The sequence below is a fragment of the Diplotaxodon limnothrissa genome, linkage group LG15 (genome assembly GCF_057381915.1).
Source record: "Diplotaxodon limnothrissa isolate DT_005_m linkage group LG15, D_limnothrissa_male_GT1.1, whole genome shotgun sequence".
In the NCBI taxonomy this organism is placed as follows: Eukaryota; Metazoa; Chordata; class Actinopteri; order Cichliformes; family Cichlidae; genus Diplotaxodon; species Diplotaxodon limnothrissa.
In genome coordinates this window covers 9,447,813-9,510,614 of record NC_140610.1, presented here as the reverse complement: position 1 = coordinate 9,510,614, position 62,802 = coordinate 9,447,813, and the positions used below count along the sequence as shown (strand labels likewise).

General features: G+C 39.1%; 2 protein-coding genes across 3 annotated transcripts; both read right to left on the bottom strand.

The window, feature by feature from the left end:
- Nucleotides 1–9,457: 9,457 nt before the first annotated feature.
- Nucleotides 9,458–29,173, bottom strand: fndc4a (fibronectin type III domain containing 4a). 2 transcript variants are annotated; one of them, XM_085372586.1, is made up of 6 exons: nt 29,098–29,173; nt 22,420–22,535; nt 20,123–20,327; nt 13,403–13,492; nt 10,684–10,825; nt 9,458–9,485 (listed from the first exon to the last, which is right to left on the bottom strand). In XM_085372586.1, the coding sequence occupies exons 1-6, from the start codon at nt 29,171–29,173 to the stop codon at nt 9,458–9,460; spliced, it is 657 nt and encodes a 218-aa protein (XP_085228712.1). The 2 variants fall into 2 exon arrangements, with proteins under 2 accessions (XP_085228712.1, XP_085228711.1); XM_085372585.1 differs by having other exon boundaries at nt 9,458–9,499; nt 10,692–10,825.
- Nucleotides 29,174–43,984: 14,811 nt separating this feature from the next.
- On the bottom strand, nt 43,985–51,290 carry blk (BLK proto-oncogene, Src family tyrosine kinase). Its single transcript, XM_085372877.1, has 13 exons — nt 51,199–51,290; nt 50,929–51,025; nt 50,773–50,803; nt 50,329–50,422; nt 50,133–50,231; nt 49,898–50,001; nt 49,634–49,783; nt 48,984–49,136; nt 48,712–48,891; nt 46,922–46,998; nt 46,012–46,162; nt 44,381–44,512; nt 43,985–44,255 (listed from the first exon to the last, which is right to left on the bottom strand). The coding sequence occupies exons 2-13, from the start codon at nt 51,022–51,024 to the stop codon at nt 44,053–44,055; spliced, it is 1,470 nt and encodes a 489-aa protein (XP_085229003.1). The 5' UTR covers nt 51,025; nt 51,199–51,290; the 3' UTR covers nt 43,985–44,052.
- Between the last annotated feature and the right edge of the window lie 11,512 nt (nt 51,291–62,802).

The following is a 62,802-nucleotide window of genomic DNA, read 5'->3' as shown; positions in this document are numbered from 1 at the left end:
AGCTAAATTATTATTTGTAAATTAATAAAACATAAAAAGTAATCTAATGTAAGAAGAAGAAAGTCCTGGATTAATAACATTATGACGCAGATAATTCCATCAGGCTCCTCTGAGTATTGTTTCATGTAGCTAGTATACTGGAAACAGCAAGCCATCAATGTGGCAGATTCCCAGCAAATCTTGACTGGATGCGGTTCTTTGGCACAGCTGAGACTTTTGTCTTTGGGAGTGAAGAGAGAGAAACTAGCACTTGGAGGTACAGCATGCCAAACTGAGTCTTATGTGCACTGAATACAAATCACCCTGTGAGGTTCTGAGCCCAGAAAGCATTTTAGGCTGTTAGGTTTTTAAAAAATGAGAAAGAGTTTCGACTGGGGAAGCCAAGTACTCTCAGAAAACCTACTGTACTTCTTAACCCCAAATAAACACTGACGTTTACAGTATGAATTTACTTTACCAAGGTGCTTATTTTCTATCTATGCAAATAGTGGGTTTCCAGCAGTGTTGTGATATTATGTTAATAGCAGTTTGTGTATGATTCACAAGCAGGTGTCCTAATCTGTGTAAAATTGTGTACAGAATTTTGAGGCTGTTATGGTTTGTTACATATTTATGCATAATAAAGGACTTTGTACAAACTCTGCATTTTGCTGAAATGTCATTTTAATTACAGGATTAAGAAACCAGTCCACAGAAGCCTGTGTTTTATTAAACTAGAAGCCTTCTGTCGTGCTGTTTAATTTCTACGATCCTGTTTGGACACTACCAGAATATCAAAATGATTCTGAACTTGAAGTTTTAAAAAATCTTCAGAAAAGAAGCTTTAAAATAGCTGTTCGGTTTGCAGACAAACAGCTCAAAATCAAACATTTCAGTTTGCTTTGTCTTTATTGATTTAGCTCTTTCTGCTAAACTGTCCACAGTATTTTATTCAATCTGTACTTTTCTCAAACATTTCCCAGTTTACTGGTCAATCACAACCAAGGACGTGCACTTTGGCTGTCTGATCAATATGTCTCTAAATTCTGTCGACCGCTGTTGCCTGATTAAAGGTTTAAAAAAATGCACACCATTTGTAGTGTCTGGTGATTCTTCTTGGCTAGCAATAAAAATGCCTGTGTAGTGTCATTTACACGGCCATTTAAAATACAAACTCAGGTGAAAATTGTTTTAAATACTGCATGCATGGATAGAATGATTTGTGACCCCTGATAATATTCAAAGAAGGACTTTAAGGAAAGTACATGTATATTTATCTAACTTCTAATCTTCCTCTGGCTGGAAACTCTTCAGTCTAGCGTATACAGTGGGGCAAAAAAGTATTTAGTCAGCCACCGATTGTGCAAGTTCCCCCACTTAAAATGATGACAGAGGTCAGTAATTTGCACCAGAGGTACACTTCAACTGTGAGAGACAGAATGTGAAAAAAAAATCCATGAATTCACATGGTAGGATTTGTAAAGAATTTATTCGTAAATCAGGGTGGAAAATAAGTATTTGGTCACCTCAAACAAGGAAAATCTCTGGCTCTCACAGACCTGTAACGTCTTCTGTAAGAAGCTTTTCTGTCCCCCACTCGTTACCTGTATGAATGGCACCTGTTTGAACTCATCATCTGTATAAAAGACACCTGTCCACAGCCTCAAACAGTCAGACTCCAAACTCCGCCATGGCCAAGACCAAAGAGCTTTCGAAGGACACCAGGAAAAGTATTGTAGACCTGCACCAGACTGGGAAGAGTGAATCTACAATAGGCAAGCAGCTTGGTGTGAAAAAATCAACTGTGGGAGCAATCATTAGAAAATGGAAGACATACAAGACCACTGATAATCTCCCTCGATCTGGGGCTCCACGCAAGATCTCATCCCGTGGGGTCAAAATGATCATGAGAACGGTGAGCAAAGATCCCAGAACCACACGGGGGGACCTGGTGAATGACCTGCAGAGAGCTGGGACCAAAGTAACAAAGGTCACCATCAGTAACACACTACAACGGCAGGGAATCAAATCCCGCAGTGCCAGACGTGTTCCGCTGCTGAAGCCAGTGCATGTCCAGGCCCGTCTGAAGTTTGCCAGAGAGCACATGGATGATACAGCAGAGGATTGGGAGAATGTCATGTGGTCAGATGAAACCAAAGTAGAACTTTTTGGTATAAACTCAACTCGTCGTGTTTGGAGGAAGAAGAATACCGAGTTGCATCCCAAGAACACCATACCTACTGTGAAGCATGGGGGTGGAAACATCATGCTATGGGGCTGTTTTTCTGCCAAGGGGACAGGACGACTGATCCGTGTTAAGGACAGAATGAATGGGGCCATGTATCGTGAGATTTTGAGCCAAAACCTCCTTCCATCAGTGAGAACTTTGAAGATGAAACGAGGCTGGGTCTTCCAACATGACAATGATCCAAAACACACCGCCTGGGCAACAAAGGAGTGGCTCCGTAAGAAGCATTTGAAGGTCCTGGGGTGGCCTAGCCAGTCTCCAGACCTCAACCCCATAGAAAATCTGTGGCGGGAGTTGAAAGTCCGTGTTGCTCAGCGACAGCCCCAAAACATCACTGCTCTCGAGAAGATCTGCATGGAGGAATGGGCCAAAATACCAGCTACTGTGTGTGCAAACCTGGTAAAGACCTATAGTAAACGTTTGACCTCTGTTATTGCCAACAAAGGTTATGTTACAAAGTATTGAGTTGTATTTTTGTTATTGACCAAATACTTATTTTCCACCCTGATTTACGAATAAATTCTTTACAAATCCTACCATGTGGATTCATGGATTTTTTTTTTCACATTCTGTCTCTCACAGTTGAAGTGTACCTCTGGTGCAAATTACTGACCTCTGTCATCATTTTAGGTGGGGGAACTTGCACAATCGGTGGCTGACTAAATACTTTTTTGCCCCACTGTAACTGTAAAACCTCACCTTCTATTGATGTTGCTGGTTTTGATACTGTGTTCACAGACCTCTGCAGCTCTTTCACCTTAAGTTGTGTTGGATTTATAGATTATATGTTCCAAAATTGACATGAAAGTCATTTAAAATATTGCACCATACCCAACATAACACAAATACGGTGCCACCTATGTTTGATTGTCAGTGATGATAACGCAATATACAACATTATAAACAAAATCAGGTGAACTGCAGCACAAATGCTGTGAAATGTTAATAAAAGTATAGATTAGTATAGTAGATTTTATAAATGTAAGTGTAAACAATAATATACACTCCTCATTTATTTGCACCAGAAAGGTGAATAACAAAGAGTTATGTCCTTAAAAAATCGGTGGGGAAAATACAGCAAAGATTTGACACAGGACCCGAGAGATGCATCTGACCCTTCAGTTGATCCTTCTGCTCTTTTGTCTCAGCATAAATGCTTTCATTGGAACAGTGGCTGTCAAGGAGAAATTCATAAAGGAAGGGAAACAAGAAGAAAATGCAGAAGTATGCCATATTGCACAAGAACTGCACTGAAAATCAGTGGACCTCAATGTTATTGAAGCAATGTGGGATTGTCTGGATAAGATAAGATAAACTTTATTAGTCCAACACGTGGGAAATTTGTTGGAAAATGGATGAATTGATGGAGAATGGAATGTCCTTGAGAAGTCTGGAGAACTATTCCTGAAGACTACTTAAAGAAATTACAAGAAAGTTTGTCTAAAAGAGCTCAGGCTGTGTTGATGAATAAGGGTAGTCATGCCAAATATTGACTTTCAAGTTTATTAGAATTGTTCAAACACTTTATGGATTATTTCCCTTTGTGTTTGCGTATTTCAATAAATATTTTCCTATCAAAATATATAGAAATGAGGAGGTGGCTCAAGGCTTTTGCACATTACTGCAGATTTTTAACAATTTATTTCTTTTAATTGAATGAAGAATGATCACACTTCTGAGAAAGCCTTTAAAGAATGAATATTTCTGTACAAGCTCATCTGAACAGTTCACTGAAGTGTCAAGGGCTTTTATCACACGTTTAAAAATCCCAATCTGATCAGCTCTGTGGGCTTGTGTTTCTGTCAGCTATCTGAGTGTTTGTTTAGACCAATTAATTATGGTTGGCAAATATTTTCATTTCCAAGGATGCATCGCAGTAGGGTGCCTCCAATCTCATTATCAGACTGTGTGCAGAAGTGGGAATGAGAATCAGCTCTGACACAAAGTGGTTTAAAAAAAATATGTGTTTAAGATAATAATCAATCACGTTTCGGGATTAAAATATTAGAGATTCATGGCAGAAGCTCTGACTCAGCCCTGACTCATCTAGGCATGGACTCTGCTAAACCCCTGAAGCTGTGCTGTGGTACCAAGATGTTAGCAACAGATTCTTTAAGTTCTAAAAGTTGCAAGGTGGGCCTCCCATGGATTGTACTTGTCTGTCCAGCACATCCCACAGATGTTCAATTGTATTGTAATCGGGGGAATTTGGAGGTCAAATCAACACCTCAAACTCACCGTTTTGCTCCTAAAACCATTCCTGAACCATTTTGCTTTGTGTCAGGGCTCATTATCCTGCTGAAAGAGGCCACCGCTATCAGGAAATAGCATTTCCACGAAAGGGTTTACATGGTCTGCAGCAATCCTCCAGTAGATGGTATGTGTCAAAGTAATGTGTGGTGCCAGGTGTTTCGCAGGTAAGTGACCTACATGCATCTGGCCATGCATGTAATGCAAGAGAAGACATGATTCATCCGACCACACCACTTCCTTCCATTGGTCCGTGGTCCAGTTCTGTTGCTCATGTGCTCATTATTGGCGTTTTCAGTTATGGACATGGGTCGGGAATTGTCAATTGTGAATTTCAGCTTCAGTAGCTCGCCTGCTGGATCTGGAAGCAGCAGGCGAGCCTACCTTCGTTCCTCAAGTACAGTACATCAGTGAGCCTTGGCCACCCATGACCCCATCGTAGGTTCACCACTGTTACTTCCTTGGACCACTTTTAATAGATCCTGACTACTGCAGATCAGGAAGATGGGAAAATCCCATCCAGTCATCTGATCATCAAACATTAATCCTTATACCTGCCCATTTTTCCTGCTTCTAACAAATCAGCTTTGGGGACAAAATGTTCAATTGATCCCTAATATATCCCACCCACTAACAAGTGCAATGATGAAGAGCGAATCAGTGTTATTCACTTCCCCTGTCAGTGGTCAGAATGTTATGTTTGATCAGTGTATAGAGAACTGACTAATCAGATTCATGAGATCAAAGAAGGCCTGTCTTCTACTTTAGATCAGAAGAGTTAAACATTTCAGAGAAAACTTCACTATGATGAAAATGCTGTATGACAGACCTGTTGTGTGACAGAAATCACTGACTCTGTGAACAAAGAGTGTGGAGTACCCGGCCCACCCTCAGAAAGAAGATCAGCTTGTCACAAGTAACAAAGAAAAGTGACAGAAAATCTCCACTTTGATGTTTTCAGAGAACTCACTAGAGACTAAAAAGGCACACTGTGTTATTTCATTGTATTGTCACACTGACAACAACAGCATTGTTAGTGTGCTGCTTCTGCTTCCATTACATATGTGTAAACTGGGGTTGATGCAGCACAGGCCTTGTTTTGTTGATTATACTGGAGTGCATAAATCTTTCCACTTAAACTGCTCTCAGCTCACTGCGTGACGAAGCAGAGCTCACCTGCATGTCATGTCAGCAAAGTCTGCAGCAGTCAATTAAACCCTAGTGCATGAAAAGAAATCGCAAGAGTAAGAATATTCAGTACCATCACCAGTTATTTTTTTATAGCAGCAATAAATAGCTTTGTCATTGTTTTGCTTCACGAGTGCTAATCCAAATCACCTCTGGACATAGACATTAAATTAAGGTCACGTATGATGGGGAAAGAAAAAGGCTTATTTTCATTTAGCTCCGCGGGACAAAATATTACACTTGACGTAGTTAAACAGTCATTCTAAATTTGAAATTACTGTTTAACTTTCGAGGGATATGTTGATTACCAATGTCATATTTGTCCTTTGTGTCCCGGGATATGGCAATGAACAGCTCATTTAGTATTCATAAGTGTGTAATTGATTGCTAATAGCCTATTTAACACAATTTTGTGATGGCTAATTAGTGACTGATAAGGTGCTCTGCCCTGCTCTAATGGCTTAATATTGTGTATGTAATAGTTGTACCATTTGATACTGAGACTCCGGAGAGACCAGCTTGTGGAGGTCAGATAGGCTGACACTTCACTGCAGTTGAGATTGTTATCATAGGGAGGGCCATAACCTGCATTTCATTTTTAGCACATTTACTGATGTAGTTATATATATATGGATGTGCCGGCTCTTCAGTGCCTGTGAACCATCAGTCTTTTCATATTCACGTATATGCATGTGGGGCCAATATGAATATATTTATAAAACTGGAATTTTAGAACACACAATATAAACTGTAATAACTTGCAGTGAGCTTGCAATAAATGTCTTTCTATATATCTTCATTGCCTATCTATTTTGGCTCCAATACTGACAGACAGGAGAAAGCTAATATTGGAAAGATGGGGCCAAGCAATACAATAATGAAGGTAGACTCCAATGCAAACCCTTTTTTTTTTTATAGATTTTATTTATTTATAGCTTCACCATATCCCTGGATCTCTGAATCACATCTAAAATCTAACCACTTGGCCCTAACAGCCCATAAATCACCTGGACAACTAATACAAATTGTCTGCTGTGCTGCACGGACAGTGAGTTAAGAGGGAATACAATATTACCTATTAATCCCCAGGACACTGTAATCTCTTTCTATTTTAAGATGCGCTGTATTCTTAGATACTTTAGTGTAATTACATTTTTGATTAGGAACATTCTAGTTTAAAGGCTAGATCAAATGGCTCATTGTTCTCTAAAGCACCGCAGCAGACAGTCTCATAACTAAAGGCTCATTATAAATGAATGCAGCAGCTGCTGGTGCACTAACCAACTGTTCTGAGCTATTTTAACGTGTAAATATTGACCATTTTAAGCAAGTAGATTGTTTATTATTAGCAGCAAATATAGGTATTTATGTGCATTCAGATGTTTGTACCATAGATTGAACAGGGCAATCATTCATTCATTGGTTTAGAAGCCTGAATTTTGAAGCCTCAGCTTTAGTCCTATGAAGTGACCATATTTTGATATCAGCTAATTCTGGCTAGCTTGGTAAGAAAGTTGCATAGACTACATGGACGCATGGCACAGGTGCTTGCTGAAAAAGTTATAAGTGAAAAATACCATCTTGTTTATCAAATATTTGCTAATAAACTTACTCTGAAATCCACCAACACCACCAGAGTCCAAGAAAAATTTAAGTCTAGCAGAAGCTAGCCTCGCAGAAACAGTTGCATGTGTTAGCATCGACGTGTCAGTAAAAGTGGTCACAGTGCTAACAATGCATAGCTTAGTACATTTTAAATGAGTCAAAAAAATTCAATTTTTGTATCTTTAAACATGTTTACATGTGTTGAGTAACAGACAATTTTGCTTTGAAGCTAAATTCCAGTGGCCATTAAAATAACTTCAGTTTTTCAGTCAGTGTTGGCTCTGTTTTTTTTTTTTCACTTTGATCAGTGAATAAAAACATCCCTGAATGGTAATGCTTTGTTTGCTATATGAATGTAATATACGGTTTGTATGACATTAGTCTAGAGATTTTTATAGAGTGTTTGTCTTATTACTTCAAAGAAGAGCTTAAGCACAGCCATTTCTCATGCTGATTTGGGGAGCTTTAACAAGACATGACTTTATCTCCACCAAGTCCCTGTGAGTACCCATAACAGTACATGATATCACTGTCCCAGCTGTATCGTGATCTTTCCTCTGGTCCTTAAACCTATTGGGGGAAAAAAAACAACAAAAAACAAAACAGTGTGTAACCACAAACTCAAACAGAAAGTTAAGTGACAAAGGTTTGGCAAAGGTTTAGAACCTGTAAAATAGTAAGTTTTTACTGATGAGATTTTTATTTATTGATTCTTTTTTTAATGTTTTTTGTATTTGTTTTACTTCTCCAGCATATTCCAAAAGTTAGTAAGTAAAATTAAGTAAGTAAAATTTATTTATGTAGCGTTTTGGTAAGAAACCAGCCACAAAGAGCTTTTATGTTGTATCAGAAAAACTGCTGTGACAAGATAGAAATTAATCTGTCAATTTTTAAGCATTGTGCACATTTTATACCTGGAAGTGAAGAAACCTAGTTTAGATTTTGGCCACCACATCATTAACAGGCTAATTTGTAGCTCTTGGAGAGTATTACTTGGATTAAAACACGTTTTTGTGAGGGGGCTTGCCAAGCAATTTGTGCATGAAATGCACTTTCCTGGTGTAAGTCTCACTCCCGCTTAATGTACACCATGCACCTTTGTAACATTTGACGTTCTTTTTATATGTCAGAGTGCAATTTGTGCAACGTTAAAGTGATTTATGCCTTTCGGTGAGAGAAAGTTTATTACATTAGCTGCAATTTAGTAATGGGAGTTTCAAAAGAAGCTTTATTTTACACTTTAGAAAATACAATTTGCAGAAGATGTACAAGATGTGAAATAAAACACTGGATGATAAATGACAGTGCCTTTTTCTAAAAGCAGATAAAATAGAAGAATAAAAACATTAAGAGCTTAATTGTACTGCAATCATGTTTATTTCCCTATTTTGGGGCATCTAGCTTAGAATGCACATTGAAGGCTATTCTACACGCAAATAACTTGCATGCAACTTTATTAGGAAATGGATGAAGTATGTACAGAGATATCTGTTTTACATGATGTATGAAGAAAAACATCCAGACCAGGGCAGTTCAACTGTAATATTAGGTTAAAAAACAACAACTAAGAAATGTAGCAAATTAATTTTAGATTAATGTATTTGCTTTCTCGCCTTATTAGTCTACTGACTGTATTCAGAAAATAATATACATTAGTGACCAGGCAGTTTTTAATACTATTTGCACTTGTCTATAACGTGTGAACGTGGTGTCTAATTGCACATGCCAATATCAAAAATACACTGCGTATTTAAAGTCACTAAGACAGTCTTCCCAGAGATTATACGTCGTATTGTGTGTATTGTATTGCAATAATATACCAAGCACCTGGCAAAGACATCAATGTTAACTGCACCATGGGTTAACATTAATCTATGTACAATAAACCCGCAGGAGTAGAATTCTGTTGTACTTACTCTCTGGTGTTTCTGTGTGTAGGCATTTGTGGATTTCTATAGGATTACTGGATGGCATTCGGAGTGTGTCTGTCGGTTTGTGTTGCATTTTCCTACAAATACTGGGTGCATGCAGGTATTTTGTCAACACTTTTTTTTTTCTTTGCTGATGACCAACAGAAGCCTTGTATATTTCTCTCCTTTTCTCTACTTTCATCCCCCTCGTCAGGGAGAAAGGTCGAAACGCTTTGATGGTAGAAGAGATGGGATTTTAAGTTTGGCTTTCTTCTTCTCAAACTTCAATGATGTTGATTGATGGCACAGAAGGGTGAAACTGCAAAAACAAAATACAAATAAGTATTAGTCACTGCTCACATGGATGCCTTGATCTCAGAATTTAACAGAGCCATTAAACGTGGAGTGTGAAAGCCTTACTGTGCTTTAGGTGTAGTGGTTAATACATTTGCCATCAGCTATGGCAACACCTTAGGAAATAAAGTAGCAGCCATGAGGCTAAACAAACTTTTTATTCAGCTCTATCTTTTGTTGAACTTGATACTTTTGATACTTTTGTATTTTGTTTGGACAGTGTTGGCTCATATGTTGCAAGCCACTGCTAGCTTACTCAAGTTGCACCGTCTTATACAAAACAACTAATTTTAATAATATATAGTTATAGCTCCAATGATTGATCAATATCAAGAAATGTCAAAATTTATTTTGCATGTAAAATACTTTAAACATGTACTTCCAAGTTACATCAGTTGATGAATTGTTAATTTTCTGCTTTTTCAAAGAAATGACAAAATGTGGCCCCACTCTGTCTTTAAGGAGCAAACTGTATGCTGTCACTGTCTCAGTAATAAATGATTTAAGACATTTATTGGGTTCAAGTTAAACCAAGTGTGCTAGTCACCAAATCTAAGAAGAGAAAACTGATCCAAGGTGTCTGACAACTACCTAATAAGGATGAGAGAACTCAGTGTCTAGCAATGTTACATTTTTGCTTGAGGTCAAAATTCTCAGTGTAAGTGACCTTGATAATTGATTGGTCGTGGGCTCTGCATTAATCTATCCACTCCAGTCTGATGCTTCTTTAAGGCTTTATCTACGTATTGTTCAAGACAAGGGACTTAATCTGCACTTTTAATGACCAGTATAGTCTCAGGTTTGTACATTTTTATATGTGTAAATATTGGACAGTTGCCTACTGAAAAATGGATGATTTTGTTCCTCCAGTGGAAATTTATTAGATTGGTGTGACTCAGATCAGATTTGTGATAGCGTACAGTGTATTACTTCAGCCATCAACTCAGGGAAAGTTTCAGCTCAACTAGTATGTCAAGAGAGTGAGAGAAAATAAACTTTTGTCATAGCAGTGGAATATGAAATAGCAATACATATGGTGTGTATAGAGAGACTTTACTTGGATGTATATATACAGCTGTTTGAGGCTGGTGTGAAGCTTAACAAGAACCGAATTCAAATATTTCCGTCTCTGTGTGGCCTCAGTCCTGAGACTTCACCTTGCTCCTTAGCAGTCCTCCACTGTGGTGCTCTGGCGTGCTTCTTTCTGACGACGGCTTGGCCTTCTCCTTATTGTTGCTGGAGTCGTTGTCCTTAATGATGTCATACTGCCGGCAGAATAGGGCAATAACAGCTGCCAGGAGGTGAGACAGGGGCACATTTGCAACAAAACACAAAAGAGGATAGGAATTCAGTCGTGAGGCAGCTGTCAATCACTGTCATGTCACCAATTCCTCTAACAGCACATGCTGAAATGCCATGTGGATAATGGAATTTTGTTCCCACGGGAGGGTGACGGCTGCGCCTTTATCTCAAAGCTTGGAGGAGAGTCATTCACTATACTCTTTGCTTTCTTTCACTGCTAAATCTGCCAGATGCAGATTTGCCTCCAATTTGGATAAGTACTGTATATTCTCAATTATCTTCCTTGCTTCACTGAGGTCATGAATTTTTATGGGGGCGCTTTTATTAAATATTCAGAAAGTGATATACAGTCCTGGTAATGAGAGTTACAGAGCTGTTCTGAGACGCATTCGTTAAATTATTATTCATGCATCATGTAAGTCGTCTCCTGCATTGCAGCCACGTCATTCCCTCTGCAGAAAGGTACGAGTGGGTACTTCTGCATCTATCCTCATTGTTTTGTCGTAGAATTACAAAGGCGTTTGCGGAAGTGGAGAATGAGAGTATCCACAAAAACTTCAGCTACACAGCTTTGTATGTCTGATTGCTGTTTTCTTTACACTTTAAGTATGGTTTAGTCAGGACTAAGTTAGTACATTGAAATCTTAAACAGAATAGCAGAAAAGATTAGCACTATATTAAAAATCACTTAGTTATACCACACTGCTCCAAAAATTAAAGAAGCACTTGATCATCACAATATAAGACAGACAGTTAAATGTTAGAACATTAATTTCTCGTTAGTAAGTTTAAACTGTTATGAATCCATCTCAGCTGCTTCGGTGCAAATGAAAGTGACAACAGGTGCACTGGAGAGGAAACCCCAAGACAGCCCCTAAAAAGGTTTTGCAGGTGGTGGTCACAGACCATTGCTCTCTCCTTCTCCTTCTTGACTGATTTTTCTCTAGTTTTTCTTTTTGTTAGTGTGCTTGTCACTTCTGGTAGCATGAGACAATCCCAGAAGCCCATTCAGGGTTGCACAGGTAGTCCAGAATCTCTAGGATCACACACCTACACATGCTGTCACAAGAAGCTTTGCTGTGCCTCCCAGCAGTCTCAAAAGTGTGTGAATGAGTTATCAAAACATGGATAGTTACATAAAGATTGATGCCCTTCTACAGTTACAGCGCTGTGGAAGGGCATCAACCCAACAGTGGGACTTGTATCTGCTCCTCTGTGCAAGGAGGAGCTGGAGGAGCACTGCCAGAGCGCTTCAAAATGATCTCATGTGCAGGAATTTGACCAAACTGTCACGAATAGACTCCCACTAAAGGGCCCAGTGTCCTTTAGTGACCTGTGCTCACTGACCAGCACCATCCAGCTCAACTGGCATAACTGCCACTAGAACCCAGCTCACTCCACGAGCAAAAAGCAAAGCTAGAGAAAGATTGATCAGGTTATATATCTGTGAAGGTTCTCAGTCATCCAGGTCATCGTAGTCTAAGGAGCTTAGAAAGAAAAGCGTCTGGACTTCTTTAAGTTGCTTGAAGACGTTTCAGCTTTCATCCGAGAAGCTTCTTCGGTCAGGTTGGATTCACGATGGTTTCCGCTCCAAACTGCACTGATTGATATTCCTAAAGTGTAGCTGACTTTGTGTTACACTGACAGAATCAATTATTCCCTATTATTTGATTTGATTTCTTTGAGCAGTGTCTTAAGTTTTAACTCTAAATGAATAAATTCAAAGAGGATCAGGTAAATCCGACATTAAGCTTGACGGATAACAAATGTGGAGTCCATTATGAATATGCCAAACGGGTTGCTTCTTGTCTTTCACTCCCGCTCTTCACAGCTTCCGCGTTACCTTGGTTTCTCTCATTAGTATTATTTAACATCTCACTCTGGTCCTCGTGGGTGGGAAGCCCTGCTCCTAGCTGCCTGACAGATACGCCACTTCTCATTATGCCTCAACACTTCATTAATCATCGCACTACTTCAAAGGAGAACCCCAGAAGACGAGAATGCTCAGAAAAGTGTGATGTTGGTTTGACACTGCTGCGCAGTCGTCAGATTTAGTTTACAGACAGACCCACTTGCATTTTTTTGTACTTTAGCTTAAACTTGATTGCTGTGCCGCAGGTTTTACCTACTGTGAAAAAACTGTCCCATTATAGTTCTGACTTTTTTTTTTGCAGAGCTTTCATTTAACTTAAAACAACTGCTGTAACATTTGCATTTTAGACAGTACTCAATCTCCTGTCAGACTAATGATACCTGAATATAAGAAGTAGTCTCATACTAAATCAGCTGATCCTGAATCTGATTCAGGATTCTTTGTTTTATGTTTTTTCTTACTTCATCAGTGTCCCGCCAGTTTTTACTGATGCTCTGTTTTGTATGGTGGGTGCAAGGAGGAGTGATGTTGCTGTCATCGTACAAAGCACACATTAGAATTATTATTGTGACTAAAGTGATCCTGAGTGAGCTTCACACTGAATATTTATTCCCCCCTCTTCCTGCTTATTGGTCCTTCTTTCTTTTCTTCATTCTTTCTTTTTTTTTAATTGAATGAAATCTACAAACTTACCTGCCCACATGACCAAGACCACGACAATTATGATCATCTCTCCAGTTTGTAGATGTCGAGACTTGTCCAGTCCCTGCACAGTGGGGTCATCTTGGAGAGAGGACAGACAGAGCACATCAGAACACTAAATATGAAATCTAAGAGGCACTGCGCATTTAAATACAATCCACTGGGACATTTTATGGAGTAGAAATAATAGTCTGGCACAGTCTGAGAGAGTCTGTCTGCTTTATAATATGAATCAAACTCACTTTGTGTCTGCACGGATTGACAAAAATGTATACTTTCTCTACCCTTCATGACAGTTATGCCATTTAACAGAACTACAGTAGTTTTGGTGGGCATTCCCACACATCAATCTTGTAACATTAATCCTCCTTTAAGTGGATTGACTAGAAACTTTCCAAACTGCCTCTCAGCTCGTATGGATGGAACTCTTCCAGAGCCCCACTCTTCCCAATTGCCTCTTTTATGGAATCAAGTTGTCAAGAAACTGGCTTCAAATGCCAGACACTCAGCTCTCTTCGCATAAAAACAGTCAGATAGTTGGGTCAATTGGAGTGTCACATTTTCCCCCATCTTGATAGTGTGAGGATGTCAGCGGCAAGAGGGCAGAAGTAGGAGTACATCGTCAAAATCAACCACAAATTAAAGAGAAAAGCAGGATGCTAATTTGCCAAAAAGACTTGGAACTACATGTAAAATTACAGATGACTGGATATTTGAAGGGATTAAAGCAAAAATCATGATAAATTAACTTTTTCCCCTTTTTTTTCTTCTTTTTTTTTCTTAGCATCAACTTCCATCATTTTGTTCCCATGGATACCAATATCTTGTTAAGTTGTGGTGGAAAAACTGTCATAGCACCCAGGATTGCTGCCAGCTCTGGTTGTAAACCTATGCCACAAAAAACAAAAACACTCATTCAGCTTTATCCAAACTTTAGTATGAGTGAAATATCGAGTGTATGTCCAGTACTGAGGCCTGTGTTACGCCTCCTCAAGACTACCCAATCAGCAACCTCGTGAGTGTGATGGTCTTTTGCTGTGTGCTATGTGAGAGAGATAGGAGTTGCAGCTGATATCCCAATCTGATGAAAAAGTTCTGAACCTTACTTTGGACTCAACATTTATATGTAGGAAGGCTTGGTGTCTACACTGCAAGATACTTCTGAAAACGTAGCCGGGTCTGTGCGTAGAGAGACTTCTGGTGGAAGCGTTGGGTTGATGACGGTACATCAAAGACCGGCTTCAGAGATGAATGCAATCTGTGAGACTTCTTACTTCTCCACTGAACTTCTCGTTCCTTTTAGAAGTTTTTTAGTTGATCTAATGATCAAACTTCACTTGCAAGAGCACACTGGTACAGGCTGTATAGTGTGCATATACTACACTGATAAACCTAACCATTATAACCTTGTATGTCTCCTTCTTCTGCCACCAAAACAACTCAGGTTACTAATGTATCTGACACCAAGAAATTGGCACCAGATCTTTTAAGTGTTGTAAAATAAGACTTGTTTATTTGTTCGATGTGAGTGGTCATTACCCTTTGGATCATTGGCTTATATATGCAGAAACATGATGCTGTAATAACACAAAGATCTGAATAACATTTCCATGTGTTGTTTCATAAATTTTTTATGTTGGTGGCAGACTCATATATGCTGTGTGAATTTGTGCTAAAGAGGAATGAGTAGATTTCGCTGCCTCCTGTACACCAAATAATTTGTGCAGAGATAATTAGTCGACCCTGCTTCTGCTCGCCCCCTAATCCCGAGATGTTGGCTGTGGCTGTGAACTGCGACAACACACCAGGGATTCTGTGCTGATGCCACAATGGTGCATCATTGAAGTCTTTCATAATGTTTACTTTAGAATGAGCAATTTTATTTTAGGCTGCATTGCTCCTTTAAAAGTTTTTCCACTGAAAAAGTTTGCTTCAAGATCGGACTTATTAACTGATTATCACAATGAAAGTAAATACAATTTTTGTTGCAGCCATGTTTCCCAAAAAGTTCAAAAGTTGAATTGTCCCGCTTGTAGTTTGGACGTGTTGCCCAAACACATGAACATTGTAATATAGCAAATGTGACAAAGGATGCCCCATGCCGTTGAGCAGCTGAGTTATAGAAAACAGCCTCTTCAGTTCGCAATAACAGATGTAACATAGTGATAAACAAGCTTGTGCCCCAGCTTTTGTCATGCATGTTGCCCCCATGAAAGTCATAATAAGCATATACTTATAATGCTTATACTTACATAGTAACATAGTAATAATAATAATAATAAGAGTATTTCTTTGCAGCTATTTTGGTTGCATAATATTCTAGAGTAATAGCCTTTAACCTTATATAAATCACTGAATGCAGATAGAGATAAGCCCAAGTATGAATCATAATGAAGCTATTAGACAGTGTGTGGCATGCCTTTGTCTCACTGCTGTTAATAGGAGACCCTATAGGTGTAGCTTCTGACTCAGTAGAGACAGCTAAGCTCTGCTTTGAAGCATCATGCAGTAATTGTGTCTAAGGGGACCACCTGCCTAGTTAGGTTAGACTGCTCAAAGTCTTCATCCTTTGAAAATACTCTTCCTTTTTGTTACACCGTGTGAAGTGGATTGGAAGTTACTTGGTGTCAGCGGTTTCTTCTCAGTTGCTGTGCTACGGAATGATTTTTGTGTTTGAATCAAAACGTGTTAGTTTACCCAACTTTGTCTGAAAGTTTGAATCTTTTGCGAACCAAATTCATGTGACTGGAATTTAAACTAAGCTTATCTAACTAAAATTAATTCCATTCAAGTGCAAGTAATTTTTTTAAATTTGCAATTGCATATGCATGTATAGTACTGTGTAAAAATTTGAATCATTCCTCATTTCTTCATTTCTTCATATATATATATATATATATATATATATATATATATATATATATATATATAAATAAATATATATATATATATATATATATATATATATATATATATATATATATATATAAATAAATAAATAAAAAATCTTCTTGGTATAGTTGAAATTTGACTGAAAGGGGAATCAAGTGAAAGAGAGAAAAAAACCCTCCTATTGATTCATATGTATCATAGCTCTGACTCTGGGTTGTCTGGTGTATACCACAAATCAATTTAGTTTCAATAGAAGGCACTTGGCTGTGACAAAGGACCTCTGAAATGGCTCTGTGGTGCTGGAGCCAGCTAGGATAAAATGACTTTTATGGAACAACAGTCAGCAGGAAGATCTCCAACAAAAAATATCACATGAACTCAGTGCGCATTAAGATTTCAAAAAATTATAAATTAAAAACATAACAGACACTGCGTTTTCTGTTTGTTTGTTTGTTTGTTGTTAATATGCAGAAATTTAGGGGAGTCTTTTTTGTTATTGATATTGTGATAAATAATAAGCTAGCTGAGTCTGCTGTCATTTCATCTGCTTGATCCCTTGTAGTGTTCAGATATTTTTATATGCGTATTTTAACATTAAGACATTCACTCCTGAATGTGGAAAACTTTTTTTTATAACCCAGTTGTGGGCTGTGACCACCAGACAGCCTAGTTCTGTTTTTAACATGTGGGTGAATGCTTAGTGAAAAATGGGTCACATTGGATTCCTGTAGCTCAACCTGCAGATCTTATTATAAGAGTTAAGCTGGGACAGGTTTTCATGGGTGAAATGTAAGAATGGATGCTGTCATTGATTGGAGAATCACAATACTCTACACCCTCAATTGGTGTATGATGGTTTGTGTGAGTCACACCACGTGTGAATGTAATTCAGTCTGAATTAGGTTTGACAAGAAAATTGAAATCATAAATACTGATACAGGGTCAAACAAGAAAAGAGAAGTTGAGTAATGCGGTTCACAAAAGTTGCACCTAGAAACTTGATGTGATTGGACTTTAAAGCTTGGGCGTGAGGAGTCAGCAGTGTCGGCATTAGATTTATGGAAAGCTGACATTGATGTCTTTTACGCACCAAAACAAAATCCTACAAATGAGGAGCATCACTGAATGGGCTGTTTCTCTGACCCAGTTGGATGACTCGAGAGGCTACAAATCCTGATTAATGTTGCATAATAAATCTTTTCCAAGCGTCTGCACCGGCCGTGTCTTTGCTCTTGCTCAGCAATTTATTGAGATATATTGATGGTTATTTAGCTTTCCGAGGTCAATTTTTTTACTTAAAGAAAACTTAAGTTAAAAACACAAGTGCCAAAAAAATAATTTCCTGGACACTTAATGTAAAGCAACAGGAAAGGAATGCAATGTCAGTTCCTGCATGAGAGCAGACTCGTGTGCTGAGCAGGAATTAGTTTCTTCCTCTTTGCTTTGGCCAGGCTTGCCAGCTTAACTAATGATACGCAACCTGAGTCAGCCGAACAGAAACATTTATGATTCCCTTGCATCAGCACTTCCGTATATTCACGACTTTGACAAGACTATAAAAATTACAAAACAGTTTTTGAAGCGTCAGGCGTGTTTCTAGAGCAATGTTGCCGTTATTCTATGAGTTAATGCATTTGGCTCATCCCACAATCGTGGCTGAAGTACTGCGGAGAAGATTACCAGAGGACTTTGCTCTGAAGTATATAACAAGCAAATAGCCTTTTCCACATCTGAGCTGTATGAAATTGAGAGATACTAAACTTATTCTCTTTAGGTCACGGTCTTCATTTTTTCTCCTGCCCGCGAGCTGATCCGACACATGGAATATGAGCTGTTCTAGAGTTTGAACAGGAACACCCAGAGTGATATAGAGCTGCATAAATTCAGAGCAGTTTGGCAGCAGACCTGCTTGAAGCTTCTGTCAATAATGTGTTGGTTTCTAGGAGAAATAAAACCCCTCACCTTGAAACCCACTCCCCCCACCTGCAAGAGAGCTGCTCTGAGAGGAAGCTTCTGGTTACTTGCTCTTGTCTAACCTTTACTGCATTTCATTCTCAGTGTTAGGGTGCTTAAAAGCATTCAGGAGTAAGAAGAGGCTTTAGCGCAACAGCGGGAAGAGTGCCTGTAATGGGTTGCTTCTGCCTGTGCCTCGGGGTCGGGGAAGAGGCCCGTGGCAAACCGTGTAAAATTAAAAGCAAATGTGTTACATAATGCACAAAACTGGTGCTGTGGCTTCTTGTGAACTTATCAATTCTACTGCACTTAGACAAATTTGACAGCATCTTGCCCACCCTAACCGAATCGTTTATAACGATTGTTTAAGCCAATCGCAGGAATCTGGCACTTAATTAGACTTCCACATGTCTTATCTGATAGATTGGTAGATTGTTCACTCTTCCTGAATGTATTTTGTCAGGTTGAATGTGTGATTTCTTATGGCTGAGTTAAGATTGGGACTCAGAGCTCACTTCTGAATCGTGTCAATATGGGTGCTTTAAGATGTTAGAGGTCTGTTAGAGCAGCTGTGACACAGTAGATCTCTCTGACACTCTGATGATTTTTTTGTTTTATTGTACTCTGTACACATTTATGCCACCATGTGTCACCAATTGCAAAAAAACCCCATAAATAAATAAATAAATCGATTAAAAAATGGTAAAGCACAGTAGGTGTTGCATCGACAATTCTGACACAATCACCCAGTGTAAGGTTTATGCCATAGCTACCCAAAATTTTGGTAATTACAAAAATCACATTTTATGTTTAGGAATGGTTAATCCAGCAGTATGTACGGAGTCTTTATTCTGAATTATGTTTTTAATGCCAAAAAATAATTGTTGTTTCTCATCTGTAAACGTTCAATTTTTCAGTTTTACAAAAAAAATGTAAGAAAACATTTAAAATATATATATTATTTTTTAAATTAAGATGCTAAATTACAGTTATTCATTGGAATTTCTGAACAGTAAAATGAGTTTTAGTGAATGTTGAATGTTGCGCTTGATTAAGTTGCGACTTCTCAGAGTCCGGTTGAGTGTGCCGCCTCACATTTGGGTGTAAAAACATGAATTCAGTTTGTTATTTTCCCAATAAATGAGAAATATAATTTTTAGCTTTAAACAAGTTTTTGACAGATTTTGTAATCTCCAAAGGGACTTATTGTACTGTTTCAAAGTTTGGTTGTCTTCCCTTCTACACATTCTAAACTTCTATTCAGTCTTGTGTCAGTTTTTCTCTGCATCCATCTCCAGATAGGATGGCTGCAGTCCTGTGGCCCTCAAACTTATTAATTAGATTTAATCTCTGGTTACAGGATTCAAGCTGCTTGGAGATGTATTGTAGTCTTCACCTTCATCATGCCTTGGAATCCTTTCTTTCTTATCTCCTCAGACAACTTGCTGCTTTTGTTTTTCGTTTTCGCTGTTCTGTGTGGAGCACACAATAATACCAAACACCTAGCCGCGTACTTCTCTGTTTAATTCGTTTAATGACTGATTAGAAGATTGAAGGCTCCTCGGACACTAAATGAAGAGCGTATTCAGTTTGAAACACAATAGCAATCCACATATTTATCTCATTTTGAGAATCATTTTGTTCTCTTTGCAGAACTGTCAAGAATTCTGCTCTTGCCACATTTTGTTTTTCTTTCCACAGCATGTCGAAGACATGCAGGTCTCAATGATTTGTAAGCGTAGCAGTAATCTTGATCATGTCTGCCTACAGCTTCAATGACTCATAGCATGTTGTGAGACTCCCCCCCCCCCCCCCCCCCCCTTTTTTTTTTAGAGGAATTTTGCTCAAGGTCTCAGAGTACCATACCTTGGTTGGAGCTGTTGGAAGGAAAGCGGTCTGACTTCTTAAGGGTATGAAAATGGACCTTCTTGCTGGCTTGACTCTCGCCATAGAGGCCAATAGACTGGACCTGAATGATATAGTTTGTATCCTCCTCCAGGTCCCAAAGAACGCAAGAACGGCTGGTTGTGTTGACCTCCCGGATGAATCGCTGCATGTGTCCATCCTGCCTCTGAATATTTGAATAGAAGAAAAACAAAGCGATAGTGAATTGAATCCAGTTCTCTATTATTTGGCGTGAATTCACAACAAATGTTTACATAGTGTTTGTATTGTAACGCAAGCACTATAGAATGAAGTCTTGAGCTAAGCATTTAGGCTGGCACCTTCTTGGTTCTTTTAAACCAGACATTACAAATGAGGGGTGTCTCTGCTGCCCACTCACCTTTAACAATTTATCAAAAGTTAGGTCCACCCTAAAGCATAACCTGCTCTATGATCTGTTTTCCTTGCACTATCACTTACAAACCAAACATCATGTTGTGCAAAATAAGACCAGCAACCCATTTGCTGATGGTTAGAAAGAATGCAGATTTTAGGTCGTTTTTATGTCACTCCTTAATATACACTCTGTGGTAAAGACCCACCATACATATATTCTAGAGCGAAACACAGTAATTCTCTTTGAACAAGACCTTGAGATTCGGACCAAAAAAAAGTACAATCTTTTTTAAAATATTCACTGTTTAAAAAATGCATTGGATCACCAGTCATAAAAATAAGATACCACAAATGTTTTAGAAATCTGCCAAAAACTAAAAATCTTTTATTTACTAGGCACATAACCAAATGTGACTACTCTGACAAGTCAGAAATTAATCGAGTTTAACATTTAACCACTAAAACTCATTTTTCTGTTCAGGATTGCAGGTATATAAATGTAATTAGCATCTTAATCAAAACATAATGAATAATAATGCGCTTTACTATTTTTCCAGCTTTTTGATAAAACAAAAAATAAGAAAATTCATGGATAAACACAATAATCATATTAAAGCGTTAAAAATAGAATTTGGATTAAGGAACTTGCAAGTACTGGTAGAATAACCATTACAGAAACATTAAAAAATGATTTGGATATTTAGCAATATTGTTAATGCGTGAAATCGCAGGGTTAAACAGAAAGCAAAGAGCAGAGTAGATTCAGTGATAGCATAAATACAACCTCAAAATGGCTCTAAAGGTAAGACAGTCTTTGTTTCACCTCATGAGGTTTTTTCTTTATGCTAGTGCTATAGTCAACAATGTATTTCTCTCCAGTGTCATTAAAAAAACAATCAGGGAACCAATGTGAGGTAGAGGTGACCAACCAGAAAATATTCCAGGTTCTGGTGAAAGTCATGCTGAGTATTTTATCATATTAGCAGTTGGCACTTTATTTTCACCATATGGGGTCTCGACTAGGAATTGATGTCTGATTAAGTTAGACCACAAGTGCCGGGAGACAAGTTTTCACAATCTCAAACTTTATCTTTGACTTCTCCGAACGCTATTGGAGCAATCAGGACCTAAAGCAAAAAAGAATTACTCCTCCAGTAACATGCAGGGATCTCAGCGCTCACAAACAATCTGCACTTAGAGTGACGTCAGGCCAAATGTCTTCTTATTTATTTCTATGGCCGCGCTTGACAGAGAGATTTTATTGTTGGGGGGAGAGAAAAAAGTCATGTAGCTGTCTGTAAACAATGAATAATCTTCTGATTAAACTGCCATAGACACTGAAGGCGAATGCTGATGGTGTTCAAATGCAGCTGCTATACAGGAGGAAGAAGGAGAGTGGGTGTTGTGTTCAGCCCATCAGTCACACTGAATGAAAAACAAAGTAAATGGGTGCATAATGTTTTCAGCTGCGTAAAGCGTAAACATGATTACAGCAGCGTATTGCATTCTGTCATTCGTTGTTAGCATTTACTGGCTTTCCTATTTTAAGCCTGAAATTTTTTCATTATGAAAAAAAAAATGCACTTTTGGCAGCGTCACATACTTCTGTGCATTCATGTTTTCTCTCTGCAAATTGGGCATACCAGGTTTTATTCTAGCTTCACGCTAAGAGCCATGCTCCATTCAGCCAGTACCAATTTTATGCAGGTTATTATTATGCACCACTTCACCAGTCTATCTGCTGGCATGTTGGCACCAAAAACAGGAAATGATGAAAGCTTATTTACAAATCAAAAGGGCTAAAACAACAAAAAAGAAAGAAAGAAGGAAACTTTGAATTTAATTTTCTTTCCTTTTTTTGCATTTGAAGTTTTAAGAATTACCTGCTGTGAGATGGAGAAACCAATTATTATGTCCCCCTCTGGAACTTCCCATGATATAGTTGCAGAGTCGGCTCGCAGGTGCATGACAGACACATTGACAGGAGCTGGTGGCCGGTCTGGAGGAGAGTAAACAGCAAGAGAGAGATCTGTTAATCCAGCAGCTTTTCCAGATATTTGAGTAGACCCACGCCATCTGTGTTCATGAGGGGTCTCTAAAATCGTGCTGGTACTCTGAAGTCTAAGATTCAGAGAACCCACATACTCACTTCTTTCAGTCTTACTTGCAAAATGTAATGTACTGTACTCAGGTCAGGAATAGATCTATTTCTACAGGCATCCACAAACCGTTAGTACACTCTGGACTTATTTTAATTATTTGTAATGTGTGTTTTTGAAGGGACCAGTATTTCCCTGCCTCTTTTAACCCAAAAGTTACAATAAATGACAAATAAATTCATTTAAATAACCTGTGTACTTGCATTTTAAATGAACCTGCAAATATATTTGCACTAGTCCTGACAAGCTTCTGGGTCAGCCTGACTGACTAGCCTTATAGTTGTCTATATCATGTTCACCTCTCTAGACAGGGTTATGCTTCTTCAGCCTGTCACTTTGCAGCCATCTATCATGATTTGGTTGCCAGTACACATGCTGATTGCAAAGTGGGAACAAAAGCGGGGGCAAGCGAAGAGCAGGAGAATTACAGAGTGACGGGGGGAGGCCTGAACAGCGATAAGCAATCACTCAGGTCAGATGAATAGGTAAGATGGGACAGGCTCGACAGTTTGGAACCTGGACACTATCTGTGAGCCTTTTGTTGCTACCATTATTTCTAATGGCCTCTTGGTAGCTGGTGATATGTGGAAAATGTCACATGAGTGGAAATTTTCTGCAATGACATCAAAGAAGACCTTGTAAAACATATACAACTGGCCCCTTTAAGTAATGCTTGCTCTAACGATTCACCTCAAAGTGAGCATTAATTGACAGCTATGAAGTAAATTTGTATTTCAGTCACTTTTGTAAAGTCATGCAGCATGGATTTAATAATACATAACACAGCTGTCTTGAGATCACAGCATGTGCTGTGCATGGACCATAAAAGATATTGCTTGAAAAAGAAAGATGAAAGCCGAAATGATGAAATTGAGAGGTTTTTCAGATGATGTGCGGTTTCCTGGCTCAGTCGCGCTTATCTACATACGTCTGTCTCTCTTCTTTTTTTTCTTTTTTTTAAAATCTCTGGTACTCCTGCCTCCTATTTTATCTTTGAGAGAATCAGCAACAGTCGCTCTGTTCTGTGCAAAAGGTGACACTGAGGTGGATCCATGGAGCCCGGGTCAGACAAGGTTATCAGTCTCCCTGCCCTAGCTCCCATGGCACTACGTGGCACATGGGGGTCAGGGTCAATCACGAGCATGATGCTCGGTTTCTCTGGCTCATGACACGCTCGGATTGGTTTGTGGAAGGGAGTGAATGAGCTGAACAAGGGACCGGGCTAATTCTTACCCTGTGATGGAAAGTGCGAGAGGAAATTAATGTTCTGTGGAGATAGTCGGGGGGAGGACGGGGGAGGTGGGAGGAGGGGGGTAACACAGGCATTAAGAGGTTTGGAGGTTATATCTTCCTCATTTTGTCCATGTAATGAGAACAACTTTATGTAAGAAGGGGCTATGCAGTGTTAAGACTGACAGAAAGTCTTGTATAGTTTTTGATTTTCTTTGAACTTTGGAAATCCTTTAGGACATTGTAGATATATATATGTACAATCATGTACGACCTTCTGTTGTGACAGTGTTTAATTGTCTTCTGACTGCGAATATGTCATATTTATGCTCAAATCTTTCATCACTCAAATTAAATCCCAACATCCTGGGACTGACTGACAGTAATGGCGTCTTTTTAACAGAGCTCCACAGAAGCTTCAGTTGTTGTTGCAGCAGAGTTACCCGTGCTCGTTGTTTAGCGAGGTCACACTTGACTCCGCTGTTAACAGAGCGACAGACCATTAAGGCTTGATTGCCATCAGCACGTGCCCTAAAGTGAGCCTTCGCCAGAAGCAGGGGGCAGCATTCATCCCAGATGGGACGTGTTCATTTCTCTTTAGCTCATTGTCCTTTAGGTAACGAAGGTCACACGAAGTTGCGCATGGGTAAAGAAACAGCTCGTATCCATGATGCTCTGTCTGCGGATCATTTGGTGATGATGGAGCACGTGACAGTAAAGGGCAATCGGGCCTTGAATCATTGCTAATGTAATGCACTACGTGAAGCCCGCTTCCTATAAGGTGCCGTATCCATTACTTGCAAATTTGACTGGGACGCGCATATTTAAACCTGAAGCATGAGGCATTATAAATGAAGGATTTGCTGAAATGCTTACATTTAAAACTGCTATTCAATCATATGAAAGACTAAATAAACAAAATAGGTGTTTACATTTATAAAACTGAATCACAGCTGGCTTATTAGACAGCATTGTGTTTAATGTGCAGCCCAGAAGTTCAAATGATCCCCTCTAGCTTCTTTGATGTTCTCCACTGCAGTAATGATTGTCATGGCAGAGACTTCAGTACTTGTTATCTGCCATGTGGCTGGGGTAAGCCCCACTCAACGGAATGCATTATGTAAGATCTGAAATAAAAAGGCAATAGGTACATCCCTCTCGGGATGTGGGAGCACTGCCAGGATGAATCATAGCTTATAGCCAAAGCAGAGCACATTAGCTAGCGCCCCATCTAACCAGAGTGCACACACAGACATGGAGAAAAGGCTGGTGGATCTTTGAATGGCTGATGAGCCATGTGGAAATGAGCCCAGGTTGAGTTTATCGGAGCCAGATAAAAGGGCAGCATCTCTTATTTTGACCTCTATGTTTGCTTGCGAAGCAGAACTGCCTGTTTTCTTATTGGCTGCTCATGCTTTACACCATAAGACTAATTGGATATGTTTTATGGTCAGAAAATAAAAGTTCAGATTTACTGTATGAAGACAGCTTATGATGCTTTTTATCCCAGCAATGCATAAGCATGACACGATGGTTAAACAGGAATTTGGAAGTGGAAAATGAGAGATTATGCTTTTACTTAGTCAACTTTAAAAAACAAAAAACAAAACAGTTTGATCGCTGTGAAAAATGAAAATAAAAACAAAATTCAGTGATTTTGAAGTATTTTAAACTGCATCTTTATGTGAAATTAATACAAAGACAAAATATTAAATGTTGAAATTAAAACATTTTATAGTTCAAATCTATAAGATTTGAGTCTGTCAACACAAGACAATATTTGGAATACGGGAATTTTTAAGGCTGGGAATAAGACATTATCCTATTATGCCTTGAAAAGGGATTTCATCTCCTCAACAGCGTTTTGTAGGTCTGTCCCCAGTCAGACCCCAGACTGTCTTATCACAGCGCTGTGATTGAATGTGTGCAAAATGAGATTTGTTGTTGTTTTGCTGAAATAAGCAACGCTTTCCCTGGGGAAAAAAAGAGTTGTCTGGTTGTGTTGCTTTGTGCTGTGTTGCTTCAAAATCTTTTTGTGCCACTCAACATTAATGGTTCCTTCATTGATAACTTGAGCTTCAGTTAAGTTATGTATGCCATCAACACAGTCATGGATGCTATCTTACATACTTTCACTAGCTGGGCCTTATTTTAGGTTGGGCAGCGTTTTTTTAGTAGATAAAGGTGAATGGCTTAATCAAGAATAGAGCTGCCGTTTGGGGAAGACCTCGATGGGGACTGGAGGCGCTCCCGGGCCTGGCAGATCCCCATGTACTAATGAGAAGTGAAGAAGTGAAGGGAGTGGAAAACCAGGAGAGAGGGTGGGGCACAAAAATGAGAACAAACAGCTTGGGGGGGAGCATATATAAAAGAAAAGACCCAGAGGGGGCGTGTTTGAAGGCGTGGTCCTCCAAGTGTTCTGATAAGACTGATGCTCTCTCCGCTTTAGCTCGAAGAAGAATGTAAACAAATTCAAACCTAGTTTCACCTAAATGTAAATGAGCTCCTACACTGGACCATTTTTCTGATCTTTTTTTATATCTGATTTTCTTCACACACAAGAGTTTTAACTTCCATTTTTTGATGAATAGATGAATTGGGTAGTGATCGCGTGTGTTTTTGGAAGTGTTTCTGTGCCCATGCAGTGATGTCCACTACAGAGTTATAACTGCTTTTAACACACTGTCTGAGTGCCTGAAGATCACTGCCGCTCATTGTAGATATTCAGCTTTGTTCCCCATGTGTAGAGATTTTCTAAATCTATTAATGTTATTTTGTAAAAGGTTCATGAAATGACCATATATAAAAAAAATCTGCTACAGCTGGATATCACAATATCTGACCTATTTTATGGTGGTTTTCCATTCTTCCCACATTTTTTTTAAATGAATTCAATTGAACTGTATTGATGTTTTCTGCAGTCTTTCTATGTAAACGTCTACACTGCTGCTGCTGCTACTTTAAAAGCTGCCTAACATGAATTTGTGTTTAGTTAAGAGGGCATAAACGGTCCAGGGGGACTGATCTGTTTACTGGTAAAAATACATTTAAAGGCAGAACAATGGCTTTTTTTTAATGTTCCTTTATTATTAGTCACATTTCAATTACCTCTAAGATAGTGACAGTTTGAAGGACTACTTATAGTTTAATCCTTATCTAATACTTATAATGTCAACCTCCCTCGTAAAATTAAACTCTTGCTGACATAAATAAAGGGAAGAACTGAGCCTCCGATTTTGACGTGTTGTCCAGTCAATCTTCAAATGGCTTCATCAGGACATATTTCAGAGTCAGTCATGGGAAGTCTAAATGTTCTCCTCTGCACAACAGGAGGTTGTCACACATCTGCTTGTAAATTGCTTGCTATCGAGCTTTTAAGCAGTGCTGTGCTGCTTTTATTTCCGCTGCAGCACCGTGCATCCCTGTATTACCTGCGAATGCCTTTTCCCTCTTGTTTCACTCTCAATCCTCTTCTTTCATACATGATGTCATGCGGGAGCAGTGATTTGATGTGATCTTAAGTCTCTCGCTTCAATCCACTTCTCTATTTAGTTTTGCCACAGCAGTCTGAAGTGGTTATGTGTGTAAGCGGGCCTGGCTAGCTCCTGCGTCTTTTCCTCCACAATTCAGATCCCCTTGACTGTAGGACCACTTAGTGCCCCTTTCTTTACTGTAGGTACCCTCTGTGTTATTACTCGCAGATCCAGAGGCTGTGAAATGGCAGTGAGACCAGATGGGACACGGCACCGCTCTAAGGTTAATATAATCACTGGCCCAACCTTGAGCCTTTTCAGTTTCAAGCGGACATCACTTTATCCGCCTCAAAGTGTAATGTGCACCAACAGTGGGTGTTTACTATGGAACTCCAAAGTGTTCAAAATTAAATAAATAAATAGGTCAAGATGAAATAAATAACTATGTGAATAAATAAGACACAGATATGTAATGTGAGAATGATATTGTGAAATCATGGAACACATTTTGAAAACAATGCTCATTATTGTGAAATATATTGCATTCTGCTATATAAATTTACTTATTATTGTGAAATATTATTTCATGGTCATTATTTTTCACAATAACAGAGATTATTCCTGTATGAACACTTTGGAGTTCCATACTCTCCTAGCTTAGTCTGGACTGGCGGTAATGAATCCAGCATTTATTTCAATTTACTTTAAACCTCAGAGCAGCCGCCACATTTGTATCTGTGAGTGTAACATTTATGTGTTCAGCAGTGACAAGCTTACGCTCTGGGCAAACTCCACAGAGATCAGAGATGCCTTTTTGCGTCACATGTCAGCCACAAAACATTCGAAAAAAAAAAGAAGCTCTGAATAGGTGTCTGAGGCAGACAGAGCACACCCACCCACAGAAACCGTGAAGTGCCAATCTGATTCTCTCAAGGCGCTATCACATGTAGGACTCAGTTCCCTTGAGAGGTGAGGGGGAAAGTGATAGAGGTAGACAGATAAAGAGACAGAGATACTGTAGATGCATGCACACAGAGGCTCAGGAGACTTCTGTGGCAGAAATAGCAAGGATTCATACATTTTAAGCCTGAAGCGGACCTCGCAATGGAAAGAATGCAAACAAACCACAGTTTATGCACTGGTGATCTGTCTCTTTGCTGCATTGAACTTAAGGCGCCATTGGCTCTGCAACTAGTGTTGTTGTAGTGAAATTAAATGTATGGATTTGGATGTCTAATTAAAACAGGCTAAACTGAATTGTCTTTAGTAGAATTGCACATAATATTACCTTTAAATTGAGTAGAGGGGAAACAAGAATGTGCTCTTTTGATAGACTTGTTAAAATAGTTTTTGGTTTGATTTTTGTTTATCTGTAATCAGGCTATTCAAAACACCAAAGGTATATTTAAAACACTGCAAACACTATATCTGGTTTTATTAGTGATTTAGAGATAGTAAATAAGGTAAGAATAGTGATAATGTAAGGCCCAGATCATACAGCAGGTTAAACAGGTGTTATAAGCTGGATGCAACGGCATAATCGTATTTTAGCACGTATTTGATGTATATGAATGAGTTGTGGGATTGAGGTGCGTAAACCCTTCCAAAGGGCTGTAATAGTTTGAGTAATGGCGCATTTTACAAGGCTACAAGAAGGCACAATAATTAATTTGAGTCTGCTTGAGAGGCTCATACTTACTTGCTCCCACCAAGAACACATCGCTGCCAAAAAGCAACAGGACCACGGAGTTGACAAAAACAAGAAGACGAGCCATGCCTTGGTGGATGTATTTGCTCTTCTTAGATTAATGTTAATATTTTTTTAATGCAAATCTCCTATTATTGAAGGGTTACTAAATTACAGCAGTTCATCTTTTTTGCAACGTGTTGGAATTCCTCTCATGAATGGAGGGATGAGTGACTGAGATCCTGCTCCTCCTGCTGCTTCTAGCGGAATCGGGCTCGATCTGCTCAGTAAACAGATAACCTGTGAAAGTACGTAGCGAGCCGCCTCCTCAGAGACATGTTGTCTTCATTCGGGCTTTTAATCCCACAAGTCCTTCATCCATGTTCCCGTGCGAACCGAGACCGAGTCTGCTGTCCTTCTAAACCTGCCGGTTGGAATCGTACACCATCACCACCGACCTCCGGATCATCGATCATCCGGTGAGCTCAGGTACGAGCAGGTCGCCGAACAATGTGATGCTTCACAGCGGGGTCGCCGGTCCCCCCACGGCCCAAGGGGACGGCGAGGGGCTATTCAAATTCAGCACCATGGACAGCGCCTAAGTTTTCCAGTTTCCGCCGAGCCCTTACGCTCTAAGGTTTTTTCCCCCCCTTTTCTTCTTTTTCTTTTTTCCTTTCTTTTCTTTTCTTTTCTTTTTCTTTTCTTTCTTCTTCTTCTTCTTCTTCTTCTTCTTTCTTTCTTTTTTTTTTTTTAAACTGTTTACAGCTTCGGACCTGTACGTGTTTATTCACGCACGGCACGCGGGGCTGGTCATCCTGCGGACCTTTTTTTTTTTTTTTTTTTTTTTTTAAAAGCCTCCCCCCACCTCTCGCTCTCTCCAAGTAGCCAATGAGACCAGCGATGTTCCTAACACTTAGCTATTCTGCCAAAGCGCGCGCATTGCACTGATTAATCCTCCACGTGTCATCAGAGGAGAGGAGCAGCTGCACGCCTACCTGTGCGCGCACACCCTCCTCCAGATGCTTTAATATTTCAGCAGCAGTGCCAGGGGCTAATGTTTACCGCAATAGGCTGGCCTGTGCTGTGAGGGAAGCAACAGGGGAGTGAGTGAATGGCAGTACAATGGGACAGACAGCCTGTCCTCCCGTTCTTTCACATGCACTAAACCGCTGATCATAAATACCGGATGATTAGCATTTCGTTCCACCATCCAGCTGCAGCAGGTCGATGTGCCTCTCACCCACCGCACACTGCACAGCGCCCTAAGACACGCCAAACAATCAGGAAGATGAATCACGTTGATAAGCTGAGTGCATTGCCTCATGGGACGAGCGTTTCAAGGCAGATTGCTTATCTACGGGGAATCTGCCAGCCGCACGCAGGGCTACTGCGGTCTTTATTCAGACAAGAGGAAAGAAGTCATCAAATATTTGGGTTCTTGTTACTGTAAAGCAGGGGACGGGTGGCAAATCTTTCAATTACTAGGAATAAAGAAGTAAAATAACACTTACTCACGTACCCTCTCGAAACTTAATCGTGCGTTTAATTCTTTTTCACAACTCTGCCAACTAAATTAGCGCTCTTAACCTTTTAGTGTCCAGTTTTCTGTGAGTCTGAGCAGACGGATGCGACGTTTTAGATATTAGATATGGAGTTGCCATGACAGCTGTCTATTTGTGGCCGACATTTCTATGGCATTTATCTTCATGAGAGCTCAGAAAAGTGGGTCTATTGTGGTTAGCACTCACTGTATTGACTGTATTCTTTTGTGAATGTTCCCTCAGCATGAAAGTCAATATAAATACAGATGTTTGATGGTAAAATTGAGGACTCTGTGATGAGGCAGACGTGTGCTGTTGTTTTTCTTTTTCAGCTTCTGCATCAAGCTTAACTTCTTTTCTCTATAGTGTAATAAAAAAGTTTTTTTTATAGATGTAAAGATTAGTTTATTCAGACCAGTTCTATCTACTATTACAGCTTCAGTGTAAGACTGGAAGTCAGGATAGTTTTGCAGTGATTTGTAAACAATGTACTAAACCTCCTTTGGCAATATTTCTTAAATGAAAGAAGCAGGAGTGGGTCACAGATTTATTATGAGAGTCAAAAGACAGAGATTGACCACAGATTATCCCAAGATCAATCTCGAGCCACTGCTCGAGTCCACTAAAATGGATCTCAAATAAAATAATAAAATCCAGAGTGACATTCCAGCACAAGCTTCACTTAGATTCACTTTTAAACATCTAAAAATAGCCGCTTGACATCTTTCTTGGCCTTCAGACAACATTTCTGATGGCTAAAGATCCAAATGGGACAGGCAAAAAAAAAAAAAAAAAAAAAAAACCCATCTGAAAACAGGAGACAATGAATAAAAGGAATTAGATCCCAAACAGTTGAATGTTTAATACTTGGTGATTTGGATTTTATTTAATCTATGGCAGTAGCTTCCTGCCTTTAAAAAATGTTACTGTCTCCTGTAGTGACTTTAACCCATCACAGGTGAAATGAAATCATGCTTTGTGACTTGTTTTATGTAACCAGTGCCAACTTGTGCAAACTAAGCCTGTTTTTGTGCGACTTGGGCCCCATCTACAGATCATGCCACCAAAAATGTTCACACTTCACTGTCATACTGTCCTTCCACTGGTGTAAATTCATTTTTCAGATGAGCAGTGTCAGTCAGAAAGGTGAAAATCAAACTGTGTTTTCATTAATCACTGTGGATTTCTGAAATGTGCAAGTATGAGTTTGACTTGCCATTTTCCAGGCAGTCAATCGTCATGGTTTAACAAGTAAATGAGACTCTTGTTAACCACAAAATATTTTTATATTTTTTAAAAATTACTTTCAAATTAGTTGTTTAAAATTGCAATTCTGACTAGACTTCACTAATGTTGGACTTAATATATTAAGTGCTCTAAACTGTTTTTATCTTCTTGCTTAAACTTGAAAAATTCACTATAAGTGCATTGTACACATTTCCAATGTAAATTAGAATTTACAGTATACTGTGAATGATTACATTATGAGGTGAAGATCAGTTTTGGCAACTCAGTTGGTGGAATGTATGTGCTGTACAATGAAACCGTACTTTGTAGTGATGATTCTTTTGCTTATAGGTTACAATGAAGATGAAAAAAACCCCTACAAAATCAGACCCAGGCAACCATTTTAATACTATTTGAGCTTTAATAACTAACTTCACAGTTCATTTGTCTTGTTGATCGTCATTCACACTGACTGCTTCTTAGTGTATATTTTCAAACTCATTATGAACTGTTGACTGTTTTCTGTCTACTCTCCGAACTTGTGGTAAACTCACTGAGATTCATTCCTTATACTCTGAAGAAAGAAAAAAATGGCTTTTACAAACCTCTGGCAGTATTTTTGTACCTTCACGTAACCAAAACATCTTTTTATGCAGGTGGTGTCTTAAAAGGCTCATTTTAATAAATGCATGAAATGCAGAAAACCTTTTAAAGGTAGAAGGTCACTTCACACCTTGGCTCCCTTTTGAAACCTATTTATCTCTCTCTCCTCCTCTTTACTTTGAATTCTTCTCTGTGCTATTAGGTCTACATTTAGTTGAATAAAACTTTCAGGAAGCATCTCTTTAGCATCCCGGGGTTTAAAGTCCCTAAAGGAAAGCATCACTTGACACGAGGAAGACTTAAAGTGTTAATTGCTTGGTGTTCAGTGGCCAGTAAAAGGACTTTATGAGTAATGAGATATCAGGGACTTAACAAATGACAGCAGACATAGACTCTTTATTGCTCCGCCAGGTTATTTTCAGATACTTGAAGTGTAATATTAGAAATATTGCTATGCATTAAAAGTTTTTTGGCTTGGGTATGAAGCAGTTCTAAAGTTAATGGTTATTTTGTAAAAGGACATTATAAAACACTCTATGTAGCTGTGGTAGTAAATTGCTGAATGCTATTAATAATACTTAATAGGAACACAACCCATAAATATTGCATGCAATTTCCGTCTTGTTGTTTTTTTCTTCACATTATTAGAGTATGTTCTTTGGGACGCCAGTCAAAACCAATTACACTGCTAAAATAAAATAAAATAAAATAAAATAAAATAAAGGAACACTATAATCAGAGTATAGCATGTCTGTTAAACCTATGGGTTGATCAGTTTCAGCTGTTTTAGTGTTTATGAAATGAACACCAGGACTAGAGTGGCAGCAATGAGACAACCTCCAAAACACGAATGGTTTTACAGGTGGAGGCTGCTGACATTTTTTCCCTCTGCATCTTTTCTGTTTTGTCTTTAGTTTTGCGTTTGGCTAGTGTCAGTGTGCCTAGTGGTAGCAGGAGCCGATACCTGAACCCTACAGAGGTTGCACAGGTAGTTCAACTCCTCCAGGATGGCACATCAGTTTCTGTAGGAAAGCTGCACGGGGCAGTGGAAGGTCCTTAACCAATCAAGAGGACTGGTACCTGCTTCTTTGTGCAAGGAGGAACAGGATGAGTCCTGCCAGAGTTCTACAGAATGGCTTCCAGCAGGCCACAGATTTGAATGTCTCAGACAAAACAATCAGAAACAGACTTCATAATGATGGCCTGAGGACCCAAAAACCTCTTGTGGGCCTTGTAGGGACTGTGGAGCCCAATTGGCCCTAGAATACCAGACTTGGCAGGTCCTCCACCGGCACCCTATGCTTTTCACAGATGACATGATGACAGCAGGTTCACCCTGAGCACATGTGACAGACATGAAAGGGTCTGGAAGAAGATGTGGAGATGTCTGCAACATCATTTAACATGACCTTTTTGGTAGTGGGTCAGTGATGGTGTGGGTAGGCATGTCCATGGAAATTCTGACCTCCACAGGCGATGGCACCTCAACTGCCATTAGGTTGGGGAAATCCTTGGGCTGACTCATTGTCAGACCCTACACTAGTGCAGTGGGTCCTGGGTTCCTCCTGGTGAGTGACAATACCTGGCATCATGTGACGAGATTATGCAGGCAGTTCCTGGAGGATGAAGGAACTGATACCACTGATTGGAACCAATGATCACCTGACCTAAGTCTAATAGAAGGACATTATGTTTCAGTCCATCCAACACTTTCTAAGTGTTTCTTTATTTCATTTTATTTTATTTTTTGAGCTGTCTATATACACTCAACAAAAATATAAACGCAACACCTTTGTTACTGCTCCCATTCCCCATGGGATGGACGTAGAGACCTAAAATTCATTCCAGATACACAATATAACCATCCCTCCCAAACAGTGGTCACAAATCAGTCCAAATGTGTGGTAGTGGGCACATCTGCTATATTGAGATAATCCATCCCACCTCACAGGTGTGCCACATCAGGATGCTGATCTGACATCATGAGTAGTGCACAGGTGTACCTCAGACTGCCCACAACAAAAGGCCACCCTGGAATGTGCAGTTTTGTCTCACAGCAAAATGCCACAGATGCCACAAGCAATGAGGGAGCGTGCAATTGGCATGCTGACAGCAGGAATGTCAACCAGATCTGTCGCCCGTGCATTGAATGTTCATTTCTCAACCATAAGCCGTCTCCACAGGCGTTTCAGAGAATATGGCAGCACATCCAACCGGCCTCACAACCGCAGACCTCGTGTAACCACACCAGCCCAGGACCTCCACATCCAGCAGGTTCACCTCCAAGATCGTCTGAGACCAGCCACCCAGACAGCTGCTGGAACAATTGGTTTGCACAACCAAACAATTTCTGCACAAACTGTCAGAAACCGTCTCAGGGACGCTCAACTGCATGCCCGTCGTCCTCATCGGGGTCTTGACCTGACTCCAGCTCGTCGCCGTAACAGACTTGTGTGGGCAAATGCTCACATTCGATGGCGTCTGGCACGTTGGAGAGGTGTGCGCTTCACGGATGAATCATGGTTCACATTGTTCAGGGCAGATGGCAGCTGAGAATGTCCCAGTTCTTGCATGGCCAGCATACTCACCGGACATGTCACCCATTGAGCATGTTCGGGATGTGCTTGACCGGCGTATACGACAGCGTGTACCAGTTCCCACGAATATCCAACAACCTCGCACAGCCATTGAAGTGGAGTGGACCAACATTCCACAGGCCACAATTGACAATCTGATAGACTCCATGCGACGATGTGTTGCACTGCATGAGGCAAATGGTGGTCACACCAGATACTGACCGGTTCTGGGTCCCCAGACCCCCAATAGCGCAAAAAACTGCACATTCCAGGGTGGCCTTTTGTTGTGGGCAGTCTGAGGTACACCTGTGCACTACTCATGATGTCAGATCAGCATCCTGATGTGGCACACCTGTGAGGTGGGATGGATTATCTCAATATAGCAGATGTGCCCACTACCACACATTTGGACTGATTTGTGACCACTGTTTGGGAGGGATGGTTATATTGTGTATCTGGAATGAATTTTAGGTCTCTACGTCCATCCCATGGGGAATGGGAGCAGTAACAAAGGTGTTGCGTTTATATTTTTGTTGAGTGTACATAAATAAAAACCATGCAATCCTTAAAGAGAACAGATATGGTGACAGCAGGGGTTTAAAGATGAACACTGGCATTGCACTGTATTTTGAATAAATTAAGATGCCATGCATCACATTACATACTGTAAGTTGACAGCAATGTGAGTGTTTTACGTTCCAGTAAAATGTGTATGTGCTTATTAGGAGTTAATTATTCTATCGATGCTCCCAGTCATACCTTCCGAGGTCATCGGTCTCTAGAATAATGCTCCTGTACAGGCAGAAAGTCTGCGAGAACATTCAGTGGCTACATTTCAGGCCAACATTATCCAACATGATCCTTTACTACTTTTTATTGCACCAGTGCACATATAGTTACATTTCCCTGTAGTTACTGGTGCCCTTGAACACGTCCACAGCGCAGTTACCAAATACGTCTGTACATTTGTGTGGGTGGGGTTATATTTTTGCGTCATGGTTTTACTGTTTCCTACAGTAAATTAATTGACACAGACTCATATATCAGGAAAAATAATAAATCTAGCAGATGGTTTCCTAAATCCGTCCCAGTCAATCCAAAGAAAGGAAGCAGACAGTCATAAATTTTACCCCCTGTGTGCCCATTTCTTTTGTTTTTGGCTTCATCAAAGAAAATTCCATTAACAGCAGTGGTCTGTGCATAAGCCTTTATTTGAGTCAGCTTGTTGTATAGATCTTTAAAGCACAAGCTGCTCTCTTTTCTTCTCCCAACCCCTTTATAAAAATGTTTTTTGGTGCCCGATACTAGCTTCCAATTTAGACAGAAAAGGTGGATTTTTCTTCTCCAGATCATTGAAAATATGAATAGAGTCCTTCTCAAGGACACTGACATCAGCAATAACAGTCGTATATGCCACATGGTTTTACTGTGCATGAAAGCAATCTCACTCACTCAGACACTCTGAAAAATGTGACACTTTTAAAAACTATACTGGCCAAATGGACTTTCAGCAGAGTTCATCAGAGCTGTTACATAATATATCGATTGTCTAGGTCATGAACAGTGCAGAAGACTGCTCGAGTGACTGAAATGTAATGGAAATAATGTGCATTTATGAGTGGAAGACTTAGATCACTTGCCTAGAAGTCATTTATGTCGATGTTGCAATACATAGAGTTTCCTGTACCTTTGCAGTTTCACAGTTGCCACTGCTATGGTTCTTACTTTAGCATACAACCTTATCATTGTTTTTAAAAACATTTTTTCTATGAAAATAATATAAAATTGGATTCTAAGAAGACAATTCTTTTATGATAATAATACTTTATCAATAAAGTCAATACAAGGGATTCTTGTGTGGGTGCAGTTCAAGAAGCGATGCATCACTGTTTCATTTACACAGGCAAGTCATCCAGTTTCAGCTTATATTAATAAGCTAGTTATATTTATACATTTAGTTATATTTATATTTAGAACACTGTCACGAGATAACAGCTGTGAATTATATTAACTGACACCACTCTTGGTAAGTAGGTGCTTTCTTGGTAAACACCACAAACATTTCCTGTATCTTCTTTTGAAAAGTACAGCTCCAAAAAAAGATACAGGATATAGAAGCTATTTGTGATAATAGTTTCTGACAGTTTGTCTCGTTTCTGATGAAACAGGAATCATTTAGAACTGCCTTTGTCCTTCATGGCAGTTCCACAAGGTGCTAGAAGCATTCCTCAGAGACTTTGGTCCATGTTGATGTGAGAGAATCGCACAGGTGCTGCAGATTTGTTGGCTATGCATTCATGATGTGAATATCCCATCACAGCACAACACAAAGGTGCTCTGGTGGATTGAGATCTGGTGACTGTGGAGGCTATTAGAGTGTAATGACATGTTTACCACTTTGAGATGATTTGAGCTTTATGATATGGTGCCTTATCGTAATGGAGCAGCCATCTGAAGATGTCTGCACTGAAGGCATAAAGAGATAAACAGGATCAATAGGCATCAGTGGGCTGTGGCATTTAAATGATCACCAGTTGGTACTAAAGGGCCCAAAGTGTGTCATATCCACCACACTATTACACCACTAGAGGCAAGATTGACCCATAGTTTCATCTTGTTTATACCAAATTCAGTGGCTAGATTTTGGGTGCTACTTTATAGAATCTGTCCATGATTGATAAGATGACTGCTTACCATTTTAGGCTGGTAAACTGGTGAAAAAATCCACCAAGATGAGAGCCAGTGAGGAACTGCTAGAGGCTGAAGCAGTTGCATGCTGCTCTTCCTGGCGTTTCAGGTGCAGACTGTGCAGGCTGCTACCTGAGACATCTTTCTCGACATCTTTCTTGAGTGTGTCTCACCAGAAATAGTCTGAGAAAACACATTCTACTTACCCCAGGGTGACTGGCAAAGTAGCAGTGAGCCCCCAGTGGATAACAGTGGAAAAGGCTGTGGTAGGAACATAGCGATGGGGTGTCAGTCAGGGTCGTCTGACAGGGCACGCTGGATGGTCTCCTCCAAATCCTAGGTTAGAGCTCCAACAGTACAGGATGCCGGCAGGATTTGTCCAGCTGATCCAGCTGACTGCATTTTCTGAGAACTGGCATGAGAGAGCATCTGGCTTGATATATATTGAACCTGGGCGATAGGAGATTTTAAAGAAGAAAAAACAGAGACCAGCAAGCCTGCTGAGGTGAACGGCTCCTTCAATTTGTAAAAGGCCGCTTCGGAATCTGGGGACCAAACTACCTGACTGTAGTTCCAGATGCAGGAGCAGAAATTGGTGAATCCAAGGAAGCATTGTAGCTTTTTTTGTGAAGTCAGCATGAGCCATTCTGTGACTGCGTGTCTGTCTTCATCTGCCCCCCTGCTAAGATATAGAGCGAAAATGTGATGGATGGTGAGTGAAACTTGCACTTTTCATCTTTGACACAGAGTCAATTCTCCAGAAGCTGCGGTAATACAATGTAGTTGTGAACTTGGTGCTCCTGCAAGGTCTTAGAAAAAAATCACAATGTTGTCAAGATATACGACGACTTAACAAATGATTTACCAGTGCCTGAAATACCGCAAGAGCATCTGTAAGTCCAAAAGGCATGATCAGGTACTCAAAGTGTCAGAGAGGTGTATTAAAAACTGTTTTTCATTCATCACCCTCTTGGATGAGGACCAAATGTTCCATGGAGGGGTTCAAAAGTGGAGCTAATTAGAGTGGATATTTATTTTTTACTGTGATGTCATTGATCCCGCAAAAGTCTACATGGTCTGAGAGTCTTATTGTTTATCACCACAAAGAAAAGAACAGCTCCTACTGGGGAAGAGGATGGGAAGAAGAGGACAGGTGGACGATTCCTGCAGCCAACGATTTCTAGCCGTATTTCTCCATCCTGCTCCAACCATGACAGGTTGTATAAGCAGCTGGAGAGAGCAGGTCACCAGGAAGAAGGTTGATGGTGTAGTTATGGCCTACAGGAGGTATTCAGCAAAGACAAAGTGTCATCTTTGTCCCCTATGACAGCACCATCGACCTTCTTCCTGGTGACCTGCTCTCTTCAGCTGCTTATACAACCTGTCATGGTTGGAGCAGGATGGAGAAATACAGCTAGGAATTGTTGGCTCCAGGAATCATCTGCCCGTCCTCTTCCACCTGTCCTCTAGGAGCTGGTTATTTCTTTCTGATGATAAAAGATAAGACTCTCAGACCATGTAGACCAGGGGTGCCCAATCCCAGTCCTCGAGAGCTACTATCCTGCAGCTTTTAGATGCATCCCTACTCCAACACAGCTGAATCAAATGGTTTGATTACCTCTTCAGCATGCCATCATGTTTGGCAAAGGCCTGATAACAAGCCATTCATTTGATTCGGGTGTGTGGGAACAAGGATGCATCTAAAAGCTGCAGGACGGTAGCTCTCGAGGACCGGGATTGGGCACCCCTGATGTAGACTCATGGCAATGGGAAAATCCCTGTAGGTCAGCAGTTTCTGAAATACCTGTCATATGATTGACTCATTAGGTACCAGTCGAACAGTTGCACCTAACAAAATGACTGGTGAGTGTTTGAGTGCTTTGATTAAGTATTGATTTAATAATTTGGGGGAAGAAATTAGAAAAGTCTTAACACAACACTTGCGATTACATGAAAATTTAGGGCGATATCTCTACAGCACATAAGACACAACTTAATTAGGAGAAAGAGAAGCAAGCGTGTAACACATCACTTCCTTTTAAAGCGGTGGTGGTGAGCGTGATACTGTAGCATAGACTATCATACGTTTCCACACATATACCTGATAGACACCATGTAGGTCGCAAATCAGACTTATCAATGTAACATCAGGGCAGAGAAGCTATTATTTACATATACGTATACATGACTGGCACAAATGTGTTGCCTTATGTTTAAATGACTGTTAGTTACAACAGTTTACCAAAGTAGTTGGAATTGAACAATTTGTTTTGTTTATTGTAATAATGCGACGATATCACAATGTACATGGAAACAGCATCAACCTTTGTAGGCCTGTGCGCTCGTCTGCTGTCATAACACCCCCAGTTTTTACTGGGGAAATATTGTCTGTATTTGAACCTGTTTTGGCTGGGGTGTCTTGCTGTATAATGTTGCAATCCCTTTAAAGCTTTAGTCTGATTTTCACCTACTTGTGAGGGGAAATGTCTGATCCTGGTTCCTTTATGTTCAACAGCTAGTCCCAGGCTTTGTCTTTCTGCCTCTGTGCTGACAGTTGAGTTCTTTTATAAGCTTCTCGTTTGCTGCGGTTGTAGTCGGTCATCTTCTTGCTTTGGGTCTGAAAGCAAAATTAATGTGAAAGCAAACAGTGCTCTCCAGAACTGAGAGGCTTTTAAGTTAACAGTTCTTCGAGCAACTGTGTTTGCTGTACATGCAACGATTTGATGGATTTAACATTTAAAAATTAGCTGGATTTGTGAGAAAACACAAATCCGAGCATCTTCACCATTGAGTGATGTTACGTGAATAAGCTCTTGAAATTGAGCTTCTGAGTGTTGTAAAAGGCATCGCAGAGATATAGTATAACATTAGACATATTTTTCTTCTGCGTACCCGAGAAAATGGCCTGTTTATCTCACTTCTTGACCTCGTGCACAGCAAGTTTTTACAGATTCATTTCATACCGCACGCATGAAAAGAGCTGGGCTTCTTTTTCAAAGTATTACACATTAGTTGTTAAACAGCCCATAAAATTAGGTAATGTTTCAGGAGAGAGATGCAAGTCATTATTTTTTCATAGGTTTAATCAGAGAACACAAAATAGCTGCTATTGTGAGAGCAATTTCAGTGAAATTCATGACTACATCTGTTCACCTCTTTCCTTATCTGCACTTTCTTATCTATTCTGGTAAAATGTTCTGGAAACATCGTCTGTCACGGGTTCAAGAGCCCTCAATTCTATTAGAGCGAACACATTTGATTGATGGACTCCATCATTTTAATGACATCAAAGCCCAAGAGAGAGACCAAGAGAAAACATGTTTATGAGGAGCATAATGCCAACTAAACACCACTGAAGACATTATTGGAAGATGAAAGCACATCTCTTTTCATCTGTGGTGATGTGCTTGTTTTTTGTTTGTTTTTTTGTCCCAGAGGGCCATGCAGGGTTATCGCTATCAAATGCTAATGATGTGTTGCCTTCTGGGGGGATCACTCATTAATCTGTGTGCGAGCCACTGTTTCCCTTCATTATTACTCTAAGCCAGCAGTCATGCACAGGAGGAGGAGCGAGGATGATTTGGCCTTTAAACCTCTACCCCTCGCGTCTTGTCATCTTGCGTTAACATGAAGCTCTTTTCAGGGTGATGTTTCTTATCAATCATTCTCCAGTGTGAGATTTTCTTAATGGCGATCCTTTCAGTTGATTGGCTGACAGACTGCTGTGTCGATGTTTGGCTTTGCCTCATAACTTAATACGCTCATCCTCAGTTGATGAGTTTATTTGGATGTTGAATAGATAATTCATTCACGGTAAAGAGCGAAATTAACATAAAAAACAGCCTAAATAAATGTGTGTGTGTGTGTGTGTGTGTTGCCGTGTAAATGTCTTTCAACACGGCCTTCAGATGCAAAGAAAGCCAATTAGAGCGACAGAGACTAAATACATACAGATGACTGTGATAGGATCAGTGCGTGACAGAATGGTTAGCTGTGTGGATTTCTGTGTAATTGCTCAGACTGATATGTGATTTATGAAGAATTTGTGAGCACAGCTGTGAACAAGGTGGAGAACATACAGCATTTGTGAGTATATTATTTTTTGGCCATAGGCAGAGCGGCATGTTGCCTTCTTTTTATTTTATGAAAACAGTTTAGGGGAAGTTGGGAGAAACTAGCAGTATGCAAATAAACCCTTTTTACTTTAAATGCAACTTAAGACTCAGTGTTGACATTTTGTTATTAAGTACTTTGATATACACTACTGTTTCCGGTGAGTTCACCAGGACTATTCTCAAATACCTCTATGAAAAATTTCCAGAATTTTCAAAGCTATCATGCATTATACTGTAGATACATTACAGAATGCTATACTGTGTAACACTGACATCTGCAGGATGATAGGAGTATAAAAGAACTGCGGCACTGTGCCCTGTGGCCTTTCAGTTTTTCACTTCCCACTTTAATTTTTTAAAAATACACATGTATTTGCATTTTCATATTTGATTTGCATTGTCCACAAGGTGAAAAGAGTAATCTAATTACAGAGAATAAATAATCTATATAATTGATTTCCAAGACACTGCTGGTATTAACCAGTATGAACTGAAATTAAACTACTATTAACACATTCATGCTTGCAATCATTAAAAAAAAACAACAGCAAGAAAATCTAAAACACTGATACACTGTCGCTGATGCTGACATAGCACCTGCCATATCTGATATTAGTATGCATGGGACAGAATTCATGGATCATATGAGAGATTAAAAATGTTGAAACGTCTTTGGGTCTTCTGCGAGGTTAAAGATTAATTTGTATTTATAAGGAAAAAGTCCAGTGGTCAGGCATATTAAAAACATTTCAACTGGCTTTACAGGCTATTTTAAAACATATTCAGTTTTATATTACAAATGTCAACATAAAATCACCTGCCATATTTTTTTTAAACAGACATGGCAGACATTTTTAGATATAATGCATGTTTATTCTCATGTGCTCTTATTGAATAAGATTAATAATAATGTTTTATATATTTTAAGAATACTTGAAGTTGTTTTGGTTTTTATTTACCATCACTATTATGTTAAATGACAATTTCCCTCTCCCTCAAAATTCAGAGGCGCTCAATCAGCAATAACAACAAAAAGTAAATTTCAAACGGATGTATTTCAGGAGGAAAAATGTGAAGACAACTACTAACTTGGTATGCGAGACTGTTCTAGCTTTGTGGCATTTTAGGAATGCTGACGCACACTTCCTGTTTCCTGTCCATTCAGGAAATGGCAGAGTTTCACCCCTTGGCTAACACAGCCATTCCAGTCTCTTATCACTAACTGTCTGTGCTCCCCCTGGGAAGGCTCAGTTGAAGACTGCTGTAATTTAGTAGTTAGCTGCTTTTAAAGGCTTCCTATGGGTTGCCGTTCAAAATGGGGGGTATGTTCGGGTCAGTCACCCCTTTCATCATTTTAACATGATCGAAACTAGAGTTAGTAACTCAGTCTACACATTGCTGCCATTTGTTTTCACGAGGGAGGTGATGTACTTTAAAGTTCTTTTTATTTTTGTTTCATCCAGAGTGTTAGCTTTACTTTCACACTTAAGATGTCAAACGTCTTTTTTAAAAAACAAAACAAAACACAAACGCTGCTATTTTCTCTAATGATCGGTGAACTGAGACACATCCTCGTTGTCTCAAACACCAAACTGTAAAAAGTGATAGTCACCACTAAAGCCCTACATGAGAAATGCTTTTACAGCATTGTAATTTCAAATTTTTGATTTAAATACAAGAACTACAAGTTCTTATTTACAAAAGACATAAATGCAAGAATAACGTCTCTTTGCTAAGCACTTAAAAAAAATCTGCTGAATTACTTATTTTTTTTAGAAAAATAAAAAAAAGTGCAAAGTATTGTGCATGTAATCTCAGGGTTCTAGTTTCTGTACCATGCAAATGTTTAATCTGCAACTTTACCTGTGCTGACTTCTCTGGGTCCAGATGTTGCTTTACAACATGAGTGAACTGTATTTGTATATCCATCGTCCTAATACGCATCATACATCAGTTCTAAGAATGCAACCTTATGCTCCATCGAGAAAAGGCGCTGACATGAAGCCGCGTTGCATATCTGACTGATATCCGCTACAGACAGAAGAAGCCATGAATATCTTTAACATTCACTTAGAAGGCAGGTGTGAAAAACGTATCCATCACTCTATTTAAAAGAAAAAGTATCATCAAAAAGCTATGTGGTCCTTTATCCATTCAAGTCATGGTTTTTTAAGAGATTTCATTGTCCACAACGAAAAACATTCTCTTTTTCTGTCATCACGGCTGCATCTCATATTGTCCTTCCGTGGCAATAAAAAAGTCGTTGAGAGTGTTCTGAAGATATTCAAAAGTCGGTCGGTCGTCAGGCTTCTGCTTCCAGCACACCATCATGATATCATACAGTTCCTCTGGACAGCCGTCTGGACATGGCATCCTGTATGACCTGTCTAGACTCCTGATCACCTCTGGGTTCGTCATACCTGATGAAGAGAGAAAAAAAGCATGCACTTTGACAGATACTTTGTAACTTTTTTTTTTCATAAGATAGCAAAGCAATATTTGAGCTGTTTTCTGTGAATATGAAGTTATTTCAAATAACCCATACCTGGGTATGGTATTCTTCCGTAGGTGACTATTTCTGTCAGGAGGATCCCAAAGGACCAGACATCCGATTTGATGCTGAACGTCCCAAAGTTGATGGCCTCTGGAGCCGTCCATTTAATGGGAAACTTAGCACCTGATTATTAGACAAAAGTAAAAGGAAAAAAATGGAAGGAAGTTGTGTTACTTGTTGTTCACTGTGAAGGATATGTAGGTGTGTTCGCATTTGTGTAAATGTTTATTTTTCTTTTAATGTGGGATGATTAATGGGCAGGAAATACTCTGAAATAATGAGAAAGCTTTCCATTAGAGAATTTACAGATCATTCTGTCGCTCTGATAAATCTGTGGGTTCTATTTTCTTGTTTTTTTTACAAGATTTTCAATCACTGTGACAGATTTATACGTTTTTAATTCACAGAGTTAGACAAAATGTAAATACAATTCCAAATATATATTGATATTAGAATATACACTTGTATACACCTGATTGAAAATTATGGGCATTGTACTCACACTTTTATAACATACTTTAAAAACACAATATGCTGTTTTAAAAATAATTGAAGCAATCACTCTTTACTAATTTTGGTAGGGGAGGAGGGTGAGTTTCTGCTAACAGAGGAAATGACCTTCAGCTCAAAAAAGGATTTCGGCAGCTGCGCTTACATGTGAAGTGGTGATTGAATGCTATATGTGCTATATGTGCCTTTTTCAATTAAAGTTAAGCTCAGATGATTAAATGAAATCACATTTTTTCTATTTTACACATTCGCCCTCACACGCGCACACACCAAGCAGTATATCGCTCCCGACGAGCATCAACAAGAGTGCTTTGAAACAATTTCAAAAATCTTCCTTATAATGAACGACGCATCGTGCTGCGTGCACTCCTGTGTGTACCACCGCAGTCATAGTCACAAACCCCGTAACTCAGTTCAAACATGGTTTTACTGCTTTGCTTTTTTTGAAACAAAAGTAAATATAACAAAATCTCAGCAACTATAAGCTACGGAAACCTGCCCACCAAAAATCAGCACATACCAACCAACTCATTGCAATAGAGCATGCATGCTGCTGCAAATCCAGAACTTGCCCGACACAATGAAACGAAAGCTACAGTATTAATGCACAAGTGCAGGCTAGGAGAAGGACGCAATAGAAATAAGTAATGTGAAATTACCAATTTTAAGTGATGGTTTCTTAATCTGTGAAACAAATCAAGTTATTAAAAAAGAAAATCAGTATCTTAAACAAAAAAGGTCAAAATTTCTGTGTAGACATTTTTTTTTAAAGTTTCCACTACTTAATATGATTTAATTATCTGTTAATTATTGAGCACTTTGGTTTAAAGTTAAGAATTGAATTCTATATTCTGCTGTATATTAACTAAAGGCCCTCTTGAGACATTTATCAGACACTATTGATTGTCATCCTTAATGTTGAAAACTACAGAAAAATACATTATATAAAAACAACCTATATTACTAATAGAAGAAGGAAAACTTGGGTCATAAATTTCTAAAGGAGATGGAAATGTGTCTTCAGACAAGACATCAGCGTTTCTTTGTGACGCGAGTGTTTCTAAAATCCTGTTTGTGGCACCGGAGGCGCGTTTACGTCAAAACTACTGCACCTTCTTGAGCCGTGTATTCTGACTCGATGATTCTGGCCAGGCCAAAGTCTGCTATCTTGCAATGCAGCGTCTCGCTGACCAGTATGTTAGCTGCACGCAGATCACGGTGGATGTAGTTCTTCTTCTCAATGTACGCCATGCCTTCAGCTATCTGGTATATCCAAAGAAATAGCAGATTTGTTAGATCAAATGTCAATTCAAGAAATGTTGGTTTTCCATCGTAAAAACACACAAGACAACAGCACATCAGTTTGATAGGAATCTGAATGTCTTATAAAAGCCGAGCACATGCAATGAGGCCTCTACAGCGAGCTGTATGTGTTAATACTTATGTTCACATTGTAAAAAAAAATGACAGTAGAGTGGGTTTAACAGGATGTGCCAACTCTCAGGAAGTCAAAAGTTTTTTGGAGGGCCAAAAGAGTTCTGGGGGAGCTCACTGTGGATGGAAAAATAGCATGATTTCCTGTCCGGATGTTAATAATTGACGTAGGGTGAGGCTTTCAAATCAGACAAGCAAAAGCACCACCACAGAAACCACATAGCATCTGCTGACAGTTTCCGTGTGTGTGATGCCAAAGCGCATAGTATATGGTACTTTCAAAATGTTACTGTAGAGCAGCAAGAATGTAAAAATAGACATTGAGGTCAGCCAGATGGCTAGTGTATTTGTTTTTTAACAAAGCATACACTCATCTTTTAATTAAAGATTAAAGTCACGCTGACTATCACAGTCAGAAGCAGCAGAAGAGACACAAATGAAAGAATTATGGAAACACTCAGAGCAAAAAGAAATGTTTTGGCATTTACAAGATTACAGTATCAGTGACTGTTATCGCTGAAAATGTCATGCACACACGATAGTTAACTGAAATCATGTAACTGAATTTCTTTATTAGAAGTTTCCTACCTGTGCTGACATGTCGATCAGCTTATTTAGCTTTAGCTTTTTCCCTTCGTCTGTTTTTAGAAAGTCTAGAAGACATCCTGCAAATAAAAAAAGAGAAGCACATATTATCTGAAACTACTGTGGTTTAATTGAAACTTCTACCTACATATCTCCTAACAGAAAAGCTCTGTAATGTTCCAGTTGTTGTTGGGGGCTTTTGGATTGGTGCACATTTTGAAAAATGAGGATACGGCAGAGTGTTTAATTGTCTAGCCGTTAGCCATAATAAGAGCCGTCTGTTCAGTCTAAAGTGAGTCAGTACAACAAGCACCAGTCTAATCAAAACCCAAACCAAAGATTTTAATATTCATTTCCTGGTGAAGTCAGTAGGTGTGATATTTAAATTAGCTTGCCTTTACTACAGAATCTCATTTAGCACACCAATACACCGAACATTAAGGCCTTAAGCAATAGCCATATAATCAAACAGTTGCAAAAGACGAATATTAAAAGAGTCACAAATATTGTTGTTAATGTGTTTAGATAATACATTATATTCCTCAACTTTGGGATGAATATAAAAAAGAAAAAGTGTAACATATATCTCATGTCATCTTATGTTATCTTAATGTCCACGTGTATATATTTTTATATATATTTTGGCGTAACAACTCTGCGATCGGCCCTGGCGCAGATGTTTTTTTACGCCCCCACCTTGTTGTTACCGTAGCGGCTATGACTGTGAACTTCTCTATAACATTTGCCAAAAAATGGTTGCATAGTTGACGTCAACAGGTTCGCACACATTTCCGCAAATGATAAAAGCAAAGTCAGGAAGAACAAGTAATATGTTTCAAAGCATGTTTCCCACCAGTGATACGCTTCAGAAAAGGAACCAACTTTTAATCAGTTGCAATTGGGTAAAATTCAGTTCATAAGTTAAATGCTTTCTGCATGAGTAAAGTTATGCCTTGGGTGACAAACATCTGTAACTTGTGCTATGGTTTATTTTATCAGCGATATCAACTGGGCGCCTCCCACCTTCCAGGCGCTGTGGCGCTGTGGTACACCACCAGCTGCATCGTTAGAAGGTTTGCATTTTTGCTAAATTTTGTATGTTATCAACACTCTTTTTGGTTTAGTACTAATTGGGAAATGTCAGGTATTACTGTTTTATTGAATGATACAAGTTAGTTGCCAGTTTATCAGTACTGGAATTTGTAATGACGACTGAAAATTTAAAATGTAAAGAAGAGAGGGGAGAAAACACCCTTCAGCAGAGAGCACTCTGCAACTTCCCTGTTGACAAAAAACAACAATAAGCTGATCCAATCAGAGTGAAGAGTGTAAATGATTAAATAAATAACAAGTGTTACGCAAATCTGTTTGTATTTCGCGTCTCTGGAAGAAAAACAATATTGGCTGATATGTTGGAATATCAGATTTACAAATCACCAAATGTTGGTGTTTGTATCAATCTTAAAAATCTTATATTTGGTTGGCCTATAGAATTAAGACTAACCAAAAAATCGCTCTTTGCCCACAGTTTCGAACTGCTTCCAAAAAGATATTTTTGTTTATTGGAAACACTTGTGTTGTTCGGACAATCAAGACAGCCCTTAATGCCACTGCGACTATGTTCTTTAATATTTTCAAGTAAATTGTTTTAAAAAACAATCATGAAAATCAGTACCAGATTACTTCTGTTTTAATTTATTGGTGAAAGTCCAATTTGTACTACATTATATATATATGTTGTAGTTAATATTTAATTATTAGCAACTCTTAAAACTCTTCTTTGTTTCACTTACCATTGATCATAAATTCGGTGACAATAAGAATGGGCTCCTTAGTGACAACAGCATGAAGTCGTACCAGTCGGTCATGCCTCAACTGCTTCATCAGGTTGGCCTCCTGAAGGAAGGCCTCAGGCGCCATTGTCCCCTCCTTTAAGGTCTTAATAGCAACCTTCTGGGTGTTCTTGTAGTAACCTGCCAAATAATTCAAACAGAATGCTTTATTGACTTTGCCGTCTTGGTTTATTAGGTGTCTTCAAACAGTTTGATCGGTGGCTTTCCCTTACCCATCCACACTTCCCCAAACTGTCCGGCCCCCAATTTCTTCACCATTTTCACTGTCTCTCGAGGAATCTCCCATTCATCATGGGCCCATGGCTGCTGAGGGGCCATAGGCTTACAGGGAGCATACAGTCGCTGACATAACCCATCTGCCGTGTCTGCACCCAAATACGATACATTCAGATATAACAAACAAAAATCTTTTCCATCTTTCTTTGCACAAGTGATAAATATAGTTACAGAAACTATACATCTCATCTTTCATTAGATAATTCTAAAAGCATGTTTGTTCGTGCATTTCTTTTTCATAAGTTGATCTTTGAGACAACCTTTCTCAAGATCTGGCCTGCTTATCTTGTGGTTTAGTCGCAGGAGTGGAAAGACTATCACTCCTCTCACTCAGGAAATGCACAACACATCACAAGGGTCGAACTTCCCCCTTTAATTCAAAGTCACTGCAGATGTTTTAGAATTCAAAGCAGCAAGCTTAATATGAGTCCAATTAATGCAAGATGCAGGTTTTACAATTATAAATGCTGAATTGGAAACATGGAAACAGAAAATCCTGTGCATAGATATGGTTTCTTAAATTATACATCTCTGAAAATACAAACTTTTTGAGGGTGGAGATGTTGTATTTGTAGTTGTTACTTACGGGTATAGTATTGAACCAATTCCTGTAGGGTCGGGAACGTGTTGGAAGGGGAGATGTAGTAGCCACCTTTGTCCAAACAACGGATTTTGTAATGTTTTACTACATCTCCTCTTTCTCCTTCATAATCTTTGACTGACAGCGAGAATGACCCTGAGAGGGGAAAAAAGGACATTTGGGTTTATTGACCACAATGAAAATAAATAGAGGTAGCTGCTAAAAATGTGAGTTGTGGCATGATCTCGGAAAGATACTGATGGTGGTCACCTTTACAGGTCTCACTCTCTCGAATTAGAAAGGACCCTGGTTTATTTCCGGGTGCTAAAAGTAGCCTCTCGGTTTCTCTTCTGCCCAAATCCTTGAAAAACCATCTGCAAGAGAGAGCACCACAAAACCACAGAAGTCACTCTTCCTGAATATAATAATACAAAAACCCCGTATAACAGCATTAATCAATCAATAGATGTGTGCTACATTTCATTTCATAATATTTCAAGCTTACTTTTCCACTTCCAGCGTATCTGCTCTGGCTACATAATTCGATGGTATCAAGCCTTCTTGTCCAGTCGTCAGCAGTCGGGCCAGCCACCATTCTCCGGTTCTGTACACCAGACAAACATGCCGAATTCATTTTATTTCTCTGTGCGCTTTCTTTATTGTCACTTTCACTACTGTGGGAACCATAGAACGAGACTTACTCTTGCAATACTTTAAGTTTGTCTCCCTTTCTGAAAGGCAGATCACTGTCGTTGGTCGCTTTGAAGTCGTGTTGTGCAATAAATATAGTGTCATCTAAAGGAAAGAAGAGCACAGAGTTTCTTTAAAAGTGTATTTTTAATCTAATTTTTACCTGACGTGATCCTGTGTTCTAACATGCGCAATTTGTGGCGATATTGTTTTCATTCTCCGAGCAACCGCTGTGTTATTTTACATCTGTGACATTAACATTACTTTCATGTGTTTGCAATCTCATCTATTCCCCAGAAGAGAACAGAGGAAATTCAACCAAGATTTTGATCACAAAACTGTAGCTCTTATTACTGCCACTAATGTTTCTTAACGCAGCAGCAGTTGGGTCCGTGAATGCAGGCCTGTCACTTTCCACTATGATGGTTGATATATGCAAGGAAGTTTGTGATTACCATTATTTGTATAGGCGTTTCCACTTCGTCCCTTGAAAGAATTGGGAGGAAAAAAAGAAGACTTTGATTATGTCCAGTGTGTCAAGTAAACCTTTTGAGGTAATTAGAGTAAAATTAGTTTCACATCCGAGTAAATCTTTTTAGTGTTTTACTTACTATATGGTTTGATGACGGGGAGGCGTGTGATTTGTGTTTTCCTTTGCGGAATCCTTCTTCTTTTTCTTGTTTCTCGCCACTGCAAGTGCAGCCCATCCTGCGTGTTTGGTGGAAACCTCTTTTAGCTACGTTACATGACGCTAACATTTACTAAAATCACATATCTAATTACAGAATGCACTGTTTAGTGTAGTATCAGTAAACAATGATCCAATAAGTTTCTGGAAAGAGACTCACATAGCTACAATGTGCTTATTACTTTGCTGTTACCTGATCAAACAGATGAGCTTTACTGCTGCTGTTTTTAGTCTCCACTCCTCCCACTGCAGGGCCTGCTCTTTGACTTCATGCCCGGTGCTGGAAAATGACATCTAATGACTCAAAATTGCTAAAATGTATTTAGTGAGCGTCTCTTTAGGTGTATCGCTTGGTAACAGGTGACCCAAGAAAAATAATAAAATTGAAACAAGAAAACAAAAAAACTAAAACTGGCTCTCAAAAGAGGAAGTGAAAATGTGTTTACAGCTCTTTACCATTGCATTAGCATGTACAGTTTACGGTGGGGCTTCATTGTCATGTTCCAGTTAAAAATAGAGGAAAAGAAAACGGCTAAAAATAGCTAAAAACACACTGGTGTAGAAATGTCACCAAACTAAGTGATGGTGTTAAACAAGAACTGTTGTTTATCTGAAGCAAGTTGTATGAGGTGTTAATGTTAAAAGTTAAAAGTGTTTTTTAGATCACAAAGTCAAATATAGTTGATGTAATGTGTATTACAGAAGCTAAAGATAATGACTGCACATGCAAATACACAACACTGATAAAATAATGATGTAGCAGATTTGGACTGTGTGTGTTTTATACTGTAAGCGTAAGTACCGTATTATGAATATCGATGGTTTAATTACGTCTTAAAATGGAAAATTACACCTAAAACAGCAAGAGCAGTGCTTTAATATTCAGTGGTTTGTAATAACAAAATGTCATGTGAAGAAATGCATGACTTTAGGGAGGCTTTACACAAACCGTTGACTTATGGATTTCACCCAAAAGAAAGTGATAATTGGAATGAAAATTAATAATAATAATTAGTCTTGATACTTTTGCCAATTTTCTATCGCACATATTTTATCATCCACGTTATGCGTTATGTTTTGTTTAATTTGTGATGTGTTTTACCAACATTGTACAACATTATTTAAATAAAATAATACTTACACTATTATGTTCACCACTACCTCACAATATCTAGAAATTCTCAGTCCCTGTCACTGCTCTATAACGTCATATTTTCATTCAGCAGATAAATACCTTTAGCTTGTCTTTGGCTCGTGTCTTCAGAAGTACTCCAGATGCAAAATGTCTTCAATTTCCTCATTGAAAACTGAGTGCTTGTCAGTGTGTCACTCTCACTCACTCATTTTGGTTTGGAAAGTTTCTCTCTCTCTCTTGCTCTCGCTCTCTCTCTCTCTCTAACAGTGAAGACCAGGACCTCCCCTTGGGGGTTACATTCAGTTTACTGGAAACAGACAGCAGTTTGCTTTTTTATCTGCTCTCTTATATTTCTCCCTTGATTCTCAGGCAGATGATCTACCTACAGAGTGCAAAAATAATCTTCTGATTAAACTTCACTTGCAGTAGTTACTCCGCCCCAGTCCTGCAATTAGTCAGTGAGCACAACTGATAACTGTATTTCATCTATTAAAACTCACAAATGTATGGTCCTCAAAGTTATTGGTCAAGAAGGACTTTAGGTTAGTTATCAGTAGAGCTCGTTGTACTTCAGAATGTGTAGATGCGGTCAATGATTTGCAAAATTTGTGCCTGTGGTCTTTTTTTTAAAAATGCAAATGACCTTTGGTATCAAATCAACAATGCGATGGAAAAAAGAAACGTCTGCACTGTTTTGTATTGTGTGTCTGGGTGATTGGTGTTAAATGTAGGTGTGGTGGAGTGTTGTCTGCTCAAGTGTATAAGATGCAAGATAAAGAAACAGGGCATGGTTTCCATGACACACATTTCAGTTCCTCTGCTGGCCTCTGCTACTCATATCTTTACCTTTCAGTGTCAAGAAACATGTTTACAGTAATACTGTAAAACAATACACAATTCGAGCCACAAGAGGGAGTGTTTAGCTACTAGTGGGATGTGCAACCACCCTGGTAATATACCCCTTTTATAAATTTTATGCAAGTTTTAATGTCAATAATTGATTGCTATTGTGTTAATTAATATTTTTATTGCAGTAACAATAGCAACAAATGAGGGCCTTGCAGCTCTTCTTTTGCCTATATTGCCTGATGACCACAGAAAACAGTAAAGTGTGAATGTGTATATCCAAAAAATGCACCCAGTTTCAGTCTGTTTCCATGTAATAACAGAGCAAGATTTCACAATTCCCATTTACTGATTTACTGATACTTTTTCATTATAAAGGCTGTATGCAATAAGTTCTATTACACAGGAAACCCCAAAATAGTTAAATATAGTCATATGAAAATGTTATGCCAGCACTCTGTGCAGTACTGTAAAAAACAAACAACACTCATACGGCTTCCATAGCAATAAAGAAGGTAAAGGTAACCCAAGAGCCACATCTGAGACTCTAAATGCCTCATTCAGTGCAGCATGTTTACAAAACAACTGAATAAGTATGGCCGGTTTGAAAAGGTCACAAAGGGGAAACGCTCTTCTCTCTAAAATGAGCATTTTAGGCTTGCAAAGATGGATCTGAATAAACCTAGACTACTTAAATACTGTCTTTTCAACCAACACGACCAGCATGAACATGTTTGGCCATGATGCTTTTGCCAAACAAACCAAAACCAAACACAGCATGTTATCACAAACGCCTCATACCACTGTCTAGTATGGCGGTTGGGTACCTTGCAGGTATCGACTCCACCATGAACTCACCGTGAAACCAAAGTATTTTAGAGTCAAATGTGAGGTCATCTGTCCAACAGCTAAAGTTTGGCTGAAACTGGATCTTGTACAATAATAGCTGGACAATGCACAGCAGCAAACCTACAAGAGTATGTCTGAAAAAATCAAGATGTTTTAGTGACCCAGTCAAAGTCCAGACCTCAAATGCTGTTACAGGATATTAAGAGAGCTGTGCATACACAAATACCTTAATTTCAATTTCAATTTCAATTTTATTTCTATAGCACATTTAAAAGTCACAGGTACAACAAAGTGCTTCACAGACGAGCCATACTTGCAGGTTTACAGCAAAAGAAAACAATCAACAACAAAAAATACAGTTATAGGATGGTACTATTGCAACAAGCATGAACCGGGAAGAAATTAAGCTAAGTAGTTTGAAAGGCAAGCTTAAACAAATGGGTTTTTAACCGTGATTTGAAAGATTGAATAGTTTCCGACGCACGGACATCAACCGGCAGGCTGTTCCATAGTTTTGGTGCAGCAAAAGCAAAGGCACGATCCCCCTTCGTCTTTAGTCGAGACATTGGTTGCATTAGGAGCCCCTGATTAGAGGATCTGAGTGCCCTTGTAGGGATATATAAATTAAGAAGGTCAATCAAATAACTGGGTGCCAAGTTATTTAAGATTTTAAAAGTGTATAGAAGAATTTTAAAAACAATACGGTACTTGACAGGAAGCCAATGGAGGTTAGCTAGAATAGGAGTGATATGATCCTGTCTTCTAGTGCCGCTTAAAAGGCGTGCTGCGGCATTCTGGACTAATTGTAGGCGTTGGATGAGGGAGAGTTGGAGGCCTAAGTAAAGAGAATTACAATAGTCCAGTCTAGAGGTTATGAAAGCATGAATGAGCCTTTCAAGGTCCTTGTGTCGTAGGTAAGGCATTGCCTTCGAAATTTGGCGTAGTTGGTAGAAGCTGGTTTTTACCACTGCAGCCACTTGCTTATCTAATTTGAGGGAACTGTCCAGCACTACTCCCAGATTTCTGACAGTAGACGATAGATGACTGGCATAAGAACCTAAGGTCCCTTAAGAAGCTAGTGTTAACTAGTGTTTTTCATATAAATATTGCAATGTATGAAATGAGTGTTATGACAATGTTCTTTTTCACACGACTGTGTGTTGCTTATAATGACTTCTCAATGCAATACCACCAAATACTTAATAAAGATACACTTTAGGTTAGTGAGTCGAGCATCGATAGGACATCTTTCTGCTGGTATATAAAATGGTTACTGGGCAAAAATGTGGCCATAATTTAATCTTATGTTAGTTAGCTTACTTTTAATGGTTCTGATACTATTGTTGTTTATAGCACTAGTCAAAAGGAGACTTAGGTTTGGCAGTATATATTTTCTTTGGTTTTGTTTTAATGTTGCCTGCAAATAGAAGGGCATACAAGGAATTAATAGGCAGTTCTGAAATACATATAATGTCTGTTTATTAATTGCTTCCCGATGTTCCCCAGTGTTGACACTAGAGGGTGTAACCAGACTTATTCTAATCCCAGATTGTCCTTACAGTAGGTCAGTTCAAAGTTGGGGAATCATTTGTGACTAATTCTTGGCGTTTCTATGTATATATGACCTTTACAATGACATCACCTATAGAAGCATAGTGTTGAACCGTTGTGGATTCCTCTGTGTGTTGTATGTGGTGCAGGTGTGCAGATGTGAAATCGAATGCAAACGTGACTTATCTGGGGCAAAAATTTAGCAAGATGGTGTGCGGTCAGTCTATCAAAGTACAACAATGCTTTGGTTTTTCACACCATACAAAACAGTTAACCAGGTCTTTCCTTTTTTCACCACACAATGCACTGCCAAGGGAATTCACCCCTCTTCTTCAGAGTGAGACAATAAACACAAAACAATATGTCCTTGAGTTATCTAGCAGTAATTATGACCCTTTCATGTCTCCCATGCATGCTAAATTGCTATTAAATATTGAGAATAAATCAAAGAACCGTATAAGGAAGATATCAGTCACAGTATACTGTAACCTATAAGTGCACCGAACAATAAATCTTGCAACACCGGAAGTGTTTGTTTCCTATGGGGGGGTTTATACAACACACAACGTGGGGATATTACTCTCTGGGCAACACTTCACAGGTTTTTGTTTGGACCACCTGTGCTGTGTGTGGGGATTGTGCTATGCTGTAGTTCACTGAAGGAACAACCTTGCTTCACTGTACACACATGTACACACATTTACACAAAGCAACACACACACACAGGCTGCAGGTGCATGGTGAGTGTTATTGAGTGCGTCCTGGTTACTAACTGCCGTTTCTCTTTATACTCTTTTCTTCTAGTTTTCCATCAGCCCTTGTTTTCTTCCCAGGGCTTGGCGGATGCTCGTGTACAGCTCTGTTGGGGTCCCCAGACATTGCATCCTGCCTGCAGAAGGGTCATAAGTGGCCCCACAGGATAACCTGAACAACAGTGGGAAAGAAAGGGAGCGTGGGTCTCCTTTAGTAAATGCACTTCTGACCACCTCTGTGCCAAAAGTATACATGCTGCCAATAGATACTTTCAACTCCCATTATTAATGTGAGTGTGCACTGCGTGTGACTGCAAATGTGCGTGTTTTATAATTGTGTGTTAGTGGGGGTGGGGGTGTTTTCAGAAAAGCTCTACAGTGATTTCTGTGCAGCAAGCTAGTGTTGTTTCAAATCTTACCATAGGTTTTATTTATTTAGATACACAGACAGACACACATCCACTCACACGTGTACTTTTTGTCCATTTTTGATTGTGGTCCCCACAAGATGAGTAATACCTAGATCACGCACATTCACACGCACGCACTTTCCTCAATTTTGATCCCCCTCCGCATCAGAAGTGGCCCCTCTTTGACTTCCTCTCAGTGTGGGAACCTTTTTTATCCTCTGTCACACATAGACTGAGAGAAGGTCTTTCTGTTACATTTGCCATAAAAAGACAAAGTGATTGTCAATAAAGAAGGAACAATTGAGCTCCCCCGATGTATTGAAAACCTTTTGCTGTACCTCCAGGATGTTCATGAGTTTTAGTTGAGCTTCAGTTTTCCTTGTACTATTTTCCCATATTATGCTCTTTGTACTGCAGACATAACACACCACTGGTTCAGCTGTATTATAGCTTCATTTGTCAAATTCACTGTAATAGCACTTTTAATCAGACAGTATACTGTATATAAGATAGCAGCTATAATTTGCTGAATTCAGCATGTTTATCTAGCAGTTATTTCTTCCTTTGCATATTTAAGGTGAAAATAATGCATGACTATAAGATTCTAAGTTACCAGTAGCTGCACTGCCCTTAATTAAAGGCTGCTTATGAAACTTTCAAAAAACACATGCAGTAGGATTTTGCATTAATGTACTTGGGAGCAAATCTGTGCAGCTGTTCCAGGGGCAAGTTGCTCTGAGGTAAACATAGCTGCGGGAAAACCCCTTATTATTGTGCTCCGGATGACGTTCCTCACTCTTCCAGTGTTTACTGTGGAAATTATCCTGTGCCAGCGGGCAGGTGCTTCCTCAAAAGGTCTTTGCTTTTCCAGAAGATTTGAGGATTCAGTTCATCTCAGCAAATCAAACACTCCTGCAACATTCTTGCCAGACAGTAACAAATATTTTTATTCGATAGGATTAGAATTAAATGCTGATGACATTTCGAATTGAAAACAGATTCTGCTTTCAGTGAAACTCATTTTGAAAAACAGTTGATCACATTTCCTCCTCTGTAAACAAACTGGGACTGCCCTTATCGCAGACAGCTTCCATCTGTAATCTGGAGCATGTTTAAACACATAACTATGATTTAAATGAGCTCGTTTATATAAGACTATGCTTTGCTACATATTTTAAGAAAGAGTTATTTAGTGGGCACATTGACATATAATGTAAAAGATCTCTATTCTCATCCCTGCTTACTAAATGGACAAAAAATACCTGTTGGTTGTTGGACTAGACTAATTTTTTTGACTGGTGTGGTGACATCGCACGCTTCTTACGGTTGGCATTATTTCTGCTGTTTGGTACAGCCAAAAGGCCCAAACAACACAAATGAATTGTTGAAACACAGTAAGTCAAATAAGCTCAGGTGAAGCCTAGCAAATAGCTAGCTACTTAGTCAGCACAACTGGCCACACCTCTAATAACAGAAACTTTAAGCCTTAACAGAACTTGAATGCGTGACGTATAATAAAAACCTCCATGTTCTCTGATACACACCCACGTTGGAACAGTGTCTCGTACCAGGTTAAACGTTTTTTAATTTCAGCTATAATGCTACAGTCATGCTAGGGAAAATGACAGCTAGAGACCACAGCACAACAAAACATTTTTCTTGATGTATTCAGTGAGTGTGCGATCTTTGAAAAGGTTTGAAAAGGGGACCTTGCAGACAATTGTCGCCTTCAAAGCATCTCCGGTGCATGAAGATTGCGAAAAAGTCAGTAAGACTGAAACAGTCTGCCCAGAGCAGCTCGGAGAGCGAATTTGTTACATTACTCCTTAGATTACTTTCATGTTATTCTGTAACATGACTTTAAATGAACTATCACATAATTATCAATTAAGAACAATAAAGCTTAAGCTAACATGCGGTCACAAATCCCTATGCTAATGAGGGCACGCACAATCTTTCTTTGAGGGTTTTTAAGTTTTAACTAGTGCTGTCAGCGTTGATCTCGTTAAAATGACGTTAACGCCCATAACCGTATTAACCCCGCAAATCTCCGTTAGCGAGTTAGCGCGGATTGCCCTGTGCGTGGGGCTACACGGCGTCAACGTGCTACCGCGGTTAGCGCGTTAACGTCATTTTAACGAGATTAACGCTGACAGCACTAATTTTAACATAGAGTCGACAACACAAAGCAAAGCTGAAAACTACCCCCAAAGACACATCAAGTTGATCGCCACAGTGATTTTACAGTAGTAACATGTACAGTTAAAAATTGAGGCTGCAAGCCTGACTGCTCATCAACACCTTTATTAGCTGTTGAAGTTGAGGCTCTGGTTGCTGGGCTGGGGTCAGCATACACTGAGCTTCTAACCTAACTTCACTCTAGGTTCCTTGCTAGCTTTGCGTTAGCATGCTGTCTGTCCTTGATGCAGTTTAACATCATACTCTTGTCCTTTCTTGTCCTTTTATTGAATAGAAATAAAAACATTAGGCCCCTAAGCAATTGTTCTCATCTCCACACATGAATTGAAATTTTCTGATTGTTAAACAAGCCCGCAAGAAGAGAATGCACGTTTGATGTTTGTTTTTCTTTCTATCCCCATAAACTGAAGAACCTTTGCAACCCGAGTAGTTACATCATTTTAACTGTACACACATTATTGAAAAATAAAAATGTGATTATAGTTGCACTTCATACCCAACAGTATGGGGTGCTGTTTGCAAATTGAAACATGCTGAAATTAACAGCAACATTTTTCCACAATTTAGCTGAAAACATTGGAAGATCTGTTTTGTTGGCCATCCAAAGGTTCAGCAGTAGTTCACCCTTCAGCAGCTGCAGTCTCCACTTCACAATCGCCGCAGCATATGTGCAGCTAAATTGCTGGACATGCTGGTATGCAAGAAGTGAAGCAGCTCATGGTGTTGAGAAGTGACCAACAGGGAAGAGCAGGCACACAACCTAACCACTACCAGCACACTTTAGCCCTGGAGGTTTTTGTAAAGCTTTTATTTTGGTATTTCCAACATATACAATAAATGTGCATGTTAGCTAAATATTTAGTTTCCCATAACATTTAGATTTAACACAAAATTGTGTTTTAAATATAAAAAGCTAAATATTTTAGTAAATTTTGTAAAAAGTGACTTGAAAAATATGGTTTAGTAAGGTTTTGAGCTAAATGTGGAAAAATGTTGCTGTTAATTTCAGCTTCAGTTTCAGTTTGCAAACAGCGCCCCATACAACAGTGACCATCAATGTGCAATCAGTCTGCCATCAGATTGCATTTGAATGGAGTCAAGTTGTCAATTACATAAAAGCTGTTTGTGATACTCAGCAATTAATTGTGATAAAACACTGACCTTTCAGTTTGCGATTGACTGTGGTTACCCAGAGGTTGAAGGTGTTACCTTCTTGGCTGATCCAGATTAGCTTCATTTTTCAGCCCCAGAGGATGAGACTTTGTTTTAGCTTGTTTAATTTTAGCTTAGTTGTATATGATGCGTCCACAGACCAACTTTACCATGCCACTGGAGATATTAAATAGATATTTAACTCCCTAGCAGCTAGCTATTTAATAAATTTGGCACACTGGTAAACCACCGGGTAAGCAATATCCTTTATTAATCATTTATTAATCAATCAAAAAATGAAAACCCTCTTTTAGGTTCAGTGACACAGTCAAATTTGCTAGACTAACTAAATGACTCAGCAGTGTCCTGGATAGGCAGAAGCTGTGCCAGCTTGTTAGCGACATGCTACACACTTGTCTGCACACTTGCCTGTCTCACTAAGGATGTGGTAAGACATGCATTTTCATAACAGTCCTACGCAGTAACCAGACTACTTGTGCTGGTCCATATTCATATTCCAGACCAGAATGTGAAAACACCCAAACACAGAAGAATTTTAAAAAAGTTGTTAAGATTTTATATGCCTATTTTTATAGCAGCTAGCTTGCTGTTTTATCTATAAGAGTGTAAGCTAGTCATGGAGGGACTTTTATGTTGCACCCATGGTTTTGTATGAGTGTATGTTGCACCCATACACCCATAAAATGAAGTTCCATTTTCAATTTTTGCATACTCAGTTATTTCCCAAAGGGTCACCATAGCTGATTGATATGCATGACTTCGCAAAGATTCAACACTGAATGTCCTTACTGATGCAGTCATCCCATTTATTTGGGCTTGCAACCAGCACTAGTAGTAGTTAGCTTGAGTGGGGTAGTATCTGAGATCTTTTGCAAGCAAGATGAATGTGTTAACCACTACACCACAGAAGCCCTCGTGTCTGTGCAAAGATAGAGGGGGGAAAAGCAAACAAACTGCACTCCACATAACTGCACTTGTGAGTGTTGCTTTGTAGAGCAAGGAACTCTTGGACACAGATGGCACGTGCACCTGGAATGACTTAAGAGAGTACAAGCTATATTCTTATTTCAATTAGCTAGATGGAAAAGAGTGCTGCAAGTGACAGCAATGATCGACTGCAAATGGAAACACTGAGAGAGGCACATCCATCCGCTCTGTTTATCAGCTATTGCCAGTTACCAAAAGTTTATTCTGTTCATCTGGATGTAGCGTTTTCAGTGGGAGAAACGTTTCGTCACTCATCCAAGTGACTTCTTCAATCTCAGCTGACTGCAAGTTTCCCCAAGCTTAACACAGAGCCATTCCCCAACTCTCTGTGAATGGTACTCATGGTCATTGATCAGTGGGCTTTGATTAGTGGTTGTTGATGAATGGTCATGAGAATTTGCATAATTATGATTAAGGAACTGACCTCCTAGCCCATTGTTCCTTCAGTGGGCTGATTTCAGTCATGATGCAAATGTACTATATAGGGCTGGATCAAGTGACCATGTAACCCTTAGTTACTCAGCAGTAGGCCTAGACTGCTGGGGCTTCCCATGATGCACAGAGTGTTTCTTGTTCACTCAACTCTTTCACTCTCACTACTTTGCATTTAATCATTAGTTATTATTAATCTCTGGCTCTCCTTTACAGCGTGTCTTCTGTCCTGTTTTTCCCCTCAACTAATCACAGCAGATGGCTGCCCCTCCCTGAGCCTGGTCCTGCTAGAGGTTTCTTCCTGTTAAAAGGGCGTTTTTCCTTCCCGCTGTCACCAGATGTTTGCTGATAGGAAGTTATTGGTTGTTGGGGTTCTGCATTAGAAATAGTCTTAACTTTACAATATAAAGTGATTTTGTGATTTTGTGCTGTGTAAATAAAATTTTATTTAATTTTATTTAATTCACAGTAAATTGTGATGACTTATTAGTATAAAGTATTTCAAACTGTACCATGCTTTATAAAAAATAGTCATAGCAAACAATGTATATATATAAAAAAAATAATAATAATTTTAATCTATCATAGGTAGTTCCATAGTGTAGTGGTTAACACACACACTTGGCAAGTGAAAATTTCCTGGTTCCATTCCAGCCAGACACAAATCCCCTTTGGAATGTGTCAGGAGCGACATCCACCATAAAACTCTGACAAATTAAACATGCAGCCCCACACACTGTGGTGACCCCTTGTGGTAAGGGAGTAACTGAAAGTAGTTGCGATCTATTATAGGTAGCGTGCTTATTATGTAGTGGAGATTTTTTTTTAAGTTAAACATTTTATTTGGAAGCCTTAATTTGTTGTGTGAAATCTCAGCTTATAAAAGAACAATAAAATTACTTTCAAGTATGTTTAATATCAATATGTGCAGTACACTGAGCAAAGGTAATTCCCTGTACCACAGAAAATCACATAGATTCTTCATGTAATTACAGCTGAATCATCTAAAATACATAAGGGCAGGATGTTGTGATACATAAAACCCAGCTCTGGCTTTCATTACCATCTGCTTACACTGATGGCGATCATCTTCAAGTTTTGCTTTGTATATGCAACACTAGAGTACAAGAGTATATTACATACACAGCAGTACACCAAACACATAAATAAATATAATTCGTTTTTTCCAGGTTGCTGAGAAAACTTATTTTACAAGCTTTCTTTCCAAAAGAGTGTGGGTGCTGTATAAGACAGGTAGAAGCCAGAATCCATATATAATTGATTAGAAAAGGTTCAAAGACAAAATATATTGAACCTGAGAATTATATATTTCAAAAATCTGATAAATAAATAAAGATCTCAATTGATTTTTAAAGAACTTTTTATACACAGCACCCAAACAGTTTTGGGGTTATGGAAAATTACATATTTTTTTTGCATGCTTATAGTAGAATCAAAACCTA

Coding starts and splice junctions, on each gene's coding strand:
- fndc4a (XM_085372585.1), bottom strand. CDS start 29,173: ATGGCTCGTCTTCTTGTTTTTGTCAACTCCGTGGTCCTGTTGCTTTTT. Junction 20,328..22,419: donor GTTTCTCCATCTCACAGCAG/GTAATTCTTAAA, acceptor TCAAATATTCAG/AGGCAGGATGGACACATGCA. Junction 9,500..10,691: donor GAGGACTGCTAAGGAGCAAG/GTGAAGTCTCAG, acceptor TTGTTTTTGCAG/TTTCACCCTTCTGTGCCATC.
- blk (XM_085372877.1), bottom strand. CDS start 51,024: ATGGGCTGCACTTGCAGTGGCGAGAAACAAGAAAAAGAAGAAGGATTC. Junction 50,002..50,132: donor GATACGCTGGAAGTGGAAAA/GTAAGCTTGAAA, acceptor TCTCTCTTGCAG/ATGGTTTTTCAAGGATTTGG. Junction 48,892..48,983: donor GTTTGGGGAAGTGTGGATGG/GTAAGGGAAAGC, acceptor ATTATTTGGCAG/GTTACTACAAGAACACCCAG.